The sequence below is a fragment of the Mesocricetus auratus genome, unplaced genomic scaffold, assembly GCF_017639785.1.
Source record: "Mesocricetus auratus isolate SY011 unplaced genomic scaffold, BCM_Maur_2.0 Super-Scaffold_6730, whole genome shotgun sequence".
Lineage (NCBI taxonomy): Eukaryota > Metazoa > Chordata > Mammalia > Rodentia > Cricetidae > Mesocricetus > Mesocricetus auratus.
This window is the reverse complement of record NW_024429184.1, coordinates 88,329,822-88,401,910: the sequence shown is the minus strand read 5'-3', so window position 1 is coordinate 88,401,910 and position 72,089 is coordinate 88,329,822.

The window sequence follows — 72,089 nt, the reverse complement described above, 5'->3', positions numbered from 1 at the left end:
GCTGAACTTGAACCATTTATATTCTCTTGGCCCCAGGAAGCAAGAAGGGTCCAAGGTGGAGAGAAGATGAGAGTTCTTTGATATTGTAATAGTCCCTCAGGACCCCTTGAGGGTGCGATTTTATCAACCCTGTGCAGACAAAGACTCCACTCTTCATATGGAAAAAAGGAAGAATTTCTGGGAAGGAGTGATGGAGGATGAACAGCCTCGACAGGGCAAGTGTTGTAATTTAAGAAAAGCAGTGTGAGAGAGCAAGATGCCATGAGACAAGGTTCAAGCAGAGGGATTTTTTTTAATTAGGGAAAGGGATCATAAAAAGGAGAAAGGGGAGGTAGGAGACCAGCATCCAGGGACAGGAGCAGCAGGAAAGAGGAAAAAGGGGCAGAGAGAGAGAGAGGGGGCTGGGAGAAAGAGAGAGAGAGGGATGGGAGGCAGGCAGGGCCCTTTAAAAAGGAACATAGTGGCAGCAACTGAAGGCGTATCCTGTCACGACCCCATGGGCAGGTCAGTACAAATGCCTGATTATTAAGGAAAGTCTCTCAATGACAGTGCAGTTCATAGTCATCTGATAAAAGTACACTCTTCTTATATATAATACTGATTCATTTCCCAGAAACACTGTTTTTTATTGTGCCAAGGAGACTGATCTGCCTTCCTGGTTCCTTTTTCATCATAAGGGTCTTCTATATAATAAATTCACTAAGATCTTTCATCCTCATCAGTTCTCTGCTTTGAATCCTTTGATGTTCTCACAGGGACAGAGGACAGTGGAGGGCAGGTTGCCAGTGACTTGCTTTGTCCTCAGGGTAGGATAATGTCCTCCCTAGGAACTGTTCTTTCTTGTCAATGGTCTTTTTCACCCCCATGGGATTTGTTTATTCATTTTTCAACCATCCCAAGGGGTTTCTGTCCTGTGAATTGCAACAGCTCTTCATCTGTACTATTGGTTACTCCCACCCATTTTTAGACCAATTTATTATCAAAATTGTTAGTATTTAGAACCGCACATAGTCTAGTGAACAAGGGCATTCGGAAATTATAGGCCCTCTTTGAGACAAAGTATATTTTTTTAAAGTATAAAGAGTCAGGATATTCTTTAAAGTAAAAAGAAATATTTAAAATGGAATTATGCCATTGATTTCTAACTGGTATGCCACACAAAAAATTGTGAATTCATTATCATTATTATTATTTTATTTTCAGCTATGCAACCTCCAAAACAGCAACGAAAATTTGATATATCTTTCATAAAATTATGAACGGTCCTAATTTCCCTTGGCCATTGAAGTTTGCCAGATCTAATTTCCTTCCTCTGCTAGAATTGATTTCGCTTCCCCAATCCTGCTTAGATAGATGTGCATTTCAAGTACAGTATGCTTTCCTTTGCACCTGCCCCACCGCTGCCCTGCACATCTGTAGCTTCCCACTGCTTTCATCGTCCTTCTACTGCCGTGATGACGGAGGAGAAGGTATATAGACCTATGAATGAAAAAGAATGACTATATGCTGTAGAATGATCCTCTTGTGCACTGTAAAGACTTGTCACTCAAATTGGTTTAATAAAATGCTGATTGGCCAGTAGCCAGGCAGGAAGTAAAGGAAGGTTAACCAAACTAAGAATGCTGGGAAGAGGAAAGGTGGAGTAGAATGGCCAGCTAGATGCAGAGGAAACAAGTTGAGAATGCCATACTGTGAAAAGGTACCAAGCCATGCAGCTAAACATAGGTAAGAATTATGGGTTAATTTAAGTGTAAGAGCTAGTTGGTAATATGCCTGAGCTACAGGCCGAGCATTTATAATTAATATAAGCCTCTGTGTGGCAATTTGGGGAATGGCTACCAGGTATTTGGGAATTGCTAGAAGGACAGTAATTTCTGTCTACGACTATATTTAGCTATATATATTTGAATCAATTATTTAACCTTGTTAGCCATAATTTCATTTGTTAAAAGAGATGACAGTAACTGTATACCTCATCCTGCTAGTTAAAATAGTGACATAATATAAAACAAATGTAACACAGACAATACCCCAAAACATTGTATAATAAAATAAAACAAAAGCAAATGAAACACATTCATAACACAACCCATGTTCTGATTACAGTAGTATGTCCCAACTAATGTTTGTTGTACGCCTACTATATTCCAGAAAGAACTGATATTGACATTTGTTATAACACCAGACAGTACTGATTGGTAAGTAGCCACTGTCTTTTGCATACATGGGCACCCTAGTCCTTTCCTTCAATGCTAGTCTTCCTTTCCAGTCTGGAAACAAAAAGTTAACCTTTAGGTATGAACAGGACTCTAGAACTCTTAGTTGGGGGTTATATCCCTGCAATAAAACACCATAACTGAAAGTAACTTGGGGAAGAAATGGTTTATTTCTGCTGACAATCAGGTCACACTCTGGCACTGAGGGAAGTCACGGCAGGAACCTGCAGGTGAGAAGTGAAGCAGAGATAATGAAAGAAAATTGCTTACTGGATTGCTCTTCACAGCTTGCTCAGCCAGCTTTCTTATACCATCCAGGGCCACCTGCTCAAGGATGGCACTGTCCACAGTGGGCTAGACCAACCATAGCAATCTTAAATCAAGACAATGATCTACAGACTTGCCTACAGGACAAACTTGTGGAGTAATTTCTCAATCGAGGATCCCTTCCCAGATAACTTTAGCTTGTGTCAAGCTGACATGTCACCAGGGAACACCACTGTAATTGTTGTGTTCTGATTGGTTAGGACTGGGAAGTCAGTCTCCACAAATGCTCTGTGTTTTAGCCAAACATGTCGGCACCCCCCTCTCCTGTCTCTTAGAGGCTTGAACACATCTTTCATGTACATCCAACCCTGTCTTTGGGGAGGCCCAGTGGAAGCGGGGATGCCCAGAGAGTCTTCTGTCTGCCTATCACCAGGTATGCATTTGATGCATATATTCTGATACATATATGACCAAGTCCATCATTGTCACTGGAGGCTGTTCCTGGACCATGGCTGTGGGCTAGTGCTACCTGAGGCTTACTTACATGGGACTCGAAGGCTGTGGCTGACTGTTGCTGGCAGTACTTTCCTAAGTAGATCTTTTGCGGGGGGATTTCAGCTGCTTTTGCACTTGGTCTGTGAGTAGTTGGAGGACACCAAGTGAAGCAGAAGGAAAGCAATGAGTCTTCCTCAGAAGACCACCATGCTCTGCTGCCTCAGTGGGCCTGGCAGGTGTCTTGAGTTGAAATGAAGATGGGGGCATGTAGGGCTCTTTCCCCATTCACTTAAATTTTAGTTCTACTTAATGGTAGGCATCTTTAAAAATCCATAGAATGCCTATTTATCATGGTTAAACTTCTTTTCTTAGAAAGCCTTATTTATTTTATGTGTACAAATGTTTGCCTACATGTATACCATATGCATGTCTGGCATCTGTGGAGGTCAGAAGATGGTGTTAGATCTCCTGGACCTGAAGTTGCAGATGGTTGTGAATCACCATGTGGGTGCTGGGAATCAAACTTGGGTCCTCACAAAAGCAACAAATGATCTAAACTGCTGAACCATCTCTCCAGCCCCTGAGTTTCTTAATTACTATCAAATGGATAATTCCCATAAAAATTTAAATGTCATATACACAGGAACTGACTGATTTTTTATGTGGGCAGAGGAACTAGATAATGAAACTGCAATGTGCTGATTACTGTCCCAGCTCATTAACATCTTCAGCATGTTTGAATGAGTCAAACTCTGAATATCTTCCCCAGCCCCAGTTCACTCTCTACAAAAGGAAAAGGAACTTCAGAATGTGGCTTCAGCATGCTACTAAAGCTGTTATCACTGTATTTGAAATGTACATTAATAAAACAGTAACACACCAAACAGATATGCATTCTAGTGTTTCTGGTACGATTAATTAGAAGTTTAGTGAACATGAGTCTTTGAAAATGTGAGCATAGAACCCGCCTTTCTGCTGCAAAAAGATCACTGGGACCCCCCCCCCCCAACCTCTGTAGCTAACATCCTGATCTTATCACATTGCCATGGTGACTGGAAAGTCAAACAATGGTGAATTTCCTGCTTAAGATGGTCTCCAATTGGTGAACAATGTGGGTGACAAGCTGTTCATTTTGACACAGACTAGTGAATCATCAGTTCAGAAGGAACTCTAAACTGTCTTCTCCAAAGAAACATATTCCAATTTAAAACATTTAGTTTTTATTGAAGAGTTATTCACTGAGCAAGTAAACAAGGTCATTGTGACTTTTCTGAAATGGAGTTGCTATTATCCCACTGAACTAAATGACATTGAACCGTCTTTAAAGTTATACGTTATATAATTTTCAGTGTGACTGCTCCTTTGGAATCTCAGTGCTGCCAATGGAAGCTGTAGTCGCATGTGCACTGCAAAAATTTTTTCTTTGACCTACTAACAATAAGAATGAAAATATGGATGTGTAATATGGAATGGGTTTGTATGAATCCTCTTCTCTTTTTATTCTAATTTATATTCTAGATTACCTTAAAATACTTACCCTCTAAAACACAACACTCATCAAAACATTGTATATATTGACACATGCTTCTTTTCTGGGAGGTTTTGGTGCTTTCAGACAGAGTTTTACCTTAGGCTAGGCTGGCCTACCGTTTATGGTGATCTTGCCTCGGCTTCCAAGTGCTGGTGTAGACAGGAGTCCCTGGCTCTCTAAGTTTAGTTTCTTCTTCTTCTTCTTCTTCTTCTTCTTCTTCTTCTTCTTCTTCTTCTTCTTCTTCTTCTTCTTCTTCTTCTTCTTCTTCTTCTTCTTCTTCTTCTTCTTCTTCTTCTTCTTCTTCTTCTTCTCCTTCTTCTCCTTCTTCTCCTTCTTCTCCTGCTTCTCCTGCTTCTCCTGCTTCTTCTGCTTCTTCTTCTGCTTCTTCTTCTGCTTCTTCTTCTTCTGCTTCTTCTTCTTCTTCTTCTTCTTCTTCTTCTTCTTCTTCTTCTTCTTCTTCTTCTTCTCCTCCTTCTCCTCCTCCTCCTCCTTCTTCTCCTCCTCCTCCCTCCTTCCTATTCCTCCTTACCCTCCTCTTTTCCTCCTCTTACCTCCCTCCATTGTTCCCCCCATGTGTGCTCTGATCTAAGCCTGTGAATGTGGAGACCTGAGGTTGGTGTTGGATATCCCCCTCTATTGCTCTTCATCTTATTTTTTTTTGGAGGGGAATACACTTTATCACTGAATCTGAAGTTCACCCTTTCAGCTAGTTGGCTGATCATTGAGCCTCAAAGACCTGTCTGTCTCTGACTCTGCTTGCCCACCACTGGGATTATATCTTCTTGCTGTCATAACCAGCCTTTAAAGTCTGTGCTGGAGATCTGAACTCAGGTCCTCATGCTTGTTCAGCAAGCACTACGAACTGAGCAGTCTTCCCAGTTCCTTGTCCTTTCTTAATTAAATCAAACTTCAAAACACTGAATATCTGTAATAAAATAATAAATCTAGATTCTTACCTCGTACTATATGCATATGGGTAATGGCTTTGCTAGTTTCCCATGGGCCCTAGAGCCTGGGAAGGTCTCTGCATGGCTGTGCTCATGTCAGAATACACATCCACTCAGGGCTTCTCTCAATCAGCACCTCCTCTACTGTTCTGTCACAGTGACTAGGAAAGTAGCTAACACACTACTCCATTTAAACTGGTTATATTAATCACACAAAAGGGGTGGGTGGGACAAGGGGTATTAGAACCTTGAATACTGCCACTGGAGAAGTAATAGGGTGGAAATATGGAAAATGGTTGGTTTTCTCAGCACTCTAACCATAGAATTGCTGCGTGATTCAGCAATCCTACTTCTTTGCTATTTATCCAGGAGCATTTTAATAACAGATGCTCCATCAAAAATTTATGCACAAATGTTTATATCAGTAAATACAACAGCCAAAAGGTGAAGAGAATACAGAAATTCACTCTGTTATGCATTGACTAAACAAGAGATAACATGGTAAAAACCATAAACTTATTATAGTCAGCTTTAGCATAATGCTAGGAACTTCTTTTTCTTTTTTTTTTTAATTTAAAAAATTTATTTTTCATTACCAAGCCCAGTTCCCTCTCCCTCCTTTTCTCCCACTTCCTGCCTACCCATTCCCACGCCCCATCCACTCCTCACAGGTGCTAAGGCCTCCCTTGGGGAGTCAAAGTCTGGCATACCAAGTTGAGGCAAGGCCAAGCCCCTCCCAACCCCTGTGTCAATGCTGAGCAAGGTATCCCACCATAGGAAATGGGCTCCAAACTCCCAGTTCATGGCACCCTGGATAAGTCCTTGTCCCATTACCAGTGCCTGCCCCCAACAGATCAAGTCCCATAACTGTCACCCACATCCAGAAGGTCTAGTTCCGTCCCAGACAGGTCAGGAACTTCTTTTGCAAAGGGTTTAGGTGCTGGTTGGTTTTAATGTCAACTTGCCACAAACTAGAATCGCCCTGGTGTGGAGCCTCCTGAAGGACTGTCCTTGTAAGGAATAGGGACCAGTCAAAGAAACACACCCTGAGCAGAGCCAAAGAAACACACTTTGGCCCTGCAACCAGAACCAAAGAAACGTACCCTGACCCTGAAACCAGTGCCAAAGAAACACACTTTGTCCCTGGAATCAGAGTCAGTGAAAGAAATGCACCCTAGCCCTAAAATTGGAATCAAAACACCAAAAAGGATCAGAGAAAGAAACACACTTTGGCCCTGAAACCAGAGCCAAATCTGACCCTAACCCTGTGCAGAAAACTAACCAGTCCTGTAGCAGGGGCTCTAGCCAATGTGAGCTCAGCATTGAAATCTGACCAGTCCCTACCCTGGAAAAACTTCCCCTGCTCTGAGGAATCCCTATATAAACCCTGTGTCTGTTCAGCTTGTGGGTGTTCCTGATACCCGGCTGTCCTCTGCCACTCTCCTGGATTCTTCCCTCCCAGTAAACCCCTAGGATGGGCTTTGGGTGAAGACCTTCTTTTACATCAGAGCAGAGACAACCCTGAGCAGAGCAGAGCAAGCAGGGCTATTACCCTTTAGCTGGGGCAACCTTCCTCTGGCAGAGCAGAGTTGTTACCCTCAGTTCTCCACTCTCCGGGAGCAGAACTGAACTGTAGCAACTTCTCCCAGGGAAACCTCCTCTGGGAGCAAAACTGCTACACTAGGCAAATATCCCCAACTGGAAAACCTTCTCCTGCTGGAACAGAGCTGATACACTAGGAAAGCCTTTCCCTGAGGTAAGGCTAGAAGCTGCTATGCTTACTGTGGCCTGTGGTGATCCTTGGCTCCTGAGCTCCAGGATACCTTTCCACCTGAGCTGTGTAACACTCAGTATCCTTGGCTCCCGAGCTCCAGGATACCTTTCCACCTGAGCTGTGTAACACTCAGTATCCTGTGGCTCCTGAGCTCCAGGATACCTTTCCATCTGAGCTGTGTAACACTCACTATTCTTTGACTCCCGAGTGCCTGCATACCTGTCCCACCCGATCTACCCTTCGAAATGCCTACAGTCCTGATATGGGGTGATGCACCCCAAGTGTGGCAGCACCTTCTGGTAGCAGCACAGATATCAGAGGAGATGGCAGCATGAAGATGATACACCCTTCCCTCAAGTGGCTCCCCGGCTTGCCCCATTGGCATCCCATTTCAAAGCCAAGCCAATTTACCCCATGGCTGCTGCTGAGTCACAGATATCAGAACTATGTTTTTAGGATTCCATCATGGACTAAGGACAAGTGACTCTCTGGGAATCTTTCAGGGTTTGGACACCAGCCCAAGGAACCCAGTCTTGTAGACTGAGAAAGTACTGGATTGTTCGGCTCTCCAGTGTGAGACGGCCACTGTGGAACTACTCTGACTGCTGAGTCACCCAGCCTCAAGCACTGAGAAGCCATCGGATTCGCAGCTCTCTCAGGTGTGAGACAACTGTTGTTATCTTTCTAAATGTAAGTTTAACAAATTGTCTTAACATACTTTTTCACCCAGTTGGTTCTTTTCTCTAGAGAACCCCCAGACAAATACAAACTGTGGCCCCAGGAATTGTTCTAGAGAAACAGAGTTGTGAGGATGGATTTCTTTAGTGAGCTTGGTAGTATCTGGAGCTGGCTCTCCAACTGGATGGAACCTATGGACTAGAGACTCCTCTGGTAGCATGGAGAACTCTGAACACCCACAGTGTGAACTAAAAGGCCATGTGAGATGTAATTTTATGCTCCTGATTTTCCTTGATACTATTTTGAGGAGCAAGGAACTTAATGACCCTATGTATAAAACCTTTGAACATTTGTGGGGGAATAAGGATACTGGCTGGTTCCCTTTGGTACAAATAAAGAAAGTAAAAGCAGTAGCAACAACAGCAGACCTGGATGATAAAACTGACAGGCTCCAGATGTGCATAAACAGTTTAAAGATTTCTAAGTGTCTCCTGTGTTAGCATCAGGCATCTTGTACTGGCTTGTCCTTGGGGTTCTGACAGGATACATCCTCAGTTGCAGGCACTAAGAGCACCACCTGTGCACATTCACTATGTTCCCTTTTGAGAGGGCCCTGTGTACCTCCCATCTTCCTCTCTCTCTTTTCTCCCTCTCTCTCTCTCTCTGTTCCCCCCTCTCTATCCACTTCTCTTTTCTCTCTCCAGCTGCTCCTGTCCCTGGAGGCCGCTTTCTCCTTTCCCTTTCCCCCCTTTTTATGACCCCTTTCCCTAATTAAAAAACAAAACAAACCTCCACTTGAACTCTGTCACATGGGATCTTTCTTATGCTACTTTAAAAAATTACAACATCCTGGAAGAGAATCTTCTCTCCAGCTTGAGTTGAAGAAGATCAATCTCCTCCAATACACAATAGCTGACTTACAACGCAGATTTAGTTCCAAGCCTTGAAGAGGGTGAGCAGTTAAACTGAAGGCACTAGTTGAATAAAAAATGGGATCTGTGACTTGGGATGGCAATGTGTGGAAGGACTCTAAGGAGTCTGAGGGTGTTGAGTTCTCAGATTCTGATAGGCCCACTCAGCCTGAGAAAATAGTCTTCTCACCCATGGCAGAGGATACATCCCCACCACCATCCCTATCTCCTGTAGTGTTGCCTTATCTCTCCTTGCCTAAGGGAATTAATTCTGCAGACTTGGAAAACTTTCCCTAAAGGATGTGACAGACAAGACAATGCTGATGTCCTCTGGGGATCTATCATTGTAACTAGCCTTACCACTAAGCAGACCCCAAGAAACAAGATAGAAAGTGTGGGTGGTCAAGGAGGAGGCACACTGTACCACTAAAGAACTTGATGAGATTTAAACAATTCCATCAAGCAGAAATCTGTGAAATATGTGTGGGGACGGATTTGTAGCATATGGTATAATGTGGAAAGAATATAAAACCGAATCAAGCTGAGCTTATCAAGATGGGCCCATTGCACAGAGATTCTGGGCTTCCTATCAATGGGCTCATCCCTGGGGAAGATTGATTCTCCCTGTCAGTAGCCTTAGCTCTTCATCCATGGATGGTGCCTTGTAAGTTTTTCTCTATCCACATTAGCATGCCAGCTGGTATTGCCATTGTACAGGTCTTGTTTACACAACCATACTGTTGAGATTTCATGGCTGCAGCTCCTCTATCATATGTAGAAGATACTGTTTTACCGTAGGAATCCTGGTCCTCTGGCTCAGTCTTTCCACGCCCCCTCTTCCACTAATGTCCTGAGTCTTAGGTGTAGGGTTTATATTGTAGATGTATCAGCTGGGATTGGACATGGTAGCTCTCTGCATTTTGACCAGTTGTGGATTTCTGTAATGGTCTCCATCTATTGCAAAAAGATGATTTGTATCGAGCTGCCGGTATGTTCTCGGCTACAGCGCTACCATACTTCACAACGATCCCAGGCTGAGGTCTAAGGATGAAAATAAAGACAAAGATAGCAGCTCATTCCTACAAGGAGAATGGCATTTATTTTAACAAGAGTGGAGTCTTATATACCAAAGGCAGGTATGGTGGAAAAACACCAAGGTCAGAAGCCTATGTTCCCAGGGTCCTCCAGCAAAGGGGTGGGCCAAAAACAGGAACTAGCATTTAGACAATAAACAGGAACTTGCATGCAGGCCTAACTGGGAGGAGGGGATGGGAAATGTTTGGCTAAAAGCTCCTAGTAACAAATGGTCAACAGACCCCCATGGGGGAAGGGTGCAATAACGATTCTTTGATGAGGGGTGAGAATTTCACTAGTCTGTGGATAGAATAAGTATATAGGGTGCAGTTAGCAATTATACTGGCTTAGGAAAGTAACAGTATGAATCATCTTCTATAAATGATATCTTAAGGGTTATAATGAGTCTTCTTTGTTGACTTATAATTTTATAACTAAAACATGTATTATATTTTCACTTAAAATAGTATAATTTAAAGCGAAATGGTAATTTAGAAATGTATTTCAGCTTGTCTCCATAATCTTTCAACTTCATTAAAATATGAGAAAATCATTTAGTTTATATAAAATGGACCAAGCTTTTAATAACGTGGTTAAGTTTTATAGCGATTATAGCAGTTGGTGCCATATACAGTCTTGCACATAACAACATAAATAAGAAAAATAATCTTTTATTCGCTTGTTAGAGAAGCCACAGCTAAGTATCCCAAATGAGTAACATGAATCATGAAAATGTATTGTTTCTCCATCCCAGACACTAGATGTCCAAGGTTGGTGTTGGTCAGGCCCGGTTCCTCTGAGTGCTGTGTAGGAATTTGTGCCCTGGGCTCCTCCTCCAGCTCCATAGCATTGCATGCAGTCTTGGTGCTGTTATAGGAGCACCATCTGGAGCTCCGCTTCCATCCATACATGGGGTTTTGCCTGTGTGTCAGTTGTTTTCCTGATTTCCCCTCTGTTTTTGAAACTGTACTTTTCGTTTATTCTTTGAGAATTTCATACATGTAGTTTGAACAAATTTACCTGACTCTTCCCACTCCATTCCATCCAGATCTGTCACACGTCCCTCACAACTTCATGTTCTTATTAAAATAAATGATTCCACTTGATGCCACAGGGTATGCGCATGTTGTAAGGTCATCTCCTGGAACATGAACAATATTTCAAAGGGCCTCATCCTTAGCTCTTCAACTAGACATGAAACTCAGGAGTTCTTCCCTTATCCGTGTTGGAATTTTAGGCTTATCATTTGGGCTCTTGCTTCTGTTTCCTTAATGGCAGACTGTAAAATAATCTCTCCCTCCACCAAGGTGATTTTTATCAGAATTTTTTTTAAATCACAGTCATAGAAAGGAAGTTAATATCCCTTCCACATATGCATTTTTAGTATAATTCATGACAATTTTATAATAACTAGTATAATTTAGAATAATTACCAGAGATAACTGTATAGGCCTCAAGACACTTTCTTTTAAAAGATAGAAAATTGTATAGAACACCATAGTCTCCTACTGTTTTTTTCTCCTCAAGTGTTCTGAAGGCCAACAGCAGTAACTGTGCAAGCTCAGCAGGATGGTGGACACAGAGCCTTAGGCAGATCAGGCCCAGTGAGTCTTGGAATTTTGTTTTCAGCTCAAACACCTATTCAGAGTTTGCCTTTCACCACCACAGTCATCTGTTTTTGAAAGTGACACGTACTTTTATGATTTTCATACAGAGCAAATTATTCTTTTTATCACTTCAATGCATTTAAACAAGTGCACACAGTCATGCATTACTCCACAATCAGAACAGAACTTCCCAGCATCCCCCCAGCATCTCCCTGCTCTCTGTAGATGATGGGCTCTCTACTTCTCTAGCTGTCCTTGTTTGTGACTGTCATAAATGCAGCACAGTTTTACCCAGCAATCTTCATTAGCATAAGCTCTTTTGAGATTTGCATTAAGACATATCAGCAACCCACTTAGTGATATTGCTAATAGCATTCTGTTACATGGTTCATCAGTTATCCATTCACATTTTTTTTATTTCTCAATTTCAGATGCTCTGAGCAAAGAGACTGTGGATTTTGCATGAGTCTTTGAATATTCATTTTCATTTCTCTTAGTTAAACACTAGAGATGAAATTGTGGTTAGCATAGCAATTGTGTAGTTAACTGTTTTTAGGACTTGCCAACACATTAAGTGTTGGTGCCATTTTTCATTCCTGAACAACATGTGACTTTCCAGCTAGTCACTACCTTGCCTGTCAGATTAAACGTGTTAGCCATTCTAACAGGTGTGCAGTACCATCTTTGCATGGTTTTCTTGTGCATTTTCTCAACACCTAATGAAACCGAGTGTCTTCTCTTAGTGCTTGTATGCCATGTATCTCTTCTTCATTGAAATAATTTGCTTATTTGAGCAGTGTTATTTCCTCACTATTGACTTGTATGTATAGATTTTAGACAGGGACTTTCGGTATATCTAATTGCTCCTCACTTTATGATAAGGTTGCACAGTGACGTCTTCCTTAGTCAAAAATACATTTTAGAAGTCTTAGTCTATAACTTAGTCTATCTTTTCTCAGACACACTTTGAACACTGGCATTGCCCTGAAATTAGCTATGTCTTCTTATAAAAAGTCTTTCTGAATGTTGCCTGCTAACTTCCTGAACAGTACATTGTAGGGTATTGATTACTTACCAAACCATCACTCATATGATTTGAACATTATGGAAATCTAACATAAGTATGGTGACTTTAACAAAACAACAAATTTGTTTCAAATAAATGAGAATGTCATTGCAGAATTTCTGTTTGGTTTGAAAAAGAATTACAGATGCAAGGGTGTTTCATTTCTGCCACTTAGATTTTTCATCATTAAATAAGGTTTTTTTTTCCTTCAAAAGAAAGAAAATGGGTCATCTCATGTAATAATATTTACCAAGGAAAATATGTTTATTCTTATTACTCACTAATGTTTCTTTTATAAAAAGTTCATTCCAATTAAAAGTAAATGTTTTTACTTTGTGTCCCTTTCTCAAGTGACCTTATTACATTGGTATTTATAAAGTTTCTCAGGGTACGTAAGGGGACACAAGGAGACCTGGAGAGCAGAGGCTGCCCTGCACTGGGAAGGGGTGATCTGTGTGCCACAGGAGCTAGGTGTGAGCAGCAGCGCTCAGCATCACCAACCCTGTACAAGTGCACATCGTGTGACTGTTGTAGGAAAGTGTGATGGAGTTTCTGTCCCGCCTGGTTCCGTAGCCTTTTAGTCCCAAATAAACACACAGAGGCTTATATTAATTATAAACTGTTTGGCCTATGGCTCATGCTTCTTATTGGCTAGCTCTCTCTTAATTATTAACCCATTTCTATTAATTTGTGTATCTTCATGTTGTCTTGGCTTATCTGAGAATGCCAGAGTTTGTTGTTTTCTTGGCAGCTACATGGCATCTCTCTAGTGACTCTTCTCTGCCTTTCCTGTTCCCAGCATCCTCCTAGGTTGACAGCCCCACCTATACTTCCTGCCTGGCTACTGGCCAATCAGCATTTATTCATCAACTAATAAGAGAAACATATATTCACAGCATACAGAAGGACATGCCTCATCAGGAAAGGATGAACAAACAAGAAAGATCTCTCTGGACTTTTCATTCATTCTCATAAGAATATCAGTGTTTTCCCATGCAGTACTGAGTACAGAAAATAGGATTTAAAAATATCAAGTTGGGAACTGTGACACATTTCTAGACTCCCATTACTCAAGAGGCTGAGACAGGAAAACCAACTGCTGTGAGTTCAAGGAGAACCTGGGCTATATAATGAAGCCTCCTGGGACACATAGTAAGACTTATCTCAAAACAAACAAACTGATCAGGCCAAACAAAATGAAAATACCAATCCCATTCCTGTGTAACTGAGGTTTCTTTTGTTTTGTTTTTGTTTTTGTTTTTTTTTACCCCTCAAATACCATCTTTACATTCCCTCTAATAAATGATATGATTTCTTTTTCTTTTCACTATTTTTTTTTGAGGGTAAGGTTGAAAAACACTATATATACTGTATTAATCAGGTTTCACTAGAGGAATAGAAATGATAGAATGAAATATATATATAGGATTCATTAGTGTGGCTTACAAGCTGCAGTACAGCTAGTCCAACAATGGATATATATATACACTGTTGGAAAGTGTAAGAATTCAGTAGCTTTTTCAGTGTCATCCTGGTCTTCAGTATATACTAGAGTCCCAAAGAATTAGGCTCTAATGCCAGTGAAGGAATGAATTTGCCAGTGAGAGTAAGGGCAAGCAGGCAAAGACCAAGAGCTTCCCTCCTCCATGTCCTTTATACAGGCCATTAGCAGAAAACATGGCAGATTAAAGGTGGGTCTGACACCTCAAAAGATCCCGATTAAAGGTGGATCTTCTTGCTTCAAATGATTTACTTAAGAAAAATCCCTCACAGGTGTATCCAGTCATTTGGGTTTTAATTAATTCCAAATGTAGTCAAGTTGACAACCAATAATAGCCATCACATATACAATGCATTTCTTTGATTTAAAAATTAAAAACTACATCATTTATTTAGAGAGAGAGAGAGAGTGTGTGTGTGTGTGAGAGAGAGAGAATGTGTGTGTGTGTGTGTGTGTACATGTGGACATCAAAGGACAGCTTGCTGGAATCAATTCTCTCCTTCCAGAATGTGGGTCCTGGGGATCAAATGCAGGCCACTCAGCTTGGCAGCAAAAGCCTTTACCTGTACGTGGCCAATCCTCTTGCCAGCACTACTGTGAGTTTTCTTTATCTTCCTTATGATGATTGACATGTAGCTTAGTTTCATCAGTCTCTCACTGTGAATAGAACTGTGATGAAGATCAATGGTGAATCCTATGTATTTTGCTGTCACCAGAGGGAAAAGTGTTATACCCATAGATTTGTGCATCTCCCAACCCTAATCAGAGAAGCTTCCTTTTGCAGTAGATAGCAACTGGCGTAGAAACACACATCTGGCCAGCATGCAGGGAATCAGGGAATGTGGATACCTCATCTCTAATTGGCATATCTAGATCCTCTGAATTCAGAAGGATCATATGAGAAGATACGGTGGAAAGATTGGAAGAGCCAGAGTCAGTCAGGGATTCCCAAGGTGAAACAGTGTCTTCTGGACATGGCAGTATTGCTAAATCCATGTATTCATAGCAGATGTGGCTGTTTGAACAAGATTAAGCCAGTCAATATCATTGCATGAACAGCAAGGACTCAAGACCCCTGCTTCTAAATTCAGTACTGGCAGTTGATGACTTACAGGGGAGGGAAAGTCAATTTTCTTTAAGGATGCGGTCCCTGGTAGTTCAATCACATTCCAGTGGGTGGCCTCACACCTGTAAGTATGTAGGTAGCACAAATTGGATTCAGTGGGTTATTTAAAAAAAAGGATCTTGGATGGGCATGAGTAGGGAGGTGGTATTGAATCTGGGAGGAGTCAGGGAGTACAGTAGGAGTGAATATAATCTAAATGCACTGTATCAAGTTCTCCGTGTAGTGGTCCTCAGCTTTCCTAATGCCGAGACCCTTTAATACAGTTCCTCATGGTGACCCTCAGCCATAAAGTTATGAATTGTAATTAATGTAAATGTTTTTGGAGATAGAAGTTTGGCAAAGGGGTCGCAACCCATGGGTTGAGAACCACTGAACTAATGGAATTAGTTAAAGAAAAGCAGGCTTTAGCTACAATTATAACTCATTGGTAGACTCTTTTCCATTCATTCAGCTTGGTCAGAAGACCAATCTTTCAGCACTCTGCAGGAGCCACACCAAACTCTGGACACAGCTCCCCCTTCTTTGCTTTGAAGTTTCTCAGGAAGAATCAAAGAGGGTCTAGAAAAGGAGGGTCCCCTAAGGGAAGTAGGGAGGGAGCTGGGGGTTCACATACTGCTCTGTGATCCTGGGGCCCAGTGACATTTTCTTTCTGACAGAAGGAAGTCAGAGGACATTTGTTTCTTAGGTGTATCAAGACTGTTCTCCGTCCATAGCAAGGCATTACGGGCAAGAATGGTATGAGGCTAGAGAACAGCAATGTCACTCCAAAACAAAGTCATGCATTGAATACTAGCTTCAATTTCTAAAGCTTTTGAAGCATCCAAGGAATTTTTAAAGGCCAATCACACATATTCCTATTAACTTTTTCTCAAAGGAGACATGTTTATTCTTTAGGTATTAGTATTTCATTTAAGTTTAAAATGAAACTCAATGGTATTTAAGAATTTGGGGTGTATGAGAAGAATTTACTCATGTGTTTGTGTAGTTCTCTTTTTTCGAGACAGGGTTTCTCTGTATTGTTTTGGAGGCTGTGCTGGAACTCGCTCTGTAGACCAGGCTTTCCTGGAACTCACAGAGATCCGCCTGCCTCTACCTCTGCTGGGATTAAAGGCGTGCGCCACCAACGCCCGGCTCATTTGTGCAGTTCTTTAGTGGTGTTACATCCTGATGTTTTTGACCCTGATGGTTAAGTGCAAACTGTGGAGTATGCTGATGATGGCTGCCATGCTAATTCCATGCTGCCAAACGGTGGGTGCCAATTACACAGTGATACTACATAGCTCAGTGTGGTGTGTGAAGTGTAAAGGGGTGGACTTAGAAGTCCTGTAGGCTGCTGTCAGCGTGACATCACCGAGCACTGTGATTCCTTTGGATCTTGATGGCTGTTTACTATTTAAGAAAACTTTGTGTTGTAGATGTACCAGACATGGCTAGATACCCCATGGTCTGTTGGGGGGACTCCATGATTTGGGGGGTAGAGCGGGCATGGGAGGAGTAGAAGGGAGGAGAGGATGGAGGAAAATGATGTAGTTATATTTTAAGCAAGTTAAAATGTAATTTAACAAAAGAAAACTTTTGTAAGCGATGCAGGAGAGGTGAGAGGCTGCTGGCCGGCATGAGCACACCATCAGTTAGGAAAGGTTCTCTGACCAGACGGGAGCATTTCCTGTGAGGAGCTGGGAAGGATGGGTGCCATCTGGATGGGTTACTGTGAGGAGAGATGATGTGGACACGTGAATTCTATGCACAGTGAGCTCAAAATGAAACTATGTTTTTAAGCGGAGAAAAGACATAAGAAATGACTGGTTCTGGAAGGTTAATAACTTTCAAGTTGGTTCAAGGAAGAGCTAGAGAATGAGGTTAGAATCGAATGTGTCAGCTTCAACTTGTCCTTCAGCCCAGCTGGGCAAATATTTTATTTTTTAAGTAGTTTTACAGGAAAACCCTGGTAACAGCAATTGCACATCCTCTCTTCAGACCTTGACCCTCAGCTCTGATCCTTGACTCCCAACCTCACCTTTTATATGGCAAATATAATGCTTTGTAATTATTAACCCTCATTTTTACTACTTTGATTACAATGTATTTTTTTCACTTTGTGCATGGAAGGAAATCTATTTTTTACCTTGTTCTTTCTTTCTCCTCTCTGTCTCTGTGTCTGTCTGTCTGTCTGTCTCTCTCTCCCTCTCTCCCTCTCTCTCTCTCTCTCTCTCTCTCTCTCTCTCTCTCTCTCTCTCTCTCTCTCTCTCTCATTTTTCAAAACATGATTTCTCTGTGTAGCTTTGGAGCCTATCCTGGCACTCGCTCTGTAGACCAGGCTGGTCTCGAACTCACAGAGATCTGCCTGCCTCTGCCTCCCCAGTGCTGGGATTAAAGGCATGCGCCACTAACGCCCAGCCCTTTTCTCTCTCTTTCCCTTCCAGTATCAAAATGCACTTGGCAGGGGAATTCAGTGAGATTACTCAGTGGGTAAAGACGCTTGCCACCAATCCTGCCAAGCTGAGTTCAGTCCTTAGTTTCTCTGTGGTGGAAGAAAAGAACTGATTTTCACAAGTTGTCCCTTGCTCTCTGTCTCTACCAACCACACCAAGTGTGTGCCTCTGCCTCCCACAGGACATGCGTGTCCCTCCCTCCTCTCCACACTCACATAAAACAAATATGAAAACCCTTAGCATGCATTTTTGCACTGATTTTGCCTCTTGCCACTTAAGCTGTTGCCTTCATCCTCATGGATTTGCAGTGCAGTCTATAGGGTGTCCACACGCGTGTTGGTGCCCTTTGCAAGAAACAATGATTACTGTCTCTTGCCTGAGTCAACTGGTGTCGTGGGATATTTGATCACACCATGAAACCCAAGACTGTGTTAATAAAATCAGCCTTGGGTCAGGAGGCAAAGCCAGCAACTTAGTTGACAGAAATTAGCCATAGAGAATATAAAAGGCCCAGGAAGACAGAGAGACACACAGGAAGGAGTGGGGAGGGACTCGCAGTTTTGCAGCCTTTTGGTTTGGGTCTCCAGCCAAAAAGGAAGGTCAGCTGGTTACTCCTAGGCCTCTCTGAGCTAGCAGGTTTTCAACCCAACATCTGACTCCCAAGTCTTAGTAAATAGAAGGATAGAGACTTAATTAAAAAAGGCCATTAGGCAGCATTAGCAGAGCCAGTGCCAGCGGGCCCAGAAATCCCACCAGACCGAGGTTTGAGTGGTGGGGTGCTGATTGCAGGGCTGCTGCAAATGGTAGTTACAGTATCAGTAGATTTAGGTGTGGCCGCTAAGGAAAACAAGAAGCTGGTCTTTTTTCCTTTCCTTGTCTAACAGTACTGGCTAAGACTGACAGTGCTGTGTGGAATGGTGGACATGGGCTTCCAATTCTTCAGTGAACTCAACCATTTCTCACCCAGTGTGAGGTCAGTGGCCTCTTTATGCATGTTTATTTTATTATGTTGAGATATAGATCTCAACCCCTAATTTCTTGAGAGTTTTCATTACCAAGCCTTCTTGTGGATTTTATAAAACCCTTTCGGTCTTGTTCCTCTTCCTTTATTGATTTGCATATGTATAAAATGCTAATAGGCTTCCTTTAATTTTCAAATGTGTATTTTGAAGTATATCAACAAAGCAAAACTTTACAAATATATCTTAATACTTCTTTATTTAAAAATTTTCCTGCAATATATTTTGATCATATTCTTTCTCTTCCTTCAACTGCTCCCAGATCCTTCCCACCTCCCTTCCTGCCCAACTTCATGTTCTTTCTCCCTCAAGAAAAGTTAAAAAACCAGCAAAAATCAAAACGAAAAAGACAAAAATACCAAAACAAACAGAAAGGACATAAAAAACATGGATTCTGCTTTGTGTTGGTCAACTGCTCCTGGGTATGGGACCTGCCTGGAGTATGGTTGATATGTTCGGTTAGCTCCATTGGAGAACATACATTTTCCCTTTCCCAGCAAATATTAATTGCAGAAGCAATGAGTGAGACTGTGCTGGGCTTTTGTCTGGTTGGGACTTATGCAGGTCTCATGTGCGTGCTGCCTGTCTTTGTGAGTTCATACATGCATCTGTCTATTGTGTCTGGAAGATGGTTTTTTTTATGGACTCATTGTGATACTTAGCTTATGTCAACTTGACACAAGCAAGAGTCATTTTGAAAGAGGCAACTTCATTGGCCTGTTGGCAAGCTTAAGATGCATTTTCTTGATTGATAAGTGAGGTGGATGGACCCTGTCAGGATAAGGTCTAGGAAGGATTAGTGTGAGAAGAATTCTCAGTGTTGGTGAAAACACTCTAAGAAAACAAGAGTCTTGTAAACTCAGTTTCTTCAAAACATGGAATTGTTCTTGGGATGTAATTTTGTGCTCCGTCCGAGTGTAACACGTAGGAGTGAGTTTACTTCAAATTACTCATTATTGCTTGCAGTTGTTAGTCAATTAAATGTTTAAACTATCCTTTATATGCCTAAATGAAAAAAACATGTTTGTTTGTTTGTTTTTGCCATGTGTGGTTTGTCCTTGTGGTTGTATATAGCTTGAACTCATAAGAACTTTACTCATTTGACCTTTCTTAACCCTCAGAGTATAAATTGTCTGAGGCTCTGAATAAAGTTAACTCTTTCATGAGACTTTAAGTCTTCCTCATTAATTGGTTCCACTATTCCAGATGCCACCACCTCTGGAGTGGGGACAGGCCCCCTCACTGCAGGGGATACCACCCCTGGGCTGGTGAGTCCTGGGTGCTATAAAAGCAGGATGAACGAGCCATGAGGAGTAAGCTAGTAAGCAGTACGTCATGGTCTCTGCATTATGTCTTTCTTATAGGTCCGTGCCTAACCTCCCAAGATGATGTACTATAAGCTGAAAGATGAAACAAACCCTTTCCTCCCAAGTTTGCATTTGTTCTTAGTATTTTATCCCAGCAGTAGAAACCCTAGCTAAGAGTCATCTACCACCTTTGGCTCCTTTTTTGCATAGGTCCCTGAGCACTAAGGGGAAGGGTTTGATAATGGCATCCCACTTATGTTGTCTAGTTGGGGCTCTGTGTTAACTCCTACTACTAGAAAAAAAAAACTTCCTTCATTAGGGCTGAGAGGCACTGACTATGGCTACAGCAATATAATCATTTTATTGCTTTGCTCTTTTAGTATAATAGTAGGCATTTCCCTAGGGCCCATGGCCTATCTGATTTTGATTTTGGCAGTATCAAGAATGGTGTCTATCTCACAGACTGGGCCTAAAATCCAATTTTAAAAGGTGACTGGTTGTTTCCATAACATGTGTGTCATTATTGTTCCAGTATATCTCTCAGGCAGGTTGCTGTTGTAAGTCTCAGGGTTTGCAGCACCATGAATTCAGGGCTGATGTCTAGACATATACTAGTCTTATAATCAAGTTACAATAATACCTTAGTCTTCATAATTGATTTTTCCCCAGTTAAAATTTTGGTGTGTATGAGTGTTTTGCCTGCATGTGTGCCTGTGCACCACATACACACAGTGTCATCAGAGGCCAGGACAGGGCATCAAATCCCCTGGGACTGGTGTTACAGATGGTTGTGAGCTGCCATGTATGTGCTGAGAATCAAACCTGGGTCCTCTAGAAGCACAGGCAGGGTTCTTAACTTCTAACTCACCTCTCCAACATCCCCCCTTCGTCTTTATAGTTAAGAAACTCAAACTCCCACAAATTTAGTAAACACTGCGATGATCATCTCATTACCAAGCGGTTTCTGCCTGAAGATATTGACTGCTAAAAGGATATTGTCTTAGGAATGCTTAGTCAGGTGCCACAGGTTTCACTGTTCTCCGGAGAAAGAGAAGAAACAGGATGTAGCTCCCATGTAGCCAATACATGTACTTGCTGTTATTTTAGAGATTAAATTTAAGTAATTGGCTTACAATAGAATAATAGTGGATATGTCCAAGATTCATAGGACAGGCTGGTGTGCTAAAAGCTATATTTGGGGCTCATATTTCAGTTTTGAGGCAGGCTTGTCTTCCTTCCCAGGAGAGCTAAGTTTTGCTTACAAAGCCTTCCACCTGATTGGATGAGGATAACCTACTTTTTGGAAGAAAGCTTATTTAAAGTTAACCAATTTGGAGTAATGACCACTAATAGAACATTCCTTAACACCCATGGTTTTCAACTTTTCTGATGCTGTGACCCTTAATGCAGTTAGTTCCTCATGTTTTGGTGTCCCCAACCATAAAATTATTTCATTGCTACTTCATGACTGTAATTTGCTACTATTATGAATTGCAATGCAAATATCTGATTAGGCATAAAACTGGCCATCACAAACATTTTTCAGGAGTCAACTCCACACTTAGCACTGAGTGTTTCAAGGAAGGTCTCTCACTCTGTACTTTATCCAGTAGTGAGTCTCTATGTTAATTCCCATCTACTGCAAAAAGCAGCTTTTCTGATGATGGCTGAGAGACTCACTGATCTATGGGTATAGCATAAGTTATTAGGAGACATTTTATTGCTGTGTTCCTCTATCAAAATAATAGTATTTGTTTTTTTCCCAAGCTCATGGCTAATCTAGTTTCAGTCTCTTGACCACTAAAGTGTCAGCCATGGGCTCCATTTCATAAGTGGGCCTTCAATCCAACCAGAGAGTGATTGGTTATTCCGGTGGCATTTGTGCACTGTTATACCAGCATTATCAGGTCGCCATTGTAGATCACAGGATTTGTAGCCGGGCTGGTGGTCACCTTTCTCCTCTGGAAGCATACAGAGTACTTTGTAGTACCAATAAATACTAGTCAGTACGGGCGAAGGTTCTAGTTGGGTACCAATTTGACTTCTCGATTTTCAGTGAGATATGTAAATGTTGTCTTCAACAGTCGGGCCTTACAATCAGCTTGTGGAGAGCAACCAGAAGCATTGGCAATGCCCTGAGATGTTTAGGGTTTCCTTGGACCCCCTTTTGCCAATGACTGCTAGATGTAATCCATTCTCAGTACTGGGGGTTTCATTTTGTAGAGAAATACATTTAGCTGGAGTGTTGTCTCCCTCATCATTTGGTGACTTCATCAAGATTTCTTTCATAGATGTATATATTTTAGGAAGGTTATACAATAGCGGGTTCCCATATGATCATGAAAAAGCCATTAGTGTTACCCAAATTCATTTTTAAAACCCAGTTGAGATACGTTTGTGAATAAACTTGTATTTATGTAAGCACGTATAGATGTATTTCGTTGTTTAACTTTATATTTGTGCTTATACAATTTCCCTACACTAGATGAACATATAATCAGTATTTATAAATCGATTATCAAAATAAAGAATAAGGGCACTATTCTTTATTAAGAAAAAATACACACATTTCAGCGATATGCTACTACTAGAGATTGCTTCTAGCTCTTGTTTATCTATCCGTGACTCATGAACAACCCAAACCTATACACGAGTGAGTTAATTTTTAAATAAGTGAGTGAATATGTCACTTTTTTGGGAGACTTTCCTCAATTTATATAAGGCCCTGAGTCTCTTTCTATTACCATTTCCTACATCCTAACATCAGTGTTATACCAAAGAGCCAATTCTCTGCAGGGAAAGAATGAAGCACAGCATGGCTATTGTGGGCAGCAAAGGTAATTTGCTTACCTGTTTCTAAGTGTTGGAGGCAAAACCACACCAAAATAGTCTGTGATTTTGCATAGCAACAGGACAATTAGAGCATGGGCCTGCCATCACATTTCGAAAAGTGGGGAAGAAATAAAACCGAATACCAAGAAAATGAAAAGCTGAAATTGGCTATTGCCATTAAGGAAACTGTCAGGATAAAATAGCTCCTGAGAAACATCCATTTAACTGGTTTCCTTAAAAAGCTTGTGTTGTAATATAATAATCTCAATATTTCCCTCCTTTCAACATCTTGCAATATGGAATGTGTCAATAAAGGAGGAATTACTATATCTTGCTATCTTGCAACAAAGGAGGAATTATACAACGAAAAACTGCTTACACAAAAAGATGATGGTTCAGGGTGCTGGCCTTTAAGCCTACCTCCTTTTCTTTCTCCCAGTGCTGTTGTTCAGGAGCCACTCACCCTGTGTGTTGAGGCGTGGTCCTCCATTGGAGATTAGGGCACACTTATTGGGCTAGGATGCTGGCCAGTGAGCCCCAGAGATGGGTTACAGTGTACATTATCACCTTCAGCCTTTCATGCTGGGGAACAAACTCAGAGCTTCACCCTTACATGGAAAGCATAGTGCTGACTGAGTCCTGTCTCTGCTTTTCTATTTCTCTTTCTATTAGGTTTGTTGAGTCTACTAATTTGATATCCCAGAAGTACTGTGGAGAATCACCAGTTTGGAACACCTGTATAAATTACACAGTTAACAAGCATTTTTATGTTTTTATTTTATGTCCTATTTAATATTTACATGTCCTATTGGATAACCCAAACATTAGCTTCTTCTTCAAGGAACTACAGTAAACTCTTAACAATGAATAATCCTGCAATGAAAGCCTTTTCTAAGCTCTTAGAAGCTCTGTATTGTGGTGTGTAATTGTGTGACCTCAGATGAGGTGCAACATCTCATAGTTTGTGTCTGTCTTGAACCAAGCATTCATGCTCACATTTTTATCTTTCTTTTTTAATTTAGCAGATTATTTATTTACTCTTTTTATCACAACCATCTATTTTGTTTTTGCATTCACTTAAAATTTTTTAGAATAAAATTTAATCATATCTCTTCCCCCTTCCCTTTCTTCTTTTAAACACTTCCCAAATCTCCCCTACTTCCTCCAAAATTTATGCCATCTTTTTCTTTGATTATTATTGTTACATATATTCCTATATATGTGTAGACATATAAAACATATAAACATTAATTGCAGCCTGCTGAGTCTGTTTGGTGTTACTGGTGTATTACAACAATTTTTGTTCATATTTTTGTTAATACAGAACAGTGAGTTTCATTATAATATTTCATACATTCACACATTCATATCTTTGTACTTTGCTCAAATTCTCCTTCCTTCAGTTCTAAAAGCACAAATATCCATCAGAAATAAATGTTATAGAAATAAAAGCAAGTGCTTGGAGAAAGAAAGGAAAGTTCTGAGTCTCAGGGAGAGCATGCCTTCATAGAAATAGTGGTTTCAGGGAAGGGGTCTTGGGGTGCTACATGTTACTGACAACACTTCCATTTCTCTGCTCATTGGCTTCAGTTTGATTGACACTTTCTAGTTTAGAACAATATTGTCATATTTGGCATATTGTTTCAGTATGGTATTTTGTTACTATTAAAAAAAAAACCCTGAGTCCAGCCAACTTTAATAGGAAGAGATTTACTCAGCTAATAGACCTGGTGGCTGATGCTGGTGTGTCTTGGCCTGTGGTGAAACCTTGTTGCATCATTCTACACTGGAGAGCAGCATCACATGGTGAAATGGTAAGCATGTTATCTCAGGTCTCCTTCTTCTCAGAAAGCAACTAACCCTGGAAGTCCTAACCTCAGAGCTTTGTCTACTGCTGATTGCATTTCCCAAAGGCTTCGTCTCTAAATGCCACAAGCATTTATCAGATGACTTCAGGGCTTAAGCTTTCAACAAATGAATTGTGAAGGAAGAACCCAAACCATAGCACTTGCCTAGGAATTCAGATGCCCTGTACCATTGCTGCTTTAAAACACTCTTTAAAAACATGTTTGAGAATTTCATATATGTATTTTGATCAACTCTATATCCTCCAATTCCTCCCCTATTCCTGGATCACTTTTTTTCTAACAATTTCATGTTCTCTATTGAAACCTCTTGAGTACACTTAATGCTGGTGGTAAGTGCATGGGTGTAGAGCCATCAACTGGAACATGGATGCCTCTCAAGGATGAAGGCTACACTGGGGATGCCATTTGTCCCTGAAGAAAGCTGACTCACCCTCGCCTAACAGCCATCAGTTGCTAATAGTTCCTTGACCAGGGCTGGGACTTCACGAGCCCCTCCAACTCTATGCTGGAACCGTGACTGGCTTGATCTAGCGTAGGTCTGTGCATGCAGTCACAATCACTTTGAGTTCATATCTGCAGTGCTCATGGGAGCTCCATAGAGACTCACTCTGAAACTTTATCTCTTAAGGGGTTCAGCAATGGTAGCAGAGCACAAGCTTAGACTGCTGTGGAACTCTCAGGCTTCCTTGCAGCCTTAGACTTGGGGTTTTGTGGAGTCTCTGAATGCATCCTTTCCTTTTTTCACAGAACTTCACAGGTAACCCCTTATCTTTAAAACATACACACACACACACACACACACAAGGTATCTTAGATTTATAAAAAAGACTTTCTAACTACTTAGACCTTCAAAATATCTATGTGCTCCAAAATCCTAGAGGCAAAAATTAGGACAAGGCTATCTTGAAATGAGTGGATACACAGGGAAATATAATTAATTTACTTAACAACAAAATAATGACTGTTCTGACATTAATATTTTAGTTACAGTGTGTCTCAGTTAGGGTTGCTATTGCTGTGATGAAACACCATGACCAAAAATAAGTTGGTTAGGAAGGGGTTTATTTGACTTGCACTTCAACATCTTAGTCCATCACTGGGGAAAATCAGGACAGGAACTCAGGCAGGGCTACAGCCTGCAGGCAGGGGCTGATGCTGAGGCACGGAGGGTGCTGCTTACTGGCTTGTTCCCCATACATGCTTAGTATGCTTTATAGACCCCAAGACCGCCAGCCCCAGGATGGCACCACCCAATGGTCCGGGCCTTCTCCTGTCAATCACTAGTTAAGAAAATGCCCTCCAGGCTTCCTTACAGCCCAATTAAGGCACTTGCTCAATCTGATGACTCTAGCTTGTTTGAGTTGATATAAATCTAGCCACCACACTATGTATTAATCGTGCAATTTTTTAAATCTGCACACTAAAAGCCCAGGGCTGATTATACAATATTTTCTTTTCATTTCCTTAATATGGGAAGACAGGAACCTGAAATGATACCGAAAGAAGGAAAGTTGTTCCTTAGTGCATGGAGCACATGTGTCAGTTCCAGTTAAGAATGGAGGGAAAGTGGGACTTGAAACTCAAATAAGTAAATGTACTCCTGACACAGATGGCATAAGGTTTAACTGATAAGGCCTAACCGATAAGGATTGTGAAATCTGTGAACCATAGGCTCAAGGGAAGAGAAGATAAAGTGTTATAAACCTCCAGATGCTAAGTGACCGGACCATAATAAATACAAAATGTGACAGCCAAGCACAGAGAAGTCTTAGGATGCCAGACTGTACTCAAATGTTTGGTTTTATGATTTGAACTGTTCACGCTTTTGTGCCCTGTCTTCTATTTCTTTCATTAAGTCAAACACATGTTAACACGGGTGCCTATGAAGTTTCCAGTGTTAGGTAGGGACTGCACATTTTTTCTTATGTTCTCTTTTCTTTTAAGAGGAGCAGGGAGATGAACATTTAGCAATGTTTATGAATTTCTCATGTCATCTTGGGCTTGTCAGAAGGCTCAGAAGTTAATAAAGGTGTTGGCTGCCAACCCTGACAACCCGAGTTTGACCCCGGGAACCCGAATGGTGGATGGAGAGAACAATCTCTTCTGGTTTGTTCTCTGGCCTCCTCATGTGCACCATGGCAGGTATACAAAATAAATAAATATAAAGAGAAAATTTTAAAACTACATCACTTAAGCTTTCTGGTTATATCACATGAGGAAGGGATGAGTATTCTTACACTGCAAAATGGTACCCAAGGCTTGGGCAAGGTTAGCAGCAGTCCAGTTTCCACAGCTGGAACTCTGTGGTCCTGATGCTGAAATCTAATGTAACAGCTGTTGTGTGCTGAAGTTTTACAGATTTTCAATCCTGCTGACTCACTGGTGGAAAACTTCCAAGCTTTTGTGTGTTCTGTACCTGATATACATGTTCTGTTCTGGACTTTAGAATGATGTACAGCTCCAACAACCTTTGGTCTAGAGTGTTCCATACACACTGGTGCTGTGTCATAAATGTCAGCTCTGGCACTCCCTTCTAGTGTCCATACGGGGAAAGACATAATCACATCAGAATTTCTACACAAGTCTCATGATTGTCATGACCAGTCTCTTTGCAGACTCTTGTTTTGGGGCAGCTGGGCAATGCGAGGCTGTGTTTGTCAACCTTGCCACCTGCACAGCCCTGCTCCCATCCTTGTGCTGTTTACATACGTGCTGGGTTTGTGAAGGGCCTGCTGCGTTCACCACAGAGCTTTGAAAAAGTGGGTGGAAGCAGAAATTCTGCTTCATTTTGATTTATTTTAGTTTGTTGGTCGTACCATACCCCCAGGGCAAGGAATCACATGCTCCCCACCAGCAGGTTTTGAGGCAGGAACCCTCTGCATAAAAGTAACAGATAGGGCTTTCTTTAAATTCTGGGGGGGGGGCAAAAGATGAGACACAGGTTGGAAGAGGAGGGCACAGAAAAGGAAGTGTGTAGCACAGAGCAGTCCGTTTCCCAGTGAATCTCTACCTAGTCACTCCCCATATTGTTGCAGCTTGAATTCTGAGGACACATGCGACTTGGCTGGATTTCTCTGACTCTTTTCCTGACATCTGCTGTTATAACATGACATGAAAATTTCATGGAAAGCTTGTTAGTTTGAAATTGTATCTAGCATTACTCTTCTCTTTGCCCAGCTCTGCTCTTCCCTATTAATTTCGGATAAATTATGGAATAAGAAGAGTCTGGATTAGGTACTCTTTGCGGGGACAGATGCTGTACCTTAGTAGGTTTTCATCATCAGCCTCATCTGACTTCTCAAGGCTATATCACGAACAAGTCATCTCCCAGGACAGGTGAAGAAATGAAGACTAAATCGCAGTGTATTTGGGATGTTATAAAATGCCTTAGTTCTTTCTAAATAATAAAAGAGTATTTCTTTCTGTTGTGGATGCTCCCTGTGTCCAGATCAAGACACCAGCAGGCTTGGTGTCAGGTAAAGATGTGCTACTTGCTCCCTAAGTGGCCCTATGTTGCCGTGTTTGGAGTGCCAGAAGGACAAGACCCTTCATCTTCTCTCAATGATAAGCACCCAGGAGGGCCTGTCTCGATCAGGAGGACAAAGCCCTCCTCATAGAGTCACATCTTAAATAATTTGCTAGTTGATGTCACCACCATGAAGATTAGCTTTCAACAAACAATTGGAAAGACCCATTAAGAATACAGTGACAACCAACACATGCCTCCGCCTGTAAGAATCAGAATACTGATTCTTCAATCTGAAAATCCATGATCTCTCTTCTCTACATGAGAATGAAGAAGTACTCGTTTTGAAGCTACCTGGGTCAGAACTTTGACTGGATCTGCTGTTTCTCCTCTTTGAAGAGCACGCTAGTATTTAAACCCATGTTAAATAACTCGGTTGCACAAGGGCCATACATACTCACCTTAGATTTATTGGATTCTTCTCTCTTAGGAACAAGACAGAGAGTTCCAAGGTTGGATGTCTTCCGTATCATCTTGAGTAAAACCAGTGATCTTGACCTTGGGCTGCTTTTATCCAGCAATTATCATTCACATTGGTACAAAGAAAAGCAAGCTTAAACAAAAGCAGGTAACACTGGCATGTGGGGGGATGGGGAGCTGCTTCTGGCTTTGGTGTGTATTCAGTAAAAGTTAAGATTCAGACGGAGATGGCTAATATACCCTGCTAACAAAGTTGGTAATGAGATTTCTCATGTGGCTCAGGGATAGAAAGCAAGCCCAACAAGTCTTAAATATTTCATGTCAATTATTTTAACCCTAAATTAAACTGCCAATGAGTTTTCTTTAAAAAATAAAGATACCATGTAAGCACAGAATTTAATATAAGAAAAAGTATCGAACAAGTGTAATTCCTTTTTTTCTTTTATTTTAAAGACAGGGTTCTTTGTAGTGCTAGCTGCCCTGGAACTCACTATGTATATTAGACTAGCTTTGAACTCATGGAGATCCTCCTGCCTCTGCCTCCTGAAAGGTGGGACTAAAGAGATGTGCCACTATGCCTGGTGCAAATGTAATTCTAAGAACAAAAACATAAAGTCAGTAGTATGTAAAGATCTCCTTTTGAAATCTGATTATTTAAAAAATGGTATAAATCTAAGAAGTAACAAGGTAAAAGTCAGTTTTATTTTGTATTTTGCTATTGTCAAAAATATTGACAACCACTGTTTCAAAGTTTGACTTACTTTTATCTATCTAAACATGAAAAAATGAATAAACCATGCCACATAAAAACGTAATGCCATCTTCCCTTTATTGGTATCAGGTGTTGTGTTTCTGTTTTTTATTTTTCCAATTTTCTAATCAGATGTATAAACACAACCTATTTGAGTCAATTGGGAAGTGTTCCATAGAAACATCACCACGTGGCTTCATGGTTTATGTATTTTTAATCTCTGTAATTTAGTAGTGTAATGAATATAGACAAGTCATTGCTTTGGCTTAGAGATGTCCACCTGATAGAAATAGTCATTGGGACTGCTTCTGCATAAATTAGTCTCCATAACTGATAGAAATGTAACCGCTGGGAGTTCAGAATACAAATCACCTGGTTTGTTAAAATATTTCCAAATATAAATGATTGTCTAAATGACTGTAAGCAACATGTATTATTTCAAAGGTAAGTTTATAAAAAAAATTTAAAAGAACCAACCCCACAGAATGCAGTCCAGATGATTTCTTTCCTTGGCACCCTGTGAGGCCCCTTCATGGGGCTGGTGATAGAGTAAGTATGGCTAGCTGTTTGCACCTTAGAGTGAAATAAATTGTACAGTGCTTTCCTGAACCAAGTTTTTATTAATGCATAATTACCCATGGAGGTGTCACAGAAAAGGTATATATTAAGAAAATTTTCTTTATAAGGGATATGCAGTGTTAATCTTGGAGGGCAGCATTTTGCCTATTAGAAACTTCCAGATGGGTCATGAACCTGAATGATGGCTTCCTTCTTCTGTTTCTGAGACTTGACAGCTTAAAAAACTGATTATATCTCATCAGACATGGGGTATGAGTAGTCCCAATAAACTAAAAAAAAAAAAAAACAAAATCTGAAAAAATAATACCATTTTACTTATAGAAACGACTTTCAGAGTAAGGAACATCTGTTACTCATGGAGGCACTGCTGGGATCGTGAGAGTCGAGAGCCAAACCGACCCAGATTAGATTTGATGGAAAAGTCAGCTTCACTAAAAGGGGGGAAGCCAGAATTCGGCAAATCAGGCATCCTCTTAGGCAAGCAGGACTCTGTTGATGGATGGCCTTTGACCAATCTGTGGCTGAAGGGAAGTACTGCTCTGCTGCCTCACTCCGCCCCCCCCCCACCAAGCCAAGAGGAGCCCCCCTGGTGGTGGCAGAGCAGTACTTCCCTTCAGCCACAGATTGGTCAAAGGCCATCCATCAACAGAGTCCCGGTTGCCTAAGAGGATGCCTGATTTGCCGAATTCTGGCTTCCCCCCTTTTAGTCCTTTTAGCAAATTTGCCTTCCACATCTCTTCTTGGTTTAAAATTCCCTCAAATATGCCAGTCTCATTTTTGAGATGATCTTTTCTTGATTCACTCATTAAATCCACATTGTTAATGTTTGCTGTATCTCAGCAGGCATGGTACAGTTTAAACAGAAGGGAGTTGAAGTGAATTTAAGCATATTTGTTAAGACTTAGTTGGAATCTGTATCATTTGCTGATGTGTCACTAGAACACTATTTAGGGGGCTTCATACAATCCCATGGGAAAGATACACTATTATCAGGTTTATAAGTTCTACCATTATGATAGGTAAATAAAACCAAAATAGCTGCAGACCTATTTGTCTGTGTGTCTGTACATGTGTGCTCCTCTGTGTATATGGAACACAGAGGACAACTTAAGGGAGTTGGTTCTCTTCTTCTACCATGCGACTCCCCAGAACTGAAGTCAGGGTGTCAGGCTTGTTGGCAAGCACCTTTACCTGCTGAACCATCTCCCTCCTGAACAACTTTTTTTTCCTGGTTTTTCGAGACAGGGTTTCTCTGTGTAGCCCTGGCTGTCCTGGCACTCTCTCTGGAGACCAGGCTGGCCTTGAACTCACAGAGATCCACCTGCCTCTGCCTCTGCTTTCTAGTGCTGGGATTAAAGGTGTGCGTCACCACTGCCAGACTCCTCCTAAGCATTTTTGCCTTGCTCCCGTTTTTTCCAGGGCTGGGGATTAAACCTAGGACCTCATGCATCCTGAACAAGTGTCCCAAACTGAGCTGTATCTCAGCCACTGGAGCTGTTTTGGTACAGATGTAATAATTCCTCTGACCAAGCTCAGATAGTCATCACATGGCAGAGCCAAGAACAAGCTGAGCCTATCAATTTGATGATGATTGGGGGTGTTACTCTTTCTAAACTGTATTCTAAAATTTGTGTGAAGATTCCAAACACAGTGTTAGCATTATTGTTGTTATCTTTAAGAAATATCATAATTAATTCCAAATCCCAATGTATGTTTGAGGAGATGAAATTGCCTGTTGACTCACATTCCCTAGTGATGCACTATACTCGATGTGGATGAACTGCCTGTTCGTCCACAATCCCTAGTTACTGAGAGAAATGTGGAGTGCAGTCACAGTCTCTAGTGATGGGGTGTACCATGTTCCGACTCACTTGTCTCAATGATGTAATGTTCCAGGCTTTTTACTTTGGGCCACCAACCAGTTCCCAAATCCCCACAGAGACTTAATTTTAGTTATAAATGCTCAATCTTATCTTTTTTTTAACTTTTTAAAATTTTAAATTAGAAACAATCTTATTTTATATTTCAATGCCAGTTCCCTCTGCTTCCCATCCTCCTATGCCCCAACCAACCCTCATCCCATCCCTCTTCTGCTCCGCAGAAAGGGTGAGGCCTTCCGTGGGAGATCATCTCTCACATCATTTAGTGCAGGGCCTAGGCCCTTCCCCATGTTTCTAGGCTGAGAGATTATCCCTCTGTGGTGAATAGGCTCCTAGTGTCTGTTCCTACACTAGGGATAAATACTGTTCCACTGCCAGAGGCCCCATAGACTTCCCAAGCCTCCTAACTGACATCCACATTCAGGGAGCCTGGTTCTGTCTTATGCTGGTTTCTGAGCTGTCATTCTGGGGTCCCTGAGCTCCCCCTTGTTCAGATCAGCTGTTTCTGGGGGTTTCCCCAACCTCGTCTTGACCCCTTTGCTTACACTCCTTCCCCTCTACAACTAGATTCCAGGACTCAGTGCTTAGCTGTGGGTCTCTGCTTCTAGGCTCTAGGATGGCATTTATAAGGTAGTTATCAACCTCATTATAGGGGGAGGGTATTAAAAATAGCCTCTCCACTATTGCTTAGATTGTTAGTTGGGGTCATCCTTGTATATCTCTGGACATTTCCCTAGTGCCAGATTTCTCTTTAAACCTATAATGGCTCCCTCTATTATGGTATCTCTTTTCTTGCTCTCCTCTATTCTTCCCCCGACTCAATCTTCCTGCTCCCTCATGTCTTCCTCCCACCTCCTTTTCTCCCCTTCTCTCTCTCCAAACTCCCTCTCCCCTCCCCCCATGTTCCCAATCTGCTCAGGAGATCTTGTCTCTTTCCCCTTTTCCTTGTTTCCTAGCTTCTCTGGAGGTGTGGATTGTAGGCTGATAATCCTTTGCTCTATGTCTAAAATCCATATATGAGTGAGTACATACCATGTTTGTCTTTTTGTGACTGGGTTACATCACTCAGGATGGTTTCTTCTAGTTCTATCCATTTGCCTGCGAATTTCAAGATTCCATTTTTTTTTCTGCTGAGTAATACTCCATTGTGTAAATGTACTACATTTTCGTTCTTTTTTTTTGTTTGTTTTGTTTTTTTGTTTTTCGAGACAGGGTTTCTCTTTATTGTTTTGGAGGCTGTCCTGGAACTCACTCTGTAGACAAGGCTGGCCTCGAACTCACAGCGATCTGCCTTCCTCTGCCTCTGCCTCTGCTGGGATTAAAGGCGTGCGCCACCAACGGCTGGTTGTACCATATTTTCTTTTTAAAAATTTTATTATTATTTATTTTTAAATTTAAATTTAAATCAGAAACGAGGTTGCTTCACAAGTCAGTTCCAGGTCCCTCTGCGTTTCTTCCCCTCCTCACGTGCCCTCCCCCTACCCACCCCCAATATCCTCTCATTTCTCCAGGGAGGGTGAGGCCCTCCATGGGGGTGTGCATAGTCTGTCATTTCATCCAGGGAAGGGCCTAGACCCTCCTCCAAGAGTTCAGGGTGAGAGTGCATCTCACATTGTTGGATGGGAGTCCAAAGTCCATTTGTATACCCGGAATAAATACTGACCTACTGCCCAAGGCTCAAAAGATTACCTAGGCCTCCTCACTGACACCCACATTCAGGGGGTCTTAATCAGTCCCATGCTGGATTCCCAGGCATCAGTCTGGGATTCAAGAGCTAACCCTTGTCTGGTCAGCTGTTTCTGGGGGTTAAACCAGCCCAGTCTTAATCCCTTTAGTCATCAGTCCTCCCTCTCTGTTACTGGCTTTCTTGAGTTCAGCTCAGTACTTAACCAAGGGAGTCTGCCTCTTCTTCCATCAGCCACTAAATAAAGGTTCTGTTTCCCAGACTCTCTGGCCATTGGATTGTAGGCTGGCACTCCCCAGATCTATGTCTAAAATCCATATATGAGAGAGTACATGCCATGTTTTTTTGTGACTGGGTTACCTCGCTCAGGATGGTTTCTTCCAGTGCCATCCATTTGTCTGCAAATCTCAGGATTCCATTGTTTTTTTCTGCTGAATAGTACTCCATTGTGTAAATGTACCACATTTTCTCTATCTACTCTTCGGTTGAGGGGCATCTAGGTTGCTTCCAAGTTCTGGCTATTACAAATAATGCTGCTATGAACACAGTGGTATAGACATCCTTGTTGTATGAATGGGCATCTTTTGGATATATGCCTAAGAGTGGAGTTGCTGGGTCTTGTGGTAGGTTTATTCCCATTTTTCTGAGGAATCTCCATACTGATTTCCAAAGTGGCTGAACCAGTTGGCACTCCCACCAGCAATGGAGGAGTGTCCCCCTTTCACCACATCCTCTCCAGCATAAATTGTCATTGGTGTTTTTGATTTTAGCCATTCTGACAGGAGTGACATGGTATCTCAGAGTTGTTTTGATTTGCATTTCCCAGATGGCTAAGGATGTTGAGCACTTTCTCAAGTGCCTCTCAGCCATTTTACACTCCTCTATTGAAAACTCTCTATTTAGTTCTGCAGCCCACTTTTTAATTGCATCCTTTGGTGTTTTGGAGACTTGCTTCTTGAGTTCTTTGTAAATTTTGGAGATCAGCCCTCTGTCAGATGTGGGGTTAGTGAATATTTTTTCCCATTCTGTGGGCTGCCTTTTTGTCTTGCTGACTGTGTCCTTTGCCTTACAGAAGCTTCTCAGTTTCAGGAGGTCCCATTTAATAATTGTTGATCTCACTGTCTGTGCTACTGGTGTTATGTTCAGGAAGCTGTCTCCTGTACCAATTTGTTCAAGGGACCACCCACTTTCTCTTCTAAGAGGTTCAGTATGGCTGGATTTATATTGAGGTCTTTGATCCATTCACCCTTTACAATTGCCACAAACAACATAAAATACCTTGGGGTAACACTAACCAAACAAGTGAGAGACCTGTATCGAAAGAACTTTGAGTCTTTAAAGAAAGAAAGTAAAGAAGCCCTCAGAAAATGGAAAGATCTCCCATGCTCTTGGATAGGTAGGATCAATGTAGTAAAAATGGAGATCCTGCCAAAAGCAATCTACAGATTCAATGCAATCCCCATTAAAATGCCAGCACAATTCTTCACAGACCTTGAAAGAATAATAATCAATTTTGTATGGAAAAATAAAAGACCCAGGATAGCTAAAACAACCCTGTTCAACAAGGCAACGTCTGGAGGCATCACCATCCCTGACTTCAAGCTCTATTATAGGGCTATAGTCCTGAAAGCAGCTTGGTATTGGCACAAAAATAGACAGGTAGACAAATGGAATTGAATTGAAAACCCTGATATTAACCCACACATGTATGAACATCTGATCTTTCACAAAGAAGCTAAAAATATAATGGAAAAAAGAAAGCATCTTCAACAAATGGTGCTGGCATAACTGGATGCTGGCATGTAAAAGAATGCAGATCGATCCATGTCTATCGCCATGCACAAAACTTACCCTTTCTTTCTTTATCTCTTACTTCCCTGCTGTCTCTATGGCTGGCTTGTACCTCCTGACTTCTGGTCCCAGGCATCTTCCTCTTTCTCTTCTTCCTCTTTCATTCTTCTCGAGCCCATATTTCTCCTCCTACTTATTCTCTCTGCCGACAGCCCTACGTAACCTTCTCCTGCCTAGCTATTGGCCATTCAGCTTTTTATTAGACCAATCTGGGGCCCTAGGCAAGCAAGGTTAAACAGCAGCACATCTTTTCATAATTAAACAAATGCAGCAGAAACAAATGTAAAACACCTTCACACATGTAAAGTCATATTCCACAGCATAAACAAATGTATCACATCTTTGCCTAGTTAAAATAACATTTCACAACAACAGAGAACATGGTATTAGTGATGGCAAATACAATAAATAAACATTAATTCAAATAAGAGGCTAAACCAAATAGAATCAATCTGTTTCTCGAAAACTTTGAGCCGTTTGTTAAGCACGACCAGATTTACCACATCAAAGTAGTTTAATTAAGACTGTGTTCCCCACTTCATCCAGTTTAATAATTCTGTCTAAATTGACTGACTCCAGTTAATAACGTGCAGCCTCCGTTAGTGACATTTCAATTTAGAATTACGTTTTGAATTTGAACGATGTTTCGCCAAGATCTGTATCCTGCCACTTAATTGGTTTCCATTGTTATCAGGTGTCCTTCTTCCAGCAGACAGTGGCAATCTGAAAAACAAACTGCCTGAAGTTTACCTTCTTTTTTTTTGGCCAGGAAATACTAATGAGATTCATAGAGTGCTTTTTACTCTCTCCTGTCAAGTGATAGATGACAGTTTAATGAACCTTCCATAGGGTCTCAGCATGTCATACGGCGAGACTGGTAAAACAAGGGAATATCTGAGAGTAAAAGGATGGAGAGAATACAACAGGTTTCTAGGAAGGGTCCATGCTGCCGTCACATTGGAATCAGTTTTTAGGAAACAGAGGATTTACAATATAAAAAGTAATTGAGGTAGCTTTTCTTGGTTAATTTAGGTGTGATGCCTGCATCTAAAGAGTTGAGAAACATTGTTGGTCAGAACATCTCGTTACAGAAGGGTGTGGTTACGGGCACTTACTTGGAGCTAGACCATCTGGAGCTGATATAACAGTTCCTTGCACTGTCTGAATATGAATCAAGACCATTTGGGTTTTCACCTATATCAACTACAGATAAACAAAATAGGAGGAAACAATCAAAATGACATACCAGAAGGATGCACATTACTACATACTCATACCTTTAAGGCCAGAGCTAGTAAATCCTCAAAAGAGACAAGGCTAGACCAACATTCCAGCACTGTCTGCTTTCTGTCTATCTTCATTATGAGTATTTGCTTTTTTTTTAGGCAAGGATGTACTAGCTTATAGCTGTGATCCTGACAGGAATGATGCTTATCTCCAGAGCCTATGTAATGCTTCTAGTTTGGAGATATTTCACAAGATTATGGCTACAAGCAGGCACTCTGGAGCTATAGTACCCACTGACTACAACTGTGAGCTGATCTAGGGATGCTACTCAACCAACCGGAACCTCTATTTTCTTATCTGTAAAGTGGGAAGAGTAATCATAAGGTTTATAAATAAACAAGACAGGTTCCTGCCTGGGACTCACACCAAGATGGGTGTTATAAGCTAGATTGGTTCCTCTCAAATTCATGTTTGGATACCCTATGGCTCAGTGCTTTAGATGCATATGCAGAATCTACATTAGAGGTTGGACTTTTCAAGAAGCAGAATGAAACCAGCCCCTCCTGCCCCCCAGACTCAAGAATTTCAGGGAAATCAATGCTAGATTTCTGTTTAAATTGGCAGTGTTTAGTACCTTATACAGACTGGTAACCCTGAGTCCCCTGTATAGACTGGCAGTGCTCAGTCCCTGTATAGACTAGTAATTTTTTAGTGGAATTAGGCTCAGTTTAATTTCTGCCCACAGTATGGCATATCATCTTTTGTTTTAACCATGCTAATAAGAGACGATTAGAGGTGAAGACTTTGAGAATATAATTAAAAGCTGATTATTTCCATTAAAATAATAGCCATCAATTGTAGCATTTATGTAGCTCTTAAAAGTGCATTTTTAGTCTTGAATTTTATTGTAGCTTTATGCAGGGCTTGTATGGAGAAACCAAAGAATATTGGCAGTGATATTATAATTTAAATTTTCTACTGTATTATTAATAGTAGCATTAAGGATAGGAAAATTCTTGTATTAAAAACTCTCATTGTGGCTCCTGTATCTGTGCTTTCTTCATGCTGACAGCCTCATTAGGAACAGTGTAAAATTTAAGGTGCTAATTTGACACATTACAGAGAAGAGGTTTGGATCGCTGTATGTGCCAAGACTTAGGAGTTGAATGGAGGCAGGTGGCCTCAGAACTGTTTCCCCGTGGTTGATACTGGAACTGAGATATGATGGAGAAAAAAGAAGGAAACAGTCAAAAGAAGATCTTAGTCACTCCAAGCAGAGTATGGGGCAGAGGAAACTAGTGGAAATGACAGAAGGGATTATGTCATCATCTCAGACTTCATGATTCATTTCAAAATAGTCTTAAAGTTCTGGAGTGAGGAGAAAGACAAAAGGCTTTTTAGATGGAGTCAGGAAACCTCTACTTATGCTGCAGCCTGAAATGATAAACTGAATCCCACAAAGCAGGCACAATCCATGCTCTGGGTGTCCTCATTCCTTCCTTCCTTCTTCCTTCCTTCCTTCCTTCCTTCCTTCCTTCCTTCCTTCCTTCTTCCTTCCTTCTTCCTTCTTCCTTCCTTCCTTCCTTTCTTCCTTCCTTATTTTATTCCCTTTTTTAATAAACAATCAACTGCTTCACTTTTCACATAACTTTATTTATCTATATACCTGTCTGTCTCTTTATTTACCATTGGCAGCTCTTGGGGTTGAACCCAAGACTTTCCACATATTTGTCAGGAGTTTGATCACTAATCTATAACCCCAGACCTTATAGATTTTGGGTTGAGTCCAGGTATGAGAAGCCCTTGGACTCGATCTATAGCCTATTGGAGCCTTGAACTTTTCAACTTTCTGTTTCAGCATCCTGCTAAATGGTATTGTAGGCTTGTACTACCAAGCCTGGCAGCTTTATTTTATTTTCTAAGTGAGGAGCAGCTGGGGATATGATGAGACATCTTGATGCGTGTGCACACTGTGAATTACACTAAGTAACCTGGCTCCACCACCCCTGAGTTTTGAAAGAGCTCCTTCTCTTATGAACATGTTGTATTAGATGTTTGCACCAATGTCTTCTAAATCTAGATGATCCACTGAGCCAAAATTAAAGCCATGGCACATGGTGTCTTTTGAAAGCTTTAGAAGGTTGGAGGCAAAGGGACTACAAGGGTGATTTAGGAGCTCACTCTTCAGTTAGAGAAGCTGAGGACAAGGGATATTTGATATGATTTATAACACTTCTGAGGCAATAGAGTGTGCACATTTCTTAATGTCTGGTCTGTAACTTTTATCCATTTGTCCTGGTTGGCTTCAACTGTCAACTTGACATAGCCTAGAGAGGAGTGCCTCAGTTGAGGATTTTCCTAGATTAGATTGGCCTGTGGGCATGTCTAGTCGAGATTGCCTTTATTATTAATTGTTTTGGAGAGTCCAGCCCACTGTGAACAGTACTATCCCTAGGCAGGTGGTTCTGAACTGTATAAGAAAATTGGCTGAGTATTTAACCATTCCTGTTGTACTGTAGCTGTAAAGTGAGGTCCTTACTTGGAGGTGATGCTGCATGGATTAACACGCAGGCCTACCTTCAAATTTCTGCCTTAGAATTCCTGCCTTAACTTCCCTTAGCTTCTTTTCTGTTGCTGTGATAAGACACCATAACCAAGACACCTTATAGAAAAAAAAGGGTGCTTGCTTACAGTTTCAGAGGGTGAGTCCATGACTGTCGTGGTGGGGAGCATGATAGTAGGTATGCAGGCCTGACATTAAAACAGTGGTTGAGATGTTGAAACAACAACCACAAGGCAGAGAGAGAGACAGAGACAGAGACAGAGACAGAGACACAGAGAGAGACAGACAGAGTGAGACACAGAGAGAGAGACAAGGGATGAAATAAACCTTTGAAACCTCAAAGTAAATATATGAGAGTATCGAGCCACGGCTACAGGGCTGCCATGCTTCACAATGATCTGAGGCAAAGGGCTGAGGATTTAAATAAAGACAAAGATAGTGGCTCATTCTTACAAGGAGAATAGCATTTATTATTACAAGGGTGGAGTCTTAAATACCAAAGGCAGGCATGGTGGAAAATCACCAAGCCTATGTTCGCAGGGCCCTCCGGCAAAGGGTGGGCTAAAAACGGGAATTAGCATTTAGACAAAGGATGGACATAAAACAGAAACTTGCACACAGGCCTTACTGGGAGGAGGGGACGAGAAGTGTTTAGCTAAAAGCTCCTAGTAACAAGTGGTCAACAGAATCCCCATGGGGGAAGGGTACAAGATATGAGCCTATGGGGGCCATTCTCGCTCAACCCACCGTTACCCTGTAAGCTAAAATAAACCCTTTTCTCACCTAAGTTGCTTTTGGCTCCAGTGTTGTCTCACAGCAACAGAAATAAAACTAGAACACTATCCTACACTCATTATGTGATAGTTGGGTTTTGTCAACCTGGTGCAAGTTAGGGTCATCTGGAAAAGGAACTTCAGCTGAGAAAATGCGTCCATCAGATTGGCCTGGAGGTAAGGCTGTGGATACTTTTCCTGACTGATGACTGAGGAGGAAGGGCAAGCCCACTGTGGGCAGTGCCATCCATAGGCAAGCGTCCTTGGGGTGTATGTGAGCAAGGCTGGGCAAGTCATGAAGAGCAGGGTGGTAAACAGTGTTCCTCCACAGCCTCTCCTTCAGTTTCTGCCTTGAGTTCCAGTCCCAACTTCCTTCTGGGATGAACCATTGCCTGGAGGTGTATGATGAAGTAAACTCTTATCTGCCAAGTTGCTTTTGGTTATGACGTTTCATTACAGCCATATAAAACAAACTGTGATGTATTGCCATAACAGAATAGACTATATTGAATGATTTACCATTCTCCGAGATTTATCCACTTCTGCACAGTCGCCAAAAGTGACCATACGTGGAGAAAGTTCAACACATCTAGATCTGGGAATGATACTGATAACTAGCTTTTGGAGTATTTACAACACTACATTCTGGGGTGACAGAGATCCAAACAGACCAGAACTTTTGGCTCTAGTTTGCTAAAACAGAATAATACCTGATATCAGTCTCCTAAAACCAGCTTGATAAGCAGCTAGAACTGCTTTCTTGTCACTAATCACTGTAGGTAGGCAATTTTGGTGAAGTGAGGTGTAGAAAATTAATCCTCTCAGTCAACATACAGCTTGAGGATGTTTTATTCCAATCCTGAAAGGTCACAGGTGCCTTTCCAGCATCCACATGTGTATGCACTTACACTTACACGCAAACATCCTTCTCACATGCTTCTCTCAAGTTGACAAAAAGCAATCAATGGAAAGCAGAGTTGGAGTTGATGTCATTGCACATCACACACACATCTACTCTGTCACCCACATGGTCGGGTAGGAGTTTCCAGTGTGCCTGCTATGCTCTTATTGCTTCCTGCCTTTAGAAAGTTCTCAGGTTGCCCTCATTGTTTCAGCCTGACCTTTTTTTTTCCTTCTTGGTCACAACAAAACGTCACACTAACGTTTAGCCCTCGTGGGAGGGGCCATTCGACACACACTGGTCCAGAAGTCATTTCCTCAAGTGAAGCTCTTGTGACTTTCTTTAACTTCTTTTGTTAAAGATAAAAGGATTTTTATATAAAAGTTACAAAGAATAGTTATAATAAAAATTCCAATTAATTAAGTATATGAAGATCAAACTGACTCACAGAGAGGTTTTTAAGTATTGGTCTGCTCTTTCTGTTTACCAAACCTTAGAAATGTTCACAAAACTGGCTCACAAAAATAGGGCTTTTGTTTCAGTTTTTCATTAAATGTGATATTTAAAACCTGTGACTTTATTTCTCTGAATACTGCTTCTATATTTTCCCCTTGGGTGATTACACAATGAACATAGAGCTTATCATACTGGACAAAAGCAAATCTTTTTATAAACTGGTCTGCTATGCAGAATTTCATCATGCCAATAATCTTCTGTCTTCTAAACTAATAATTAAATAGACAATTGCCACTAATGAATTGTGACTCTTCATAGCCTAAGGAAAAAGAACTGCAGTATTATCTTTCTTACATTCTGATATATTTAGATATGTTTAAAATATTACTGGGTTATTCCCTAGTGATAAAAATGATTAGTTTTAATTATAATAAAATACCAGTAAAGATAATTTTGATTTTCTTGTATAACTGTTTGTTTGCCCTGGTACTTTAGCTTAGTTAAATAATTTTGTGGTACCTATGTGTACCTGCCTCTTTCATCTGCTTTCTTTGCATGTACTATTTTTATTATTTATTAATAAATATAATACTTCAATGCTCCATCTCTTCCAAAACATCAGTGAGCTCTAATTGTGTTGTTAATTTCAGTCATGTTTATCTTGGACAAGTTGCCCATTCCCCTTTTTAACAGAACACAAAACACCCATTTAATTTACTAACGTGCAGAATGTAGTGTTTATTTTAAACTGAAAAACCACGTAATTACATCATTTAAATCTTTCTCATGCTTCCACCTTGCTTCCTCTTAAATTCATGCCTCTTTTTCTTTGTCATTGTCACTCACACAAACATATACACACACACCTGAGTCCATTTAGTGTTACTTGTATGTACAAGATTTCAGGCCTCACTAGTTAGTGGATAACCAATTAGGGGGCTAATCCTGTGGAAGGCAAATTCTCCCACTCTCAGTATTCCTCAGTTCTTTGTCAAGGGGTGAGGCCTTGTAGACTTTCTCCATTTATTTTAGCACATCTGTTGGTGTTGCCCTTGTTCAAGTCTTGTGGCAGTGACATTGTTGGGTTTATCGTGGGTTGTCTCTATTCCTTGGAGACACAATCTCACAGCAGATTTCCTGGACCGCTGACTCTTATAATCTTTTGGCTCTCTCTGATGATGTTCCCCAAGCCTTTGGTGTAGGAGTTGTGTTGCTGATGAACCAACTGGGGCTGGATATCACACAGTCACTTGTTCTCTGCATTTTGATTGGTAGTGGAACTTTGCTTTTGTTTTTAGCTTTTGATGGAAAAAAAAGAGCTTCTATTCAATGGCCAAAGATTGGAGAACTGGGGAGCTCACCAGTCTGCTTACAACTCAGTCTAACACCCTAGTCTGTTGAGAATTATAACTATAGCATATGAATAATTAGAGAGAAGGGAGCTGTACTGTTAGGTTTTGTGTGCCAATTTGACACCAGCTAGAGTTATTAAAGAGGAAAAAGCCTTAGTTGAGGAAATGCCTCCATGAGATCAAGCTGTGATACATTTTCTCAATGATCAATGGGGGAGGGCCCAGCCCATGGTGGATGGTGCCATCCATGGGATGGTGGTCCTAGGTTCTATAAGAAACCAGGCTGAGCAAGCCATGAGGAGCAAGTCAATAAGTAGCATTTCTTCCTGGTCTCTACATTAGCGCCTCCATCCATGTTCCTGTCCTGTTTGAATTCCTGTCCTGACTTCCTTCAGTGATGAAGAGCAATATGGAAGTGTAAGTCAAACTAACCCTTTGCTCCCCAACTTGCTTTTTGGTCAAGGTGTTTTGTCACAGCACTAGAAACTCTAAGACAAATTAATACTCTCATTAGTGGAGTGTTGCTGTGACAGACCTGCTTTTAGGGAACTTGTGGAAGGACTTTGAAACTTTGGGCTAGAAAAGCCATTGAGTGTTGAGACCTCAGTAGGATGTTCTATAGGAGATTGGAAGATAAGAGTGTTGAGAGCAGTGTAGAAGATGGAAGCCTGGCTTGTGAAGTTTCAGAGGGAAGATTAAAGACTCTATCAGGGCCATTTGCTATTTTGACTTAAGATTCCATCCATGGTTCTGGTTAGATGGGCCTGAAGAATCAGCTATGATTACCAAGATACCAAAACTACTGAAATTAAACTTTTACATTACCAGGACAATTGATGCTGGTTAGCTGGAGTTAAGAAAGTAGTGGTGATTAAAAAGAGATTAGCATCATTGAGGTGAAATCTTCTGCAAAGTGTTTTCTTTTTTTTCTTTTTCAGTTTAAATTTAGATAAGAAACAAGGTTGCTTCACAAGTCAGTTCCAGGTCCCTCTCCCTTTCCCTCCCCTCCTCCCGTGTCCTCCCCCCAACCCCCCCCCCCCCGTTATCCCCTCATTCCCCCAGGGAGGGTGAGGCCCTCCATGGGGGTGTCCATAGTCTGTCATTTCATATAGGGCAGGGCCTAGACCCTTCCCCAAGAGTTCAGGGTGAGAGTGCACCTCACATTGTTCTATGGGAGTCCAAAGTCCGTGTGTATACTTGGGATGGGTACTGATCTGCTGCCCAAGGCTCAATAGATTACCTAGGCCTCCTCACTGACACCCAGATTCAGGGGTCTTGATTAGTCCCATGCTGGATTCCCAGGCTGATGCCTGAGATTCAAGAGTTAACCTTTGTCAGGTCAGCTGTTTCTGGGGGTTAAACCAGCCCAGTCTTAATCCCTTTGGTCATCAGTCCTCCCTCTCTGTTACTGGCTTTCTTGAGTTCAGCTCAGTACTTAACCAAGGGAGTCTGCCTCTTCTTCCATCAGCCACTAAATGAAGTTTCTGTTTCCCAGAGTCTCTGGCCATAAGATTGTAGGCTGGCACTCCCCAGATCTATGTCTAAAATCCATATATGAGAGAGTACATGCCATGTTTCTCTTTTTGTGACTGGGTTACCTCACTCAGGATGGTTTCTTCTAGTGTCATCCATTTGCCTGCGAATCTCATGATTCCATTACTTTTTTCTGCTGAATAGTACTCCATTGTGTAGATGTACCACATTTTCTCTATCCACTCTTCAGTTGAGGGGCATCTAGGTTGCTTCCAGGTTCTGGCTATTACAAATAATGCTGCTATGAACACAGTGGTATAGACATCCTTGTTGTATGAATGGGCATCTTTTGGATATATGCCTAAGAGTGGAGTTGCTGGGTCTTGTGGTAGGTTTATTCCCATTTTTCTGAGGAATCTCCATACTGATTTCCAAAGTGGCTGAACCAGTTGGCACTCCCACCAGCAATGGAGGAGTGTCCCCCTTTCACCACATCCTCTCCAGCATAAATTGTCTTCGGTGTTTTTGATTTTAGCCATTCTGACAGGAGTGACATGGTATCTCAGAGTTGTTTTGATTTGCATTTCCCAGATGGCTAAGGATGTTGAGCACTTTCTCAAGTGCCTCTCAGCCATTTTACACTCCTCTATTGAAACTTCTCTATTTAGTTCTGCAGCCCACTTTTTAATTGCATCCTTTGGTGTTTTGGAGACTTGCTTCTTGAGTTCTTTGTAAATTTTGGAGATCAGCCCTCTGTCAGATGTGGGGTTAGTGAATATTTTTTCCCATTCTGTGGGCTGCCTTTTTGTCTTGCTGACTGTGCCCTTTGCCTTACAGAAGCTTCTCAGTTTCAGGAGGTCCCATTTAATAATTGTTGATCTCACTGTCTGTGCTAGTGGTGTTATGTTCAGGAAGCTGTCTCCTGTACCAATTCGTTCAAGGGTACCACCCACTTTCTCTTCTAAGAGGTTCAGTGTGGCTGGATTTATATTGAGGTCTTTGATCCATTTGGACTTAAGTTTTGTGCATGGCGATAAACATGGATCGATCCACATTCTTCTACATGCCAGTCTCCAGTTATGCCAGCACCATTTGTTGAAGATGTTTTCTTTATTCCATTGTATATTTTTAGTTTCTTTGTCAAAGATCAGATGTTCGTACGTGTGTGGGTTAATACCCGGGTTTTCAATTCGATTCCATTGGTCTACCTGTCTATTTTTGTGCCAATACCAAGCTGTTTTCAGGACTATAGCTCTATAATAGAGCTTGAGGTCAGGGATGGTGATGCCTCGGACGTTGCCTTGTTGAACAGTGTTGTTTTGGCTATCCTGGGTCTTTTGTTTTTCCATACAAAATTGATTATTGTTCTTTCAAGGTCTGTGAAGAATTGTGCTGGGATTTTAATGGGGATCTGCAAAGTGTTTTCTGAGATCACTGAGAAGCTGTGTTCCAGAGGTGGCCATGGTTGTACCTGGTTCTGGCAGCTGGACTTGTAATCTGTGAGCGTCACCCGGGTGGTACTTGTTTTGAAGGCGTTAAGGAGTCATGGAGAGCAGCTGAGGCTTGATGCTGTGAGAGAGCAGCCTCAGTGGCAGTTGAAGGTCAGGACTAAGGGGTCATGCAAGGAAGTTTAGGCTTGGCACCATGAAGAGAGATTATGAGAGGCTTATTCGTGAAGTGCAGGCCAGTTGTAGTGGAAGACTCCAGTATTTTGGAGATGCCAGTAACACAGGATGACCATCAAGAACAGCAGCAGCTGTGGAGTAGGGCCTTCAGGAGCCTGGAAGACAAGCTGCATGTGCTGCAGAGGGCAGAACTAGAGAAGTTATCCAAACCCTTTGGAAAGTCCATAAGATGGGGAGTGAATCCCAGATAATTTGCATTGGGTTATTTATACTGGTCAGTTTGCTTTTGCTTGGTTCAGACTGTGCCTGGTTCTTCCCTCTTGAAGAAGGTTTCTAATTTAATTCTGATTTTTAAGGGAGCCCACAGATGAAAGACTTGAACTTTTAGAAGAAATCAGATATTTTAAAGAGACTGAAATTTTAGTGTGTTTGAATTTGTAAAGACTGTGGGGCTTTTAAAATTATGCTTTTAATATGAGATCTTAGGGATGAATAAGAAAGAAAGGATTGTGGTTATGTAGTGATACATTTGTGTGTCAAATTTGTAAGGGGTCTGCTGTACTGGCTGCTTTTGTGTGTCAACTTGACACAAGCTACAGTCATCAGAGAAAGAGCCTCAGTTGAGGAAGTGTCTCCGTGAGATCCAGTTGTAAGACATTTTCTTAATAGTGATCAATGAGGGAGGGCCCAGGCAGTAGTGGTTAGTGCCATCTCTGGTCTGGTGGTCCTGGGTTATATAAGAAATCAGGCTGAACAAGTTGTGAGGAGCAAGCCAGTAAGCAGATCCCCTCCATGGTCTCTGCATCAGCTCTTGCCTCCAGGATCCTGCCCAGCTTGAATCCTGTTCTTCCAGTGACAGAATATGATCTGGAAAGTATAAGCCAAATAAACCCATCTTGGCCCCGGTGTTTCATCACAGCAATAAAAATTCAAATAAGACAGGCTAATAATGGAGGCAGGCATTAGTATCTTTTCTAGGAAATGGCAGTGGTCTTCTACCTCTCTTCTGTCCTGTATGGTCTGATTTACTAGTCACGGTGGTTGTGGTTGTTCGTGTGTTTATAATGTTTAAGTTGCTATCATGGTCTCCATTTGCTGCAAAGAGAAGCTTCTTTAAATGATGAGAGTCACACTTATCTGTGAGTGTAAGAATGAGAAGTCAGAATGCAGTCATGACTTATGCTGGTTTAGTAAAGTGGCCATGATAGGTCCTCATTTAAAATCCACGACTTCCCAGCCAAGCTGCTTAGTTGATTGGGTTTACAGTAGAAGGCATGTTTTCCCTTCTGTTAAGTGGTCAAATCAAGTCAGACAGTTGTAATGAGCATTCTTTCTGCCAGCCTGATCCTAGAGCCGCATCAGTCCCAAATGAACACGCAGGACACTATATTAATTATGAAACTGTTGTTTGCTGTGGTTTCTTATTGGCTAGCTCTGACTTAATTATTAATTACTAATCTATATATATTTTTATAAGGTCTTATCTTACCAAGGACATCATCCTCATGTGTCCTCTCATCCCAGGATCACATGGCAACTCCCTACTCTTGACTACATTTCCCAGAATCCTCCTCGATTCCTAGTCCCACTTATCTTGCTTCCCTATTGGCCAACAGTGCTTTATGCATCAACCAATAAGACAAACATATACACAGAAGACAGTGGTTGGTTCCTGTCAAGATATGAGTGCCACTATTGCAATATCTTGTCATGCTGGCCATTGTTGCAATTCATAGACATCACAGCTGCCAAGAGAGAGAAGCAATCATGATGTTTGTTTGTTTGGTTTTTTTTTTTTTTTTGCAAGCACTACATTTTGGTGAGATGGCCTTGGCCAGTCTTTGTTTCCATTCTAAGAGGACTCTAACTATGAATACAGCTTTACAATGGCAGCCAGTTTAAAACAGAATTCTGTGTTGTCTCCCAGCTAGTCTGTAGTAAGATAAAGATTTGTATTTATCTTTCCTAATATAAGAACTTTGAGGACTAAACTTATTCCGATTTTTCTTTCTGCACAGTAGCGATCATTGATTTAATTTCAAAGGAATGTATGATCTGAATCCAAAATTCACCTAAAAACAAACTTATAGAACAAAGCTTTAATTTTAGTGTGTGTGTGTGTGTGTGTGTGTGTGTGTGTGTGTGTGTGTGTGTCTATTCAGGTGCCATCTCAAAATACAGCCAATCTGGTTTCTGTAAAATTATAAACATATAAATACAAAGTGTGCGACTCTTGTTTTTTTTTTTACAGATATAGGACATCATCCCCACTGTTATATATTAATGCTGTCAGATATGAAATAAAACATTAAATTAGTACTTTGTTGTTTCTTCTACTTAATCTAAAATATTGTTTTAATTTTTTATTTTACTCTTCATATCCTTAAATTTCCCTAGGTTTCTTTAGAAAACACATTTATTGTTTCATCTGTATATAAGTGAAATAGATAAACTAAAGAGTGTATTTGTGATTGGAATGGATGCTATGCAGATGGCAAATAAATAATTGTCTAGATTCTCTTGAGTCTGCTGGTAAATTAATGCCCTGAACATTTTCATTATAGCCAAGAGTCCTGTTCTGGAGCCAAATTGTTTGGAAGCTAACCCTGGTCTCGCTCTAGTTAGTATGGTCATAGAGCCATTATTGGACTTCTCTGGTCCACTATTTCCCCCCTGGTATTCTGGAATATACCAGAGTTAAAATAAAATGTTAAGAAAAGGTCCTGACTCTTACTAAGATAAAAATTGTTCGTACTTTTCCTTTCTTGACTCTATAGAATTGACAGTACTGTAATTAAGTCTGTTATAAACATATTTCATGGTATTTGAGGTGTTGTTTTTCTTCCTTTTTCTCAGTAATGAACTAACAAGGAAGTTATCTCTTGCCAAGTGTTTGATAGCCCCTCAGTAATGAAAATCAATAGAGTGACAAAGTTTCTTTTAAATGACTTTATTTGCTTCTCATTTGTGCCTGACTCTTTCTTATATTTTTATTTCTGACCCCTTAGAAAGGAGTCACAGAAGTATAAATTTTTGGCCTTTAAGAACCATGCATTTGGGGGATAGAGTGGGAAATGTATATGATAGAAACAAATTGCATACAAGCATGGAAATCTTAAAAAACATACTTTTTATTTTAGAAATGATTTTAATAGTGTGGCTAAGAAGCCTACAGTTTTTTTGGCTCTTGTGATTAGCCATTGTATTTAACTTCTGAGTGACCAAGTGATATAGTTAGTATTTGTCTCAATCAAGGAACACGGTGTATACCCCTTGCAAAGACAAGTGTTCCCTCTGCTTAGTCCACTGTTGGTTTATGAACTTGCACATTCACATGTATTTGTCATAAATGACTGCTAATGCTGCATGTAATGAATGCTATGCAAGATGAATATGTTATCTCCAATCAGTTGTTATCCTGCAATGTATTTTATCAGTACACTAATTTGCAAATACTCAAATATTAAATTTGTTGCAAAGAAAATAATAGAAAAAAAGCTAAACCTAAAAAATTATTTATTTCAATGGTCTCCTTTCATTGGTAGGGTAAAAACAGTTCCAGAGGCAGTAGTTGATCTGTGGGTTTACATTGGAGGTGTGTGAAGGTGAGACAATGGAATTAGTGGTTAGAGTGTGACTTTTTAAATTGCTGCAGTGATGTCAGGATTTCTATACTAGTACTGCTCATTGTTATCAGTAACGGTCAGCTGTGCATGTGACTCATATATGATTAACACTGACATTGTCTGCTTAGGTGTTATAGTTGCCATTGTCAACCAACTGTCATAATTGGTAAATGGGTGACCCTCCTTGAGACTATAACCGTATTATTGTTTGAGTATGTCTCTAAAGTCAGGGGGAGATTTAGTCAGTACCAATAATGCAACATCAAAAAGCTTAACATATGTTTTTGTTTTTTCTGATGAAGATTTTACAATTATTTTGATAAACCAGTAAACTGTTGTAAATCTTTTACACAGACAATATGAAAATGAAATAGCTAATGACATGTGCTATCTATTCCTTTCAATTATTTTTAATTACTTAGTTTTAGTAATAATGGATTGTATTATTGTTTAATTAACATTGTTTGACCCTTTTGAATGATGTTAATGTCATTAAGATTGTTAGAAAAATATGAAATTTTCTATTCAACTTTTATTTGAGATTAACAATAATCATATTTATATTACAAAATTATTCTTTATCTGGAATGGAAGAATTGGGAGTGTAGCTGAGTTGTGGAAAACTGGTCTAGCATATGTAAGACACTGAATTTTATTCCTAGTCGCATACACATATCTAATAAAGAATCCTGTGTTTGTTCACTGTGCATAACAAACCTATAATGTATCAAATTTTGGTACTGTTAGGGACATTCAGGGATCTCCTGAGCATCCAAATACCCACAGTCAGCTTACTTGACTGTGCAACTTTCTCTGTGCACTGTCCCATAAAGATAAAGGCTTCATCTGGTTATTTTGGTAGTCACTAGAATCTGGTTTTGGTTCTAGACACATGAGGATCTATCTTCTAGTGGAAGATGAAGCTGTGTCTAACCCCTTGTTGAAGTTTAGAGGAACCTAGAATTATTATTATTCCTGGATACCTCCAATTTGAAATGTTCCCAAAGTTGATTTGTCATCTTTTCACACCACAGAAGTGTGTTTTTCATCCTTCCTGATGTGATCAGTCATCTACACTAATGGAAATGGTACCAGATCTGTTCTTCTATATTTGTGCTTTCCTTTTCCATTTTAGTAAGGAGAGTCCTAAAGAGTCTATTGTAACATTTCTTGTATCAAGATCTCATTTCCACTTCCATTTTGGGATCAAAGAAAAGAAGAGCATTACTGAAGACAAAGTAGAACTGGAATCTAGAAATGATAAATAACATGAACAATTGCAATCTAGAAATGATAAATAACATGAACAATTTTGGATTCAGCATCCATATTTAGTTCTATAATGAAGTAACAGAAAACTCTCTTGCTTTCTGATGTTTGAGTAAAAAAAATTAGTGCAGTAAATAAATATTTTCTTAATTTTTATGGTTCGTTTAAAAGAAACAGCTAGCTATACAATACAACATTGAAATATCAATATGTGAATATTTTAGTTTAGTATGTAATAAAAGCATGGTTTTATTCAATTGGATATATTATTAGTACATTTAATTACATTTATACATTTTCTGAAAAAGTTGTGCAAATTCAGTGCTGTGTGCTCATCAGAGACTAGCGAAGCGTCCATGGATAGTCTAGCAATTAGCTTCATGAGCTGAATTAATTAAGTTTTTATTAATGCTAAATTAATCTTTGCAAATCAGGATGCTATGTATCAAAAGCTCTGTGAAGTACAAATACTGATGTGCTTCATCAAACCGGAGAAAGAAATGTTACAGAGACTACCAGCACCAACATAAATATTTTCTAGCTAATAAAGCTTCTGTAACGTTTGCATTTCTGTGATTTTGCAGGAGGCTAAGTATATAGTTTTTTATTAAAGTGCTATGACATGGTTAATATATGAAAAACAGATTCGGACTATGATGTGGTGGAAGTCTGCTCACACCACATGGTTCAGGAATCAATATAGCCCATTAATGAAGACCCCAGCCTCTTCTGCACCATGTCCCGTCCCCATTAAACCATCTTAAATGTGAAGTTCATCTTACTGTTGTTTTCTTTTGAGAAGTACAATTTCACCATCTAATTTTTCATTCTTAAGTGACATATTCTGTCTAGAGTAAAGTTTTTTTTAAAGCTTTATATAAACAACCTGTGTTGGTGGCACGGTTTGGATATGTAATGTCCACCCTAAAGCCTTGTTATATTGAAGGTATGGTCCCCAGTTGTTTAGCAACAGTCATTGAGAAGTGATTGGATTATACATGCTCTGATCTAAACAATGGATTAATTCAATGTTAGATTCACAATTTGATGTCACTATCGAGAAGGGTGGATGTGGGACCTGGTTGGACAACATAATGCCACTGGTAGCATGTCTTGGGACTACATCTCATCCATGGTTTCTTCTTGCTTTGCTATCTGCTTCTCAGCTGTCATAAATTGAGCACCTCTGGTCCACTGTGTCCTTTCTCTATGATAGTGTGCTTCACCACAGGCTCCAAAATGATGAGGCCATCTGACAATGGGCTGTAACCTCTGAAATCATATGAGACAAATGAAATATTCCCTCCCTTAATTTGATTTTCTCAGATTTTGATGATAGCAACATTGCATTAACATGAGCTCCCACCAGTAACCTAGAAGCTACCTCCAATTGTCAACCACATGCAAAGGAAAAAAGTTATCTCCAATGGAGTCTCATTGGACATATAGACCACACTTAGGGGTAGGCCTCATGTGTAGCAGTAGATGACTAATACAAAATGAACTCAATAATATATTTGGATGGCTTTTTTTGGTCTCATAATGCTTTGTTTGGACTTTTTTCCTCTTGCTGGACTTTTGCTTATATTTTATGTCTGACTTCATGTTTTTATACGTTGTGTGTGTGTTTGCATGTGCATGTGTTTCTTTTGTTTTTTTTTCTGTTTTAAGTTATTTGTGTTTTTATTTCCCTACTTTATTTTCCTTAAGAGATAAAGTAAGCATGGAGTTGGAAGGCTGGGGAAGAGATTAGGATCTGGGAGGAGAAATAGTGATCAGAATATACTACAAGAAAAAATTATTTAAAAGAAGAAAAGCAAATAATCATGAAAATTGTAGAAATAATGAAAAAAAATCTTATTTTCCAAGCTCCTACAGAACATCCTACTGAGGTCTCAACATTCAATGGCTTTTCTAGCCATACAGTATTAAATATTCAGTCAAGATTTAAAAATAAATGATCACACTCATCTCATTGTCATGCAAATTTGTTTTTAATCTTTAATAAATGGTAAAATTGTATGTATAAAATAATAATTGATAGTTGTATAAAATAATTGCTTTAAAATAAATTTATGATTCATTATCGGTAAAAGCCAGTGAGTGAAGTGGATGCAGTACTCTTGGTGAGAACATCAATGAAGAGAGACAAATTCCTGAGAAGACAACCAGGAGAGGACATAGCATCATTTGTAAATAGATCTGTGTTCAGGAACACCTAACTGGCTCAGTTTATCAAAATGTAACTCTGGTCTTTATCATTTAATCCTTATGTTCAATATCATCTATTTTTAAAAAAAGGTGGCACCAATTTACTTCCTGTGACACAGTGACTCTGATTACTATTGTAGGTCACTTTGCTTAGATGGAAAAGTTGATCTGATAATTTTCCTCCCAGTTTTATGTTTTCATTAATAACCATATCCAGTTCCCATTGATGGTTAAAGCACATCTACATTTATCTACAGATAACCTGTAGGTAATTTACTAATTTAACCTGGTGATTTCTTAATTGGTAGATAGCCTAAACATTCAAATTCTCTGCCCGCTCATACTTTTCAGCATCCATATCTTTGTCTGCTTGAAGTGCTGAGTTGTGGAAGTTTTCAATGAAAGAAAGAAAGCAATGGGGCATGCCATTGGCTGCATGCAGTTGTATTTATTCTAATTCCTCAAAAGTCCCTAATCTCCAGAGCCTTTATTATGAATCTTCGCTAGTAAGGATATTTTATTTATCAGAACTTCATTCACTCACTCAAAACTACTTAGTGACAGATGACCCAGTGCCAGCCTCTTAGCCAGATGGACAGTGAGCAGTCTGTTTCTATTATCTTCTCTTTGATGCTGGCAGTAGTTGTCATTGTGCTAGATAGAGACCATCCCGTCTATGAAAAGCTAAATACTTAAGAGTTTATTTCTTCAGCATCATTTCCAGGTAAGGTTATTCTCAGTTGAGATGTCCACTTTAAAAATACCTAATTTACATCTCTGTTATAGGAGTTCCAAAGCAGTGTTTAGAAGCTCCTATCGTCAAAACTGCAGTTTGATGCCTCCGGGGCTTATGACACTCCCAGCCCTAAACCAGCAAGGTGGAAACTGTATTTTTACACACTGTCAACTTTACTCAGCATATCCAGATTGTGTGCACCACCACAAGCACCACTCAGCTTTCCTCAGAGAGCTGGGGAAATGACGTTTCTACAGTAAAAAAAAAAAAAGTGAACAATGCTGAACAGTGTATTTTGGAGTACATTCTTACTTTAGATAGGGAACTTCTGGCTTCCTTGTTGCCCTAGCCACTCTTATTCCCCTGATGAAAGGAAAAGGGAGCCATGCTTAGACTGACTGCATTTCCGTGGAAAACCATGCTAGGGAAGCTTCATGTAACATGAGTAATAAAAACCCAGAGGCTGATATTGGGGTTTAAGCAGAAGATCAGAAAAGCAAAGCAGTCAAGCCACTAGGGAGTTCTTACGTCTACCAAGGATAAGACCTGAGAGGCCTAGCCTGTCCTCAGTGTGATTGCAGACTGCCACGCTCTCCACCAAGCCCCAGACTCCTCCACATGACTGCACTGAGCTCTTGCCTTATGGTCTCCTCTATTCCTGTCACCCCAAGTGCTAGGATCAAAGGGGTGAGCTATGTTTCTCCTTTAGATTGGTTCACTCTCATGTAGCCCAGGGTGGCCTTGAACTCACAGATATCCATCTGCCTCTGTCTTCCAAGTGCTGGGACTAAAAGTGTAGTCACTACTGCCTGTCCTCTATGGCTAATTAGTGGCTTAGGTGTGTGGCTAACTAGTGGCTGAGCTCTGCATTCTGATCTTCAGGCAGGCTTTATTTGTTAGATTACAAACAACATATCACTACAGCTGCATGCTAGCCAGTGTGCTCTGCAGTGCTTTTACTTTACAGTACTCAAACTCGGGCCAAAGTAAATCACACTGATTTCTGCAAGTGTGAAAATGAGCCAAAGTACGCAGACTTCCACAAGGCACATATCACGTGTCCTGTGTTCATTATTGTTTTCTTTACAACTCAACAGAATGCAGTCCTCTTCGCTTGTGAAGTACTTGTGGTACTTCACACACATATTTTTTCTTCCCAGAGATCGCCACATTAATATTTTTCTTAAATACTTCAGTTTTCTTGCAATGAGCACATGAGCACACAGATAAAATGCTCAATAAATCCTTCTGTAATAAAGAGATGCCTTATCCAAATTACCCATTGTTGATAAGTCAATATTACTGTCAGTAATTTCCACTTTGTGCATGGACAAAACAATTTTTGTGTAATCATAACACAGGACTCAAAGCAATGCAGTGCATTTTAATTTAGCAAACCCTATTATAGCTAGTTTGTTCTGTCAATTTATTCTCCTTGCTGCCTCTTTCTTGGAAAACAGTCCTCTACTTCAATAAGTCTGGTATCCACGCTGCTGATCTTAAAGTGAAAATGAAGCCACCTCTGACACTGAGATGTGACAGCCTCTTGGGAAATGCTTCAGTTTTTCTGTTAGCATCTGGGAGACATTTTACATTTAACCATGGCATACCATCCCTCCTCAAAAATTATCCTAATTGAAGGAAACTGTTATTGTAGAGATGTAACATATCCCATTTCTGTTATTCATGTATATGTTATTATAGACTAGAGGATAAAAAGAAATTCTATGCAGAGGGTTATGAAGTCATGAATATTCTGAATGCTCCAGAGCTTGGATAATACTACTGTCTGGAAAATAATCAGACTTTGTCATATGGTGTCAAGAACACCCCCTCAGTGCTGTGCCAGCTTCTGACTGTGCTTGCTCTTGAATATGAAAGCTCTTGGAGAAGATTTTTCTTCCTGTACCAGAACAATGCAACAACCACATAAGGTGAATCTCTAGTCACTAGTAGAGATTCTTCCCAAAGAGAGGGCCTTTGTCATTGTTCCCCATCATTCTAGAAATGATCAACCTTTATTTGGGGGAATTCCTTTGTTTTTTGTTATAATCTGAATTTCTAGCGCATTTTACCAGGTAAAGATCTGAGGGTAAAGGTAAGAAATCTTTTATCTTACTGCTATCATGTAGGTCAGTAGCTGACACTACTAGGTTATAATGTCTGCCAGCATGCTTTTTCAATTAGCTTTGTATAAAACACTTGCAACAGTATCTTTGCTATGTGTTAACATTAATGTATTAGTTTTCTTGTATCTTTACAAGTGAATTGTTATTTAAAAGTGGTCTTCAATGCTCCACCTTTCTTCTTCCAAGGCAGAACCTACCTTACTAAGTAGATTGCCTGAATTATCAGGCCTGCTCCTTAACAGATTCATGATTATGGGACAGATTTTTAACCCTTGGCTTCATTTTATTTGTTCACAAAATGAGATGATAATATTTAGTATAGTATGTCATAGAGAGTTGTTTTAAAGATTAAAATAACAAATCTAAGTGTTTAAAATCCTATCTATGGGCTGGAGAGATGGCTCAGAAGAGTATTCGCTGCTCTTCCAGAGGACCCCAATTGATTCCTAGAACCCACAGGGCAGATCACAGCTGTCTGTTACTCCAGGCCCAGGGAATCCAATGCCCTCTTCTGGCCTCCACTGGCACCAGGTATCTACATGGTGTACAGATACACATGAAGGGAAAACACCCACACACATAAAAATAAATAAAACACTGACAAATATGACTGTGGTAAGGACTGTCTTTTGAGCATCTGTGTCATCATTAGTGGCTTACATCCTCTTTTAATAAACTTTTATGAGCTACTACAGCATCTAATACATAGCCAGTGAATAGAGAACTATTCAAAAACATCCCAGACTGTAGAAGTAACAGCCTAATATTTTCTTATCTACATTTCAACCTGGGTTTTTCTCTGACACATATAAAACCATACTGTCTCTAGATAATCACTCTTTGCTTTGTTTTCATTTTTTCCTATCTTAATCTATTCACATGTCTGCTATTGTCAACAATATGTCTTCTCTTCATAAACATGGGTCATCTTGAGTCATTATAAATCATGAGAACAACTATCATGAATACTCTGACTAAGCTGGGTTAGCATAAACACAAATGGGAACAGATCAAGTTGCCTCAATGAAGTCCAATCAGTTACTTGCCATGTAAGAGCAAAGAGTTTACAGGATTTTAAATTGGAAACATTTTAGTCATGACTTATTTCATCCCAGTCCCAAACTCTTTCTCTCCTTTTGTTGTCCTGATGATGTAAATGTTAGCTATTTTCAGAGCTCCAGAGTCGTTAGGGCTCTGTTCTTCCGTACATCCCAATTTATGTTCTCTCTACTGCTCAGAGTGGAAGATCACTTACCTTTCGTGTTCGTTGACCCTGACTTTTGTCCCACCCCTCCCCTAGTCTACAGTTACCCCTATCTCATGAACTTTTGGCTATTGCTCTTTTACAGTTCTCCAAATTTCAATTATTTTTCAATAGTCTCTATTTCTTTGCCTGCACTAGTTGCAAATTTGTTTAAAGTATGTTTGTACCTGCTTTTTAGCAGATTTTTGAGACAATCAAATCAAAATGTCAGGCAATTCTAGCATCCTTTCCATCTCAAAGTTAACAACTATCAATTATTATTTTGTTGTTCAAGTTCAGATTTTCCCACTTCACTTCCTTGGGTATCACTCCAGCACAGGGAGGGGATGGTCTCCACCTTGTCACTGTTGGTGGGAATGGAGTTCCAGAAACTGTGTTTCTCCCAACTTGAGGTTTGATGTGGGATGGGGAAGAGTCCCCTCTTTGATGCTGAACAGTAGGGAGGTTCTCACTCCTTACAGTGTCCCTCTGATACCACACAGGCTGGGTAAGCAAGGGTATTTTGTGTTGATTTTGTTTGTTTTCGAGACAGGGTTTCTCTGTGTAGCTTTGGAGCCTATCTTAGCACTTGCTCTGTAGACCACCCTGGCCTCAAACTCACAGAGATCCGCCTGCCTCCGCCTCGTGAGTGCTGGGATTAAAGGTCTGTGCCACCACCGCCTGGGGCGGGGAGGGGGGGTTAGGTAGGGCTGGCTTCACTGGTGCTAAGTGATGGAAAGAGTCTTGACTTTGTCCCAGGCCTCTTTTTGGTTATCTCATTGCCACTGGGTGGAGAGAGCCTACACCTTGAGGTTTCTTTATGTTTTGCTTGCAGTAAAGCAGTTTTCTAAAGTTTCTTTTGTGCTTGGCTGCCCCTGATTTTGATTCATTGGCTAGAAAGAGAAAGCTCTTGGGTGGTAGCTTTTTTCCCTGACTCTGCCCAGTGATGTTTCTCGGTTGCTAGTTTTCAAGGTCCAAATATAGAATATATGCAGCAAAAAGAAACCCCATCGTGTGTGACTCAAATCGCAATTTCCCTAGTTAGTATGCTAACTGCATCTTTCAGTCTTTTAAACAAATTGTTTCTTGTACATCTGTTTATGTGTTCTCTGTGTGTGTATGTGTCCATACATGTGGAGCTTGGAGGAGACTGATTTTCTCTTTTCACCATGTGACTTCTGAGTATGTTAAGCTTGGCTGCACAGTCTTTTAGCTGATACATCATCTCATTGACCCTTAGTATTCTTTTTGTTTGTTATGCATATATCCAGAATTTTTAGTTGTTGTCACTGGGAAACGGAAAAAAAAATCACTTATCCATTTTTAAAATGGGGAACAAGAATGATAAATATTATTAAAACAGACTTGGTATTTGTGTATATATCCAGAAAAACTTAAATACATTCCTTAAATAAAACTAGTAAAACATGTATTTTACTCAATTTGTGCTGTGGATCTTTCTATAATACAGAGAGGTGGAAACACACTCTAAATTTTTCATACAAAGTTAACACCATCTGAGAATAATTTTACATTATTATCTGATTATGTAAAATCCTATTAGTGCTTTACATCTCAGCAGGTATAAAACATACCTGGAATAGTCTCAATATAATGGGACTGACTCAGTTAACCATTAATTTATAAGTGCCCGTGGAGCCAGTGAGATGGCATCTCAGGTTAAGTGCATTTACTGCCAAACCTGATGGCTTTAACTAATCCTTGGGACCCATAAGATGGAAGGAGAGAACCAACTTATGATCTTCACATGCGTGCTATGGCATGTGTGTGATCACACAAACACACACACACACACACACACACACACTAAAGGTTAAAAACTGTCAATATCTTTAGGCTAGAGAAGACAATGAAAATAACCAGACAGATTCTCTTCTGTCCTTCAACAAATTTTTCCTAAGACGGAATCAGTAAATATAACACATATTATGAATAAGTCATGATATGTCAGGCTTTCAGCATATTTCACATTTCAGTTTTTTTTAATCTTAGTTGTACAGACACAGTTTATCAGGTAACTGAATGTTGTGTGACACTGGGAAAGATTCATTATGTCTGGTTTTCTCAGCCACCTAGGGCACTCTTTTAATGTGTCTATAGCACACAGAGCCCCAGAATGGGTTTTGGAATGGCTGTACTCAGTGATCCATCTCCCATTCTGCTGGTGCCAGTACACCACTGTGCTACACTGGGGCAGACTGTTTTATGTGCCACATCCCAAAGAGTAATTCTAGCGCACCTTTAGGAGGCTTTGAGTACATGAGCAGTTACATCAATTGCTCATGGCCACAGCTGTTAGGGACATTGCAGAACAAATGTTACTAACTAATCCTGTAGCTCAGATTGGTGGCTCAAACTGATTTGCTGTCTACAATTCTCAGATGGCAAGCAAGCAGACAAACTAACAGCAGAAAGAAAAACAGGGAAAAAAAGATTTCTGGGTACATTCCCTAACAGCCATCTTGACAAGACAATGAAATGTATTTAAAACTCATTCCTAGTCAGCTTTCCAGACAAAGTCTGTGAGTTCTGGTGGGCCTGTTTTCATGGCTGCTATTAAAAACAAAATAAAACTGATTTCCTCTAGCTCCTGTTGGCTTCCACAGAGCAGCTATAAAAATGCTAGAAGGGCAGATGCCGTTCTGAGGGCCCATGGGCTGAAACCCTGAAGAGCAGCAAAGGTTATTTTATGAGGGTTTTGTTGCACTGCAGGATCCCACAGATGCACAGCTCATGCTATGAACCACAGTCCATTCCTGAATTTGATTTATAGTAAATGTCTACCATGATACAGAGATACAGCGGGAAATATGTCAAGACTGTCGGTGGGGGACAATGGGCCTTATTCATGGTTTCTCTTCTTGGTGCCATTCAGCCCAGAGGGTATGGTCCACATGGATCAATATTCAGTCAAAGGATGGGGAAACAGACAGTTGAGTGCCTGTGTTATGCTTCACAGCTCATGGTTTATCTTTGGTTAAAATTGTATTAATTCACAAAACTTGTTGCTTTGAAATAAACATATCACGTTAATAGTTTCTCATGAAAAGAGTGTATTACAATTCAGCTCTAACAGAAGTAGTAGAGGACTCCCCCCCCACATCTTAATTGCTACAATAAATGCACATTCAAGAAAATTCTTCACTGTAGCAAATCTTCAGGTTTTAAATTTGCTTTTAAGTTACTTATAATGAGGGTTTTTTATTCTTAATTTCTTTTTCATTTTTTAAAATTAGCATGCAAAATAATGGGTGTTTTGATGTTACACAAGTATATCATGTATTTTGCTTATATTTGTCCCTGTTACCCTCTGATGACCTCTAGTTTTTCTGTTTTCTTGAAACCGATAAAATGTAATTATTCGTTTTAGTCATATTTAACTCCATTTACACATATGTATGTGTGTGTATCTACATATACACATATTATGTATGTATGTATGTATGTAATATACATATATATTATTTTCTCTGTCTATTCACCTGTTGACTATAGGCTAGTTCCATGCCTTGGCTGTTGTGGAGAGTTGTGTAGCAATGAGCATCAGTGTGGAGCATCTCTGTGGCATGCAGACTAGGATTTCCCAGTGGATACGTAGAGTGGAAGACTTGAATCATAAGTTCTGCTTTTAGTTTTCTGATGTAACTTTGTACTGATTTTCACAGTAGGAATACTGACTTACACCCCCAGAGGTCATAAGGGGTCCTTCCCCAACAGCTTTACCACTACTTGTATTGTAATAAATGTTTTGAAATTAAATATGTATGGTATTTGGGTTTATAGCATAGTTTAAATATAAGAGCATGGAGGCCAACCGCAATTTTCCATTTCCATATTATAGGGGAGTTTTCCAATTTTATGCATAATGAAGTTGATTGGCTGTTTCTGATGAGGTAAGCACCACTCATGTTACTGCACTTGTGTAGAATCTCTCAGAATGCCTCCTTTTGTGAGTGGGCATCACTGTCTTTTGGGATTTGGGAAAGTTACACTCTGTGTTCCAGATGGAACTGAGGTATCCCCAGCACTAAATGGTAACATTGCAGTGCTCCCTGGGGGCACTTTTTTTTCTTTTTGCATGTTTTTAATTTTGCTGTCTCCAGTCCTAAAAAAAAAAAAGCTGAGTTTTTATTAAAGATATCCTGGAACTGTCATTTAAAAGATAATTGTCTGCTGGAATGTACCAGAACTCCGACCTTTTCAAGGTCTCTATCTTCTGAGTAAGAATATTATCATTTACCTTTTAAATTACTCATTGTTCGGGGGCAAAGAATTCTGGTCTCTGACATTTGATTTTTCATGGGATCATCTTTTTAGTGTCCTAAGCATACTGCTTTATATGTTTTTTAAATTTTTTCAGAGCAATTAGAGATGATTGTGCATCACTGTGCAACAAAGAGCCTCATAATACGCTTCAAGTGTTCCAAAAAAATTTTAGCGTTTTAATATTTCTCCATAAAGATTAAATGACTTGAAGCTGGGTATGATGCCACAGTTCTTGGGATTCTTAGTACCACAGGAACTGAGGCGGGATATTCACGAGTGCAAAGGTCAGCCTGGGCCGCATATCAAGACCCTTCTTTATTTTTTAAAACAGTAATTGATGAACACTTACTCTTTGCTAGAATAGAAGCAAGAAGTTACAGAGTTACTGTCTCTAGACTCTTGGTACAGAAAAGACAGGACAGAAGCCATTTGAGTAAGTTTTACACGATTTGAAGAAAACAGGAAGAGACAGCTAAGCAAACTACACTGTCAGGAGGGGAAATGACTCACCATCTGTTGGGAGTCAAAAATTATTAAAAGATAATGTCATTTAACTCCAGCAGTGAACAAAGGAGAGGAAGAGGCATTCTAAGAAAACCTTGTAACAGGTAGAAAATCAAAGTTGCTTCAAGGGACATGGCTTTGTGGACAGTAAAAAACCATATCATAATATTATCAATCTGTGGGGAGGGATGGGGAGAGTGTTTGCACATATGTGTAAGGTACTGGAACAGACCTTGAGTGTGAATGTTAGAGTGGCAGCAAACACTGAGAAGTTCCATTTATATAAAATTCTGTGGAACAAAATGCATACAAGTTGAGTAATGACGGGATGGGAATTTCACCCAGTAGGCATTCCCAAACAGCTTCTCATGACTACAACCACCCCATAATTTTAATAGAAAAGTAGCATGTGTAAAGTAGTGTGTTCTTAGTGCTGTCAACTTGACAGAGTCAAGAGTCATCTGGGCCTCTGGGCATGCAGGTGGGAGATTATCCCATTTTAACTGTGAGATAGGACTATTCCTCAGACAGGGGGTTGGAGTGTGTAAATGCTGAAAGAGAGCCACACAACAGTATGCATTCGTTGCTTCTTGATGGCGGGTGTAATAAGACCAGCTGTGGCCTGGCCAGCAGGGTACAATGAAGGTCTAGCCCAGGGGAACTTGGAATGACAGGACAAGAGACACAAAGAATGGACAGCAAGGCAGGCTTTCTGATCAAGCTGTGAGATTTTATTTTCCTTAGGTGTGTTAGATAGTAGTTAGGGTGGGGAAACTAGGTAGGTAATTAAAGGAGAGGGGTCGTTGCCTAGTAACCAGTCCACTGAAGGAAAGCAGATAACAGGTGTTGGCAAGGTGAAAAGGTCACAGAAGGAGGGGTTAAGTGATCTAATTGTGGAATGAATATTTCCTTTTTTGCCATTAGCTATTCCTGTGAGCCCAAGTTCTATTCATTAGGAAGCTGGAGACGGAGAGAAAAAGGTTGATTGGGACTGAAGGTAACTATTCTTTTAACACAATGAACTATTCTTTAAAAAGGCTGGCAATATTTACAAGAGGTTCTAAATAATGATTGCTCCCGACACAGCTGCTTCAAGATCCTGCTGCTCTGGCTTCCCCATCATGATGGTCTGTAGTTTAGACCATGAGTCAGGATAAACCCTTCCTCCCTTAAGTTACTTTTTTCCAGAGTAGGTTCTCACAGCTGTAAGGAAAGGAGCTAAGAAGTTTTGGAAGAATACACCATAAGGAGTAGATTGATCTTGTAAGGATATTCGCAGCTCGTAGGGTTTCCTCATTGCACTTTTAGAGGCATTTGGGTTGCTTCTAATTCAGATGAAGAGCTCTAAGCATGACCCCATGCACTTCTAAGAACTCTGGAAACATCTAGCTGTGGAGTGGCCCATGTGGGTATTCTATGTATCTGATCAGCTTTCCTAGATATTTTCTCTTACGATGTTAAACCAGTTTGCACTTCCTATTTTTTATGTAGGTGATTCTTGGAATTGACTTGGCTAAATATTTTGTTAAATTAATGCAGTAGAGAAATGTAATCCCTGTTTTAGATTTGTATTTTTCTCTGGTTATCAGTGAAAGAATGTTTTATTCCCCTATACAAATATTGATTACTACTGCTAGTTACTGAAATTCTGGCTAATTCTTTTTATTACATGCTATGAATGTTCTATTTTCCTACTGATATGTGTAAGTTCTCCATGGCTTTCTTTGAGGAACTTTTGTTGAGTTTCTCTGTCAAAGTATGAGAAAAATAACACACAGTGCTAATTCAGGATTGCCTGTAAGAATCACCTAGAGACTATATAGACATAGATAGCAGGACAGAGGGTGGCTGCAAGCTGAGCGAGTTGCAGATCAGGCAATGAAATTCAAGAGGCAAATCATAACTTAGCTTGAGAAGAATCTTTTGAAAATGGGAAACTATCGACAGCTCTCTGGTGTGTGCAATGAGGAAAACCCCAGTGCATGGTCAGAGGTAGATTCCTCTCATTTAAGACCTCTTAAGATCCTTGACATCTGTTGACAGATACAGATGTTACTTCAAGGAAATGTTGCATTAAAATGAGAAGATATCCAGTCATTCACACAGACTGTCTTAGTTATGTTTTCCATTTCTGTGAAGAGACACCATGACCACAGGAACTCATTTCACTGGGGCTGGCTTACTGTTTCAGAGGTTTAGCCAGTTGTCATCATGGCAGGAAGCATGGCAGCACACAGGCAGACATGGTGCTGGAGAAGTAGCTGAGAGTTCTACATCAGGATTGGCAGGCTTGAGAGAGAGACAGAGACAGAGATATGCTGAGTGAAGCCTTTTCCTTGCCAGCCACTTTGGTTTTTCCCCACCAGTCGCCTGGGCTCTGCCGCGTTGTAGTCCCCAAATAACACACAAGGCGCTGTATTAATTATGAAGCTGTTGGCCTTGCTTGTTTCTTACTGGCTATCTCTGACTTAAGTATTTACTCCATAATTGTTAATCTAAGTATTTCTCTTACCCGAGAAAGGGTCCGGACTTCTTATCCCTATGGCGGCTACATCATGACTCCCTGTTTCTCCTACCCAGAGTCCTCCTCGACTCCTAGTCCCACCTATCTTGCTTCCCTATTGGCCAACAGTGCTTTATTGACATATACACAGGACTTCCCCATCAGAGACACAGAGAGATACTAAGCCTGGTTTGAGCATTTGAAACGCCAAAGTCCAATCCCAGTGACAAACTTCCCCCCAAAAGGCCACACCTACTCCAACAAGGTCACACCTCCTAATCCCTGTCAAGTAGTGCCACTCCTTACTGGCCAAGTATTCAAATCTCTGAGATTATAGGTGCCATTCTTATTCAAACCACCCCCACAGACCAATGGAAAAGATTTTGATAAGCATGAACTCATTCTCCCATGCTTTCCCCAGAGAGCATGGGCCATCTAACACTGGATGTTAGAGCATCTGTGTTGCTCTAAAACAGTTGTCTAAAACTGCCCCTGCTTCATTGAAGGATCCTCCTATGTCCTCTTGGAAGCATGAAGGAGATTAAAAATGGAAGCAAGAAAAACACTAACAGAATCTTAATCGGTCTGCTTAGATTAATGTGCCAGTTGTAGATTGCAGTCATTCAGAAAGTTCAGCAAAGCAGGGCTTTCACCCACTTGTTTAAGATCATGGAGCACAGGAGGAACTCAAAGGATTGCTGGGTTTACTAGATGTAGAAATTTACATCTTAATGTGATATTATTCAAATTTGGAAGTTCTAGCTGGGCAACCCCTCAAGGTTTAAGAATTCAATATGGACTAAAATAGAGCTTGACTGGCCAATTAAACCTGGTGAGAGAATTGTGAGTTTCCAGGAAAAGGGCTGTACTTGTTTCTTGGGCTGCCATGACATCATACCATTGACTGGGGGCTTAGACATGGGAATGTGTGTTTTCATGCTGCTGGAGACTCACACTTTCCTCTGAGGCTCTGGCCCTGGTTTGAAGAGGTCTTCCCTGTCTGTAGGTTGATCCATAGACTCTGATTCTTCTCCCATAGAGACATGGAAGAAACACTTTAGAGTTCATTATTCTTATAGTCTCCTTTTAACTTTACTCCCTCTTATAGGTCCTGCCTGCAAATGCAGCTGTATTCTGAGGTACAGAAGATTAGAATTTCAGTATGAAATTTGTTCCAACTCATAATATGTTTTCATGAAGGGTGCACCCTCAACATAACTAGGGAGTATTTCTACATTCTTTAACAGAGAAGAATGGAACCTTGAAGTAAACCAACATCACAAAATGAAAAAAAAAAAGAATTAAAAACATTGTCACTTATTGATGATATCAACTGAACATATTTGCTGGTTGGCAAAGTATTCCTGCCTGACCCTCAAAATTGAAAATTCTGTCTTCAGATCACCCAAAGGTAGTTAGTTCTCTCACGCATTGTTTCCTAAATGAAATAACCGAACAGCCGTTGAAGATTTGAAACACAATCAATTTCCGATGTTTATACTTCAGAAAGAAATTAGTTTCTTTATAACATTTCCAACCTTGCTTTCTTCTCTGGTCTCTTGTTTTGTTGATCATATAATGTTTGTATCTATTTGGAAAGATGGCAATATTTTACAGTCTGCCCATCAAGAAGAAATATGGACAGTACATAGACAAAGTGCCAGCCTGAAGGATGGGGAATGTGGGGCCCTGTTTCCTTCTGTTACATGCCTGCTATACAATTTGTCCCTCCCACACCTCTCACCATTGCTGGGAAACTGAAGTGGCATCTCTCTAGCATGATAAGAAATAGATTCCTCTTCTGGCTGGGAGTTGGCTTACCTTTGTTTCTTGTTTCCATGATAAAATACTCTGACAAAAGTATCTTAGAGGAGAGTGGTTATTTTAGCTCACATTTCAGGGCATGGCCCAGCATCACAGGGAAGTTAAGACAGCAGGAGCTTGAAGCAGTTGGCTACAGTATGCTCACAGTCAGGAGAACAGAGCCTTGCATGTATGCTACTCAGCTCAGTTTCCACACTATTAGAGTCCAGAATCCCCAACACCCACCCCTACTCAGGGAATGGTCCTATCCATAAAGATGGCTTCTTTGCTGCTCAAATTAAGCAATCAGTATAATTCCTCATAGGCATGTCTAAGCACACATCTCCCAAGTGATTCTAGATCTTGTCAAGTTGGCAGTTAATACTAAGAATCACGTTTGTCCCCTACACTAGGACATGGTAGAATAAATGCTGCCTAAGGGTGCCATGAAGTAGGAGTGATGGGAGAAGGGAAGGGGACAGGATCTGGACCTCAGATAAGGTGTACCTGAATGGTTTTATAGGTCTAGAAAGCAGAGCCCTTTTTGGAGGGGAGGACAGTTTCAAGATAGTCTCTCTGTGTAGCTTTGAAACTCATTCTGTAGAACAGGTTGGCCTCGAACTCACAGAGATCTGCCTACCTCTGCCTCCTGAGTGCTGGGATTAAAGGCATGTGACACCACTGGCTGACTAGAAAGTAGAACCATTTATGGAAGAGGAATCCTAACTCATTGTCTGAGCTTACGATGCTTTGAAGTGATGAACTTTGAAAGGCTTCTAATGATAGAGTAGGGATAGAGTTGGAGATGGTCTAAGAACGTTGTCCAAAGTCAATATACAGACAAAATGATAAAAGTAGGATTTGAATCCAGGCAGTGCAATTCCAGAGTTCACACCCAACCATCATGCCTACCCTCTCTCTTAAAGAACAGGCTAAACCCACGTATCTCCAAAACATGCAGTGGGAAACTTAAGTCCAAGGACAGAAGGAGAAGACCCGAGAGTACTCGAGGTTAGAACTATTCCATGAATTGAAAATTGTGTGGTTTGGCTATGCACATTAACTACAAAGACTCTAATGAACAAGTGAAGGAAACCCCATAGAAAAGAGAGCTGATGGAACTGGTGAGATGGCTCAGTGAGTGAAGGTGCTCACTGTCAAATCTGACCACCTGACCCATGTGGTGGAAGAAGAGAACCGACTCATGTGAGCTGCCCTCTGACCACCACATGCATGCACACCATAGAATCACCACTCGCACATTATATGTGTGTGTGTCTGTGTGTGTGTGTGTGTGCATATGAAAAAAGAGATCTATTTGCTAATGATAAGACTCCTCATCAATCAGAGAAAACACTGTCATTCTGTGAAAGTCCTAAAACCTGAATGTGAGAGAAAGAAAGAACATGTTGAGTATGAGAACATCTGGGAGGAGACTGTTCAATGCCCTGGTGAGCTGCCTGAATTTCAAAGCCTAGCCACAGTCTTGGGGATGACTGGGTTCTAGATGGACAGGCAAAATACTAGATGTTGAGAACGCTCAGCCACTCAGAGGATTCCAGCTATTTGCAACACAGATGACCCCCCGGTATGTCGGCAAGATACACATGGAAGGTTCTGAGACCGGGCAGTCTCATGTCCACTTAAAGTAACAGACAGATCACTCCATTGATAGCTATCTTAGAGTGTTGCTAGGTCATCCTAAATGGCTAGCCCCAGCTTTTCTTGCTCTTTCTTTCCTGTCACTAGCTGTGATATCCTCTGGTCAGGCGAGTATTCCTGGTCTTGCTCTCTCTGAGGGTCTGGCCTTGACCTCCATCCATTGCTGGTACCATAGCCCACCATATCAAATAGCTGTATACTTTGTACTTTGACAGCTCTCCTGATGCGGTATCTGGCCACATCTTCATACGACACAGCGGTGAGTGGCTTCAGGCAGTTTTGTTCTATAATAGATCTTTTAGAAGGTTTGTAGTTAATTAGCTTGGTGTAACAGCACACTCAGAACTAGTAATAAGTATGAAAATGACCTCATGGGGATTTAATCATGGCATACTATGACTGTTTCTTTGTAATCAGCAATTCATCAAGGGCAGTAAAAATAAGTGCAAAATCAAGAGTTCTCAAACAGCACATTCCTTTCCCAACTATAAATCTGTTTTCTCTTAATCATAGAAAGTTGGACTCTAACTTGAGCTAAAACACACACACACACACACACACACACACACACTCACACACACACACACACACACTACCTCCTCTTGAAAGTGGAGTTGAATTCCCCACAATTGCAATTTAGACTTTGTAATTATTTTTATTGTTGAAATTTAAATTTGAGGCTTCTGTATAGTTTTTCATTTCAAAAACAAAACTCCTTTTGGAAGTTGTGTCAGGTACCTCAGAGTACAGGAAACTGTTCCTTGACTTTCTTTTGTCACACAGTCCTTCCCACACTACAAACCAATGAAGTACTTCTTTGCTTTGGGCTAAACATAGCTGCTCCTTGACTGTGAATGTATGCTACTTTGCACTACCCTAAATTTGTAAAATTGTTGAGTTAAATCAGTGTGTTTACAATTTTTTTACTTTGATTTTGCTCTGAGTGAAAATGCTGTTGTGGGATATTTGTACACTGTGTGAAGGTGTATTGCTGTTATTGGTGTGATAAAAAGCTGAACAGCCAATAGTTTGGCAAGAGGTATAGGTGGAATTTTCAGGGAGTGAAGGGAAGAGGAGGGGTAATCTAGGCTAGCAGGAGATGCCAGGAGATATGAAGAGGAAGAAGGATGATCATCAGTACAGAGTAAAGGTAACCAAGCCATGTAAAAGAATGGGTTAATTTAAGTTATAAGAGCTAGTTAGGAACAAGCCTAAGCTAAGGCCAAGCATTCATGGTTAATAATAAGTCTCTGTGTCATTATTTGGGAGCTGGCTGGCCAGACAGAAGAAGACTAACTACATAATACCTTATAGTTATTCTCCATTCATGCCCCCCATTCACTTCTGTATCCCCTTCTATTTTGAGGAACAGTTTGAGAGAACTGATGTCAATTCTTCTTAAGGTCTCAGAATTTCACAGGGATTCATTCAGCTCTGGGGTCTTCTTTTATTTCTTTTTAGCATGCAAATTTGCTTTCATCATAAATAGATTAATTTTATTAGTTTTTAAAATAAAGACTCCAATTGTATGTGGTTCAGACTGACCCCAAATTTACCTTCTAATTCAGACTGGTCATCTTGAGGTCCTGATCCTTCTGCCTCAACTTCCTGGGTGCTGAAACTATAGATGTACACCACATGTATTTTATAGCTGTACACTATGATGTATTTTAGAAGCACAGGCAAGAGGACGTTGGGTGCAATGGACATTAAGGATGAGGAAAGGAAAACAACTGAAACTGTGGCTGTGACTGAGTTGGTAAGGTGCTTGTCCTGCATGTATGACTCCCCAGTTGGTTTGGTACTGTATGGAAAATCAGCTTTTAACTTAAATATGATAAACATTATTTAGAATTTCTCTGTAGGGTTAAAACTTTGTGATTCTTGTTTAAGAAGCCCTTAACTTGATGTCACAAAGATAACCCCCTTTCTTTTTCCTCTAAAAGCTTTAAAAATGTGCCTTCTCCTGCAGGGAGCCATGAGTTGTGGCCGCCATTCCAAGATGGCACTGGGCCCCTGCAGGGCTGGAGTAAACAACTCCATATAGGGTCATAACCAGAGTCACCAGCTCGAGCATGCTCAGTGTCTTCAGCTTGCTGGGCCAATCAGGGAGCCTGAGGTGGCTGCCAGGGGTGCTCGACCAATAGGACAGTTGCACGCTGCCTCAGCTCCTATATAAGCAGCTGCAGTCTTTGTTCTGGGTCCCTTGCTTCCTGCTCTCCCTTCAACCAAGAGGCTCCAATAAAGCGTGATTTGGGAAGAATCCTTGTCTGGTGGTAGTCTTTCCTGCTGGTCAGGGAGTGCTCCACAACTGGTGCTGAAACCCGGGACGCTGGGACTCCTTTTGGTACCGAGCAAGGGACCACAGAGGATTCAGAACCCAACACGCGGAGCGGCGACGTCGGTAAGCAAGTTTTCTCCAAGTATGCTGATTGGGGGGATTGATCCTTTGGTGTTCTGTCTGGTTTTTGTGTTGATGGTAGTTGTTGTGCTCTTTTGCTGTTTTTGGTTGCGCTGTCATAGGCCTGAGCAAGAGTGCCTGTGCTGCTGCAGGCATTCTTAAACCCGAAAGTAAGCCTGTTGTAGATAAAACAGCCTTTGGGAGGAACCAAATCCAGATTAGAGTCTATCATAATTTACGCAGCCTTTCGAAAACGCCAGATAAGTCCGCTGTAGATAAAGCGGCAACTTGACGTGCCATGGGTAACGTACAGGGCGCTGGTCGAGAGATGGTGGACGTGATAGGCCCCGTACAGGCCTTACTTAAACAACGTGATTTAAAGGTGTCTAGGCGGACAATCACCACCTTGCTGACAGATATAGATAAATCAGCTCCATGGTTCGCAGTCTCAGGGGATCTTACTTTGCCCTCCTGGGAAAAGCTAGGGCTCGACCTTGAAACAGCAGAGAGAGAAAGAAAACTAAAAAGGGGCACGATTCCTTTCTGGGGCCTTGTGCGTGACTGTCTCAGAGAGGGAACCAATACAGAAATCATTAGGGAAGGGCAAAAAGCATTGATAGCACACCAGGATAGTTTTTCAGAATCAGACATACAAGAGGGAAACTTGGATAGGCCTAAGAAAAAAATAGAAAAGAAGAAGGAAAAGCAAATAATCATATGCAAAGATGAGAAGGAGAAATTAGATAAAAAGAAAGAAGAACAGCCCCTCCCCAGGCCAGGGGAGGAGACAGGCCGACTTTACCCAGTCTTGAGAGAATTTTCTAATCTAGAGTTGTCAGATGATGAACTTAGTCATGATGAGGAGGAGGAATTGGAAGAGGAAGTGGCAAGGTATCGAGAGGAGGAATGGGAATGGCCAGGAGTACATCCTCCTGCCCACAACCCCTCATATGGCATAAAAAATCCGACACCTCGTCCACCTGACCCGCCACGGGTTGCGCCCTCCGCACCACCTATAAAGGCTGCTCCTTTGCATTTTGGAGCGCGGGGAGGCTGCCATTACATTAGCCAGAGCACCTGGTCCCGTTTAGCCTCAGCATTTCCGGTGCTGGAGGATCTAATGACTCAGGAGAGGAGATATGAGCCTGTCCCCTATAAGCAATTGAAAGATTTAGTCGCGGCGGTGAAAGACTTTGGGGCTACAGCAGATTACTCGATTGCCCTTTTGCACAGAATCTGCGTCTCACCGCTGACGCCCACAGATTGGGTTGAGTTGGGCAGAGCGTGCCTGACTAAGGGCCAATTCTTGGACTTTAAGTCCCTGGCCGCTGATAATGCCCAGACACAGGCTAGAATAAATATTCAAAATGGGCACCCAGAATGGACAGCAGACATGCTCCTGGGCCTTGGACGATATTTGGGCAATCAGGTTGGCCTCCCCATGGATGTTTATCAACAAATAAATGAAATTCATTATCGGGCCTGGAGAGCACTCCCCAATAAAGGGGAAGTGGCTGGTAACTTGACAAAGATCATTCAGGGCCCCGCGGAACCTTTTGCAGATTTTGTAGCCAGGCTACTTGAGGTAGCAGATAAGACAATAGGTGGTGCTGAATACACCATGCCTTTTGTACAACAAATTATCTTTGAACAAAGTACTAAAGAGTGCCAAAGGGCCATAGCCCCGGTCAGACATAAGAATTTAGATGCTTGGATCAAAGCTTGCCGGGAGGTAGGGGGCCCCCTGACTAATGCTGGCCTTGCTGCGGCTGTGCTTTCCGCCACTAAAGCTGCTCGTGATTCCAAAGGAAAAGGCTGCTTCCGATGTGGTCAGCCAGGACATTTAAAAAGAAATTGCCCTAATGGCACCGTCTCGCCTAGGCAACCTGCATCGACAGGTTCACACATGCCTGGGACTTGTCCACGCTGTAAGAAAGGCAAACATTGGGCAAATGAGTGTCACTCCACTAAGGACATAAATGGCCACCCCATTCTTCCACCAG